Source organism: Centropristis striata, chromosome 23 (assembly GCF_030273125.1).
Source record: "Centropristis striata isolate RG_2023a ecotype Rhode Island chromosome 23, C.striata_1.0, whole genome shotgun sequence".
Lineage (NCBI taxonomy): Eukaryota > Metazoa > Chordata > Actinopteri > Perciformes > Serranidae > Centropristis > Centropristis striata.
In genome coordinates, this window is record NC_081539.1 from 13,387,574 (window position 1) to 13,452,390 (window position 64,817).

Here is a 64,817-nt window from a genome sequence, read left to right on the forward strand (position 1 = left end):
TGAGTGTCAGAGGTTAGACCCAATGGTGCTAAAATGCTAACTTCCTTCTGGGTTTAAGAACTCACAACCTATTGTAAGATTTACAATTACTCATCATCTGGTGCTTCCAGGGAAGTTTGAGAAACTAGAGCTGGTGAAGGTTAAATGACACCATTGACCGGCGATCTTAACCCTCCTGTTATGTTGCAGGTCAAATTGACCCATTTCAAAGTTTTAAAATCTAAAGTATTTTTCTAATTAGAAAAAATAATAATACATTTAAAATCTATATTTTTTAAAATCAATGTAATGTAAAACCATTGTATTTTATATGTAGGTTTTTCCAATGTACATTAAAAAAGTTTTAACATGCATTTTTTTGTGTGAAAAACGAGTGAATTATCCTCATTGAACCATGATCTGTGAGAGGTAAAGAACACCATTGCACTAAATATTGATTGAAATGGTTAGTTGTGGAGTTAATAATGAAATATAATGTTTATTGGGATTTTTTAGTTTCCAACACTTTTTGGCTAACTAAACATGCCCCAGGTCAAATTGACCCACAAACATTATTGCTGTTCCTGAGAACCAAACATAACAGTTATTTGTTGGAAATATTTGGCACACAACTCAATAAAAAATACAAGATGCACTTAGTCATTTTCGCCATTCTAATGCGTAAATGTTACAAATGATACCTTTATTAAGGTCCCAGATTGTTCCCCTGTGTTCCCTGTTGTAACTTCACATCATGTTCCCATGTGCCTACATGTACTGGACTGGTACACAGTCAGTGCAATAAATACACCGTACATTGCCTTTCTTTTGGCTTGAGTTTTTTTGTTTACAATAAACTGTCACATCCTGCCAACAACATTCAGCTATAATCTGCTGGTAACATGTCTAATATAGTTACAGTGACATGATACAAAAAGAGAAGACACTAACATGATTGCTTTCATTTGCCTGAGCACGGAGCAGAACTTGATTAGCTGGTAGTGACAAAACACGACAGTTAAAATATGCAGGATTGACAGTTTCGCTGCAGGCTGCGTGACATGCTGGGCGGGTGACACATTAAGGGCTTGAGAGCAGGGTAAACACATGTAAATGCCATTTAGCTGCCTTTTCAGAAATCTGAAATTGAGTTAACACAAATACCCCCGGGGCTTTGATATATATGTTTTGCACAGGTTACTGTACAATTTATATTCAGGGGTCAGTTGTTTTGTCCTCCACTGGATTACAGCATTATTTCTGAGTACAGAGCCGCCATAAAAACACCACTTACAGTCAAGGGCCGGGGCGGAGATAAAAAGCAAACAAATCCTCCTCTGCACTGAAGGCAGACACCAGTAAAACCTCCAATAACAGGCAGAATGGAAATTCAGTAAAACATCAAACACGTGGCAGACCAGAGTCTCTATTAAAAGTAAATAATAATAACTTTTAGTGTTTTTCTTTCTGTTTCATGCCTCAGTTGTATTCACAGCACTTTGTATATTATATAACACATTTTTAGTTTGATTCTCCATTTCATTTGTGCACTTTTGTTTGCAGCAGTGCCTTCTATCTAATGTCCAGCAGGGGCAGACTCCACTGGCTGCACAAATAACCGTCAGATTGTATAGAAGTCTATGAGAAAATGACCCTACGTCTCTCTTGATTTATTACCTCAGTAAACATTTTCCTGATGAGTTTATGGACTCAATCGCTAGTTTCAAGTCTTCTTCAATACAATATGATGGGTTTCTTTTGTAAATTATGGCTTCATTTAGAGTAAAATAGATGATATGACATCTTGTTCATGTCGGTCACCTCCTGGCATCTTTGCATTGACTTGTATGTAATCACGGCACGTGAAATATTGCTTCGCGTCTGGTGTGAATATACTGTAAAGGAGTCAGCTGCTGAATTATGGATGAACTTTGCTAACCAAAATCACTAGTGCTGACGTTTACTGATAACTTTTGAAGCAAAATTTTGAAATGGCGCATTAAAGAAAATGCAAATTAGGGACGTTTCCATCTGTTTAGAGCAAATAAACAAAGCTGCAGTAATGATTGATGAGAAGATGGCAGTGTAATGTTGCTGTAGGCTAATCCGTCAGTAAACAGTAGAAGGAGTAGAGATTATGCCTCCCACAAGAGAAAATGGAGAGAAGTCTTCAGGAATTGGATTCAATAGGGAAACTTATAATAGTTCTTTCATGTCAGAGGAAACAGCTGATCAGTCATGTGAGTTAAATGGTCGCTACGTCAGAACGTTTTTGGAGAAAGCATTTCCATCTTCCCTTTAGTGCATTAAATTATTTCTCAAAAAAGACAAAAACCTCATCAAATGAGCATAAAATCTTTTTGAAAGTTTATCGAATTGCAAACCTTCAAAATATGTATGATATATAACGGCGTGTTGCCACTAATGGGATATGTATTATAAGTAAATACATATCATACATATACTCTATGATTTAACCTTAAAACTAGATCTTTAAAAGTTTTGAACCTCTCCAAGACACGTTTTATTACTCGAGCTGATCCAGGAGGTTCATAAAGATCATGTTTATGGCTCTTCAATCATCTGTATCTGTCTTCCTCTGACCTCTTAGAATCTCCTCAGCGCCTGGAAACATATAATTTTCCCTGAGAACTGACGCAGCTCTCTGAGACACAATAAAGTTCATAAGATAAATGATGTTGCTGTCCTTTTCCCTTCTGACTTGTGCTGATCTAAACCCATACGGGACTATAATGTGTGCTCCTGGAGTGCTGACATGTATAAATGTTTCCCAGATACTTTGGATGAAACGATAACAGTGCTATAATTGCCTCAGGCGCGTCGCTCTGAGCATGTAAGGTCAGTCAGGTACCTGCAGAGAGATACAGCGCCCATTAGCAGGCTGCCTGTCAGACCACTGACCATTAGTGTGCTGGTACTTGCTGGTTGTCACCTCGATTAGCCTAAAGAGCAGTCTGGGGAGCCTCTGGACCCAAAAGGTCTTCAGCAATATGACGGGAGTTGATGGTGAATAATAGCTCTAATACTCATAAATTATTCATGTCTGGAGCTGCTGCATTGTGTATAAGAATCTCCATGTGTTCGACCCTGAGAATGAAAATTAGCGAAATAATCAAATAAATAAACATGGATGCAGAGGTCAGCAGATTGCATTTTTTGGTTTGAATACAGATGAATGCATTTATAGATCCAATCGCTGCAGCATGCATGAGAAAGAAGCATATTTGCATCATTATTGATGTTTCTTTTCACTGACATACACAACTCAATATCTTTCACGATGTCAGGCGTGCACATCACGGCCGCAGCAGGCGTTTGTTGATGCTCAATATATAAACATGAGTCAGATCATATTCATCACATAGAATGATTTTCTGTTAAAGTCTTGAGGGGCACAGAAAAGTCACCATGATGATAAAGTTCCTAAAACAAAAACAAACATAAAAATAATAAGAAATATTAAACACGCTGCCACAGTTTCTTCATTTTATTTTGATCACGTAAATGTAAATTTAATGCTGAATGGTTATCGAAAGGGAGGTTAGATGATGTCTTTATAATATATTTGAAGGTTTCATTTGCAATAAATCATCCCACTTTTTATCCATTTTACCAAATCATGTTTCTGCGCAGCCAGTGGAATATCAATCAGAAACTGCTGCTGGGTTGTTTTGATAAAATATCCGTTTTTATTTTCATAAATCATATATTTTTTACTATGCACTCAAAGGGATATCAATAACAATGGTGTCTGTTTATGCTTTAACTTATATTTGATTTGTGCATTATACATATAAAGAATTTATTATCATAATGTGCAAATCCTCTATGGCCAAAGTATTAAGTAAACTACTAATTAAGTAATTACTAATTAAATTACTAATTACTAATTAAGTCTTTTATTTTCTTATTTTGGTTTATCAATCTGTAGAGTAACAAGACAAAAGCTTGTGCCTTATCGCCAACACTTATATTATTATTTAGCACATTTAAACAGCATATAATCATTAATAAATGCGTTATAACAGACTGTAATGTGCAGCTGTAAGCACATATTTTTAATCATATATGATGTCTTAATACGTTCTTAAACGTTTAAACCAAAGTTTACTTTGTAAACTTTGTTTGTATTTTAAAGGTCTTCGTCACTGTATTCTTCCCTGGAGAACAGAGAAATAATCTAAAAGTTTTAGGTTTAATAGAAACTCTTCATGATGTCGTTTTCACTGCAGGTATTGGATCATATTTTTTAGAATATTCACTTTGTCTAAATAATAAAATATGAGTCAGCTTTGAGTATTTTTAATGGAATCATGTAGAGACGAACCAGCTCAATGTTCCTGAACTCACCATTAAAGAACTTAAAGTGGACCTAGGCCACAGTTTTAGATAATGTACTAAAGGTATTTAAAAGTGGGCAATTTGAGGGCCGATGCCATCTTTGTTAGAATAATGACACCCTTATTCAGCTGCCATCCTCCCCACTGACAGAGTGAAGGACAGAGGGCTTCTTTAGTTGAATATGTGAGTCTTTTCCGCCTGACTCATTGATGCTTCATCAATATTTCTGATTTATGTGTGAGCAAGTTTCAATCTGTCCGAATCTTCAGACTGTCAGAATCTGTGCTGTATATTGATAATTCTCAGTCTACTGATCTCACTTCAGTCTTTTGTTTTCTCCACAATGAGAGTCAAACCCACAGACTGACCAACAAAGTATTCAGTCAAACTGAACTTAACTGATATCAAACATGTATGGATGACAACAACTGCAGCATTTTATCAAACTTTCCTCAACTTTAAGCTTCAAGGCTCTGAATTTTTTGTCACTGAGAAAATCTCTTTAAAGAAGTATAAAATGTAAACATTAAGTTTACATTTTTCCTTTAACAACCTGATAGAGTAGGCTGAATCATTAATACATCAGCACCTGTATAGATGAATATGAAATCCTTTCCTCTGTTTGTCACCAGTGTAGAAAACACACATAACTCAAGGACATTGATTAAATATGTCTGAAAAATATCATTAAACTCAACATTAAACTCAACATAAGCATAAGTTGTAGCTCCCTACAGTCAGTAGGTGATTTGAGATTGGATGCCAACCTTCTTTGTGAGAAAAATGATGCAAACCTGCTCTCTCCCCTACGAGATACCTCATCAATACAACTGAATCTATCTATCTGAATCTATTTATCTGGCCTCAACCGTGGCTTCAGACTATCAGTAGCTGTGCTCTGTATTGATAAATCCATGCTGCTGTCCTTGGTGCTGAAATGGCTGATAGATTTTATTTGTTTTCTTTCTCAGAGTCTCGCCCTTGTGTCAGTTTTGTCTTCTATAATATTGTCCAGACTATATAGCTTTGGGTCATTTGGAGTTAATAACAAGAGTGTCAATGGGGTGGTTAATAAAAAACTAATAAATCACCTACTAGCTACAGTCATTCCACTGCTAGATGCCAATCTTGGATGCCGATTTTGTTAATTTCTCCCCAATTTCAGACCACATTCCTGCTGGAAGATATTGAATTGGGTCGTTTTTGGTTTTGAAGCCTTTATTGGTGTTTTTTCACGCTCCAAGGTGTTGTTAAACTCTGTTACAGTCATTTCTCTGGCTGCAGTGACAGACTTTACAGAGACACCGAGAGCACAGACACAGACAAACTGGAAACACTCAGTGTTTCCAGTTTGTCTGTATCTGTGCTCTCAATTCTTGAAGGGACCGTTCACTCTAAAATCAAAAATACATAATTTGTCTTTTACCTATAGTGCTTTAAATCAATCAAGACTGTTTTGGTGTGGGTTGCAGAAATGCCACAACATCTAGAATCATAAATGGCACTACAGGTAAGAGGAAAAATATGTCCTTTTGGTTTCACATTGATTTTTATGGTGTACTGTCCCTTTAAAGACACAGGCACTACAGGACAGTCTCAGACAGAAGAACCATAGGCTCCTATGAGGAAAAAATAACATTGTTTTTTTTACATCAACCTTGTAAACATGTTCCAGGACAAGGGTCGGCAACCTTTTCTAGCAAAAGAGCCATTGTTGGCCAAAAAATTAAGAAAAAATGTCGGGATGGAGCCTCAAAAGTTATTTGAGCCTTAAACTGAAAATAAAACAGCCTCAATTGAAGTCTACATTAACCTACCAACATTACTAACAGGTCATAATGAGCAGTTATTAATATGACTTTGTCAGAATGCAGCGAGGACCCAAGGCTGGACACCGAAGAAATATCTTGGGAAGTTTGGAATCGAAAGCTAGCCTAGCTAAGGAAACTCAAAACTAAACTTGAATTTGGCAGAATTTAGAGTTTTAGGTGCTGGTAAAATGTTTTTATTTTTTTTAAATAATAATAATAATGCCATTTATAAGCTACACAGTTCTACAATTGAAGAATACAAATTGATATGGGCCTACACCAATGATACATTTAAATTAAAATGTAGATAAATAACCATTTTGTATTTTGTGCAATTTTTTGGTCACAGCCACAGGGAGCCACTGCAGACGGCCTGAAGAGCCACATGTGGTTCCGAAGCCACAGGTTGCCTACCCCTGTTCTAGTAGAACCCCAATGCTTGAATGAACCTGAAATGATCTTAGTATGTCCCCTTTAAATGGAAAACCTGTGAAACAGAAGCTCTCAGGTGGACCTTTCAACCAGCAGCAAACTAGAGAAACTTTGTGCCTTGAGAGACCATTTATTTCTCCTTTGTGTGGTGATTAACAGGCATCGCCCCACATGGTTTAGACATTCAAGGTAGACAGTTTTGTTATTGGCTGATGGATGTGTGGTGTGTTCCACTTTGACAGGGCTTATTAGTAAGAGTAATGCCTGCTGTCTCGAGGCCACCTCTGGCCCCAGACTAATTGCATGTGTTGCTGTGTGGGATGTGCTGTTTTGGTTTGTTCGTCATAGTTAAGAATAGGTGTGAGCTTGTCACGCCTGCTGGTAGACGTGCGAACATCTCGTGACAAATCACAGGAACGTGTGTTGCCACGATTCAGCTGTTCAATTATGAAGGAAAAAAAGCATCAATTAACAACACATAAAAGAAGAGGCAACATTTTAATTGGAGTAAAAAAAGAAATATTTGGTATTTAAAAAAAAAAAAAAAAAAAAATCAGTTTTTACTTCTTGGCAAACAGTCATTATCAGACCACATACAGCCATCAAAGATCTTTATATAATCCAACCCATCTGGCGTCCCTCTCGTTAATGGAAATCCAAGTGATTTACATTTGATCCTTCCCTACATGATGCATGAATTCAACCTTGAAACAGAAATTAGAAGTCAGAAGTCTGGATGCAGACAAAATGACTTGACTTAATGCAAATAAATCCCAAATATTTGTGAAAGAAAGCTTTTATAATGTCACAGACTTGCTTGTATGATGTTTTCAGGTGTGTGATTATATGTCTTCCTGCCATCAGGCTCTTCCACCAACAAATACACAAAGAGCTTAATTGGCTCGGTGTCCTCGCGGGCTGCACCTGGCACTCTGCTCCGTCTCCGCCCCGCTCGACTGAAGAGCCTGCAGAAATGTGTCCTGAATATGCTATGAAACATGCAACCAGTGAATAATGTGGCTCATCTTGGACTGTCATCCCTATACATCGCTGTTATTCTCTTATTTTTGCACATCCTCTCATAAATATTAATATTCTTACAACAAAACTCTACAGTTCTCTTGTTCTAAAACAGTTATATTGTATATATTTGTTTTATTTTTCCCTTATAAGATATTCATCATAGTTTCTATTGCAATTTTTCTGGGGGGGGGGGGGGGGGGGTTCCAATTAATTCTAAATATTATTATTTATTTATTATTATTTTCCTATAATATTATTATTTTTGTTTTAATCATTAATAATAATAATGATGATAATAATAAGGATAAGAATAAGAATAATTATGGGTGCCTTTCACATCCCTCAAGGTCACCTTACAAACACAGCAAAAAATATTACATAAAAACAAGAACAAAATCAGCAACATTAAAACAAACAACTACATAAAAACAGAGCAGAAATTAAATTAAAATGCTATATAATTGAAATGAGTAAACTTTAATTTGCTTGGTCATGTAGATATAAACAGAATGCATTAACAGTAATTACATTTATTACATCAACGTTTTTATTGTAAACTATAAACTATAATCATAATAATAATCTGACTGTGTCTTCCTGCAGTTCTGGCCCTCCTTCTCTGTATTCCCTCACTGCCTCAGACGGCTGTAGATCATTTTCCAGTGCTTTAATCAGATTATTGTAGGTTTATTTTGAGCAGGAAACTATAAAAATCAGAGAAGAGCTTATACGGCAGAACTAAAGAGGGTCTTGTTATGGCTGTTAGCAGGTCGGCTCTTTTGAAAATCTTAATAAAACCGTTCTAATGCAGCCTTGCAAAATGGGATTTGTAGCTTGTTGACAATGATGGATTAACCACAACAAGTAACTGGAAGTCTCCACTTAGTTTGCTGTTTAGAACCACAGGGGAAATTTAAATATACCACATGGGACAACTGGAAAACCAATTTTCAAATGTCTCTTTTTCACAGAGATTTAAAACTCTTCTCATAGAGAATCAACTGTATTTAAATGCAAGAGTTGCAATGTTCTTCACTGGACTCTGCAACACCTCGAGGACTATAGAGGTGTTTCATCAGCGCAATCAGTCTCCCCTCGGGTCGATCGGGCCGCTCCTTGATCATGATTTCAAGCGGAGCCTTAATGAAAGGTGACCAGCTGAGGAGCATGTGGGGTTTAAAGCGAGACCTTGTCCTTATCTGCCCCAGCACATGAAGAAATCAAGCCATCTGTGGAGAGCAACGACCGGCCAGGATCCTGATTAGCCCAGGTTTCTCATTATTGAAAATGTCTTCACGGAAGTCGATTCTGTGACAGGTTCAATGACTCTGACATGCTTGTTACTACAACTTTTGTCTACATATGTTATTGTTTAAACTGCTTAAATGCTTGGTTTCACACATGCACATACAATACTTGTGATTTATGGCTTCACATGCGGAAACGTGACTTGAAATGATTTTAAGTAGGATGGCAAAATCCACAGAAAGACTCAGAATACATTGAAGTGTTTATGTCTTACAGTGTGTGACCAGCATGTGTTTTGCAGGATTTAATAAACTGACCTGAAAGAGGAGGTATAAATGTGACCTCAGCAGGTGGACTCTTTAGCCCTGGTACAATTTATTTTTTTGTAGGCAGTGTTGGGCAAGTTACTTTTAAAACAAGATTTATTGCATATGACTAGTTATATTCTTTTGAAATTAATAAAGAGTCTGTGTAGAGTAGTGTGGTGTGCTACTTTTGTCAGCAAAATAAGGGCTATAATAACCAAAATCATTATCAAGAAAACCATGTTAAATGTCTAGATATCAGCTCTTAAATTAAACCCTTATGAGCTATTTTTGTTGTTATCATTATATTTGTCCAAACAAATGTACCTTTAGTTGTACCAGGCATTAAAATGAACAAAAAATGTAAGAAAACAAGGGTGGTCTAATATTTTTTCCATGACTGTACGACTAGGCATCATAAAATAGAAGACAGTAATGTTGCTTCATGGTGGGTGATAAAGCACAGAAGCTCAATTTTGTTGCAGTTCACTACGAATCCAGAGTGTTTGTCCATATAGTGTTTTTTCTGACTGAGGAGCCCTTCATCCTTTGGGTTTAGTTTGACAACTAACCATATCACCACTCTAACCGGTGTTGTATAATAGACAAGCATCACTCCTCTGTGATTATCTGTTTGGACAACTATTGATTTGTTTGTTTTCTCACTGTGAGCAACAACTCGATGATATTTGTGCTCGTACTGTGTGTGGACAGCCATAGAGTGAAAAGGATGTGGGAGCATGATACGTGCATTTTTTATGTTTGCATTACACTATAAAAACAAAGAACATCACAGCCAAACACCAAGCAAATGCAGCAACACAAGATATAGTAAGACAGCTAATATCACTCACTGGTCCTACATAGGGATGGGTACCGAATTCGGTACTTTTATAGGTACCGACCGAATTCCGTCAGTACTACCGAGTACCGATTCATGTAAAATCAAACGGTACCATGTTTCGGTACCTAAACGGCGTTAACTTTAAACTGATCATTGATTTCAACCCGTTTTCATTTGATGTCTTTGATTAACAAGCGTGCTGACGATTGCACTATTTTTTAAAATGTATTTACCTCCTCATCTGGTCCTGTCTGCTCACCGCGGCCGCTAACTGCTGCCCTCTTCCACCGCGGAACAGAGACCAACAGCCGGCTCTAGGTCTTCTAGCCGCCAGCTACTATCTCTCCAATGTCTCTACCCGGGCTTGGCCTTCGTCTGCCTCCAGATTAGACCTTCCTTACTCCGTTTGCTCTCTCCATTCATCCATAGACTTTTCATTAGCAGCTAGAAGCTAGCTGCTGCATCTCTGGTCCTCCGCTAATACTCCGCTCTTCAATTCAGGAATATTACATGCCACTTAACTCCAAACTGCCTCGCTGAAATTAAATCCCTCGGACTCCTGCGTCATCCTCGATATGTGCACAGAGCAGCCCGACTCAACTTTGTTTATTCCATCATGCTATGCCCACAATACTGTCTAACCGGTGCTGCGCCGCACAGCTACGACGTCATCACAACAAATCACACGTGCACTTGCAACTTTTTTTTTTTCTCCTCCGTGCTTTGCCACCTGAGAGCGCTCCTCTGCATTCTTTGATAACACTGCAACCTTCATGTTACAAAATGTACGTTCACTCAACAATAAAGCACTGCTCATCCTGGATTTTATATTGTTTTGATATATTTTTTAAAGTTTATATTTTGAGAAATAAATATGTTACGCAAAAGTACCGAAAATTGGTACCGTTGAGTACCGGTACCGATTCCCAGGTACCGGGTATCGGTACCGTATCGATTCAAATGTGAAAGGTACCCATCCCTAGTCCTACAGCAAGTTCAGCTCGGCATCTGTCCACAAAAGCCAGTTCAATATTTACTCTTGTCTGACGGCCTCTTACTCGGTCACTCTCGACTTTTCTCTTGTTTTCCTCCGTCAACCTCTTCTGTCTTTCGCTTCTTTCATAATGTGCATAGAGGCTGCTGAACCTGATTCTGTTACCTACTCCACTGGCTGTTCTGGCACGATATTGACAATGGTCCTAGCGCATCCACCCTCATTAAGCTAAAATGTAGCGGCTACATTTACCAGCAGTTAGTTAATTCAGCAACAAGTAAAGCTCTCTGTCCATCAGGAAACTCCATTAAATGTGACCCAGTTTCATAAATTTTGGTATAAAAGTAACTTAAAATATTACCAAAATTCTATTTGTGATGCATTATATACTTTGTTTCTGCTAAACGTGATATATTTGTTTATACTTTTAGTCAATTAGTGGACTAATCAGTCATTTTGGTCTTTGTCTACCGAGATTTATAGTTTTTTGTATGCTTTTCCCTTTTAAACTCAAGAGTTTAACTGCTTTTTCATTTATTCTTTCTGCCATTCTTTGTGGAGAAACTGTTTTACAGATCGACGATTAAATCAACTATTTAATTAGTCAACTTAGAAATTCTTTAGTCGAGGACAACACATTTATTTTAAACTATTTTCTGAATATCCTGCTCCTGCTCCATTGTGTTCAGATTCTTACATGCATTCAGTCCCTCTGCTGGCACATCATACTATCATTATCCTCCCAGATGCACTCTCTGCTCATTTAAAGCTCCTGTACACAATTGCAGATGAGAGCCAAGACCACTGGAGCCAAACTCCTCACTGCTCAGCAGCAGATGCAGCTGATGTGTCGAATCCATGTTTAGATCTAATTGTCGGAGCAGCTGGGCTTTTAGAGAGGAACATTGTGCAGAAAATGAACACTTAAGCCTCCAAACAAGCCGCCATGCCTGGAAGTTTCTCTGTGGCACAGGGAGAAATGACCGTCCCTCTGCTGGCTTCCAGTGTCTGACTTATCTCATTGTGGCAGAGCATGATGACTCAATTTAAGATTTCCTGTCAGCAGCAAAAATAAAAATCTCACTTGGAAAGCCAGAGGGAACAGGAAGTAAGTGGGGTATCATTGGGTGAAAAAAGGCCAGGTCTCACCCTCTTTGTATTCTCAGATGAGCGGTGAAATAAATGAATGTGTAGGACAGTTTGGCAGAGATTCCCAGGAGACCTCCGCTTCATCCTTTTGTTGTTACTTCAAAGAATATTTCACAGAGGAAGGATCTTTTCTCTCTCTCTCTCCCCCTGAGATTAGTTGCTTGTGAGGCTGCCGTGTGCTGCTTTTTTGCTCTCGAGCAGTCACATTGTTCCGCTGCTGCTTTCTTAATCCACCTGATAAATTGGTGGGCTGCTGATGGAAAAAAGGATTGTAGATAATGAGATAGTGGGATTAGTTATAGTTCACTGTTAGATTACTCAGGAACTCATTTTACTGGCAAAAATACATCATGAACATGAGATTAATACTCCAAATAACCACTGTGTCGTTTAACATGCCCGATGGTCAATCCAGAGGTGCAGATCACCCACAATGCACTTCAGTTATGCAGTTAGTGCAAGAAAATACATCCATGTTTAGGTGGCAGTAATGTCTGTAAAACTATTTTTAATCAATACCTATTGGGGCATTTTACTGGAAAATGTCAGAACAGTTGCAGCTATGATTTACTTATTGTTGTTCTGCTCAGCTGGTTTTATATCTTTAATTCAATTCTATTCCCAACTTTTTCCAAGATATCATAAACCACTCGAATCACTGTTGTATAATAGACAAGCACAACTCCTTTGTGATTATCTATTTGAACATTTTTCACTGTGAGCAACAACTGGAGTTTGTGCTCATAGCTCCTCAGTGCTCGACCTGACAGCTGTAGAGTGAGGAGGAACTGGGAGCATGACACATGCCTCTGTTATGATTGCATTATGAACAAAAACATAACAGCCAAACATCAAGCAAGTGCAGCAAAACAAGACATATTAAACCAGATGATATCACTCACTAGTTCAACAGCAAAAAGTCCAGCTTGTCGTATGTCTGCAGCCTTTAATTTCACAAAGCTCCACAAAAGCCAAAATCAAGATTTACTCTTATCTGGCAGCCTCTTGATCGGTCACTCTCTACTTTTCTCTTATTTTCTTCTATCAATGTCCTTCCGTCACAGAATCAACAACGCTACTGTTAATCTGTTGTTATATCTTTATCCCAAACAATTTATTCCCAACTTTTTGCGAGATGTCATAAACCTGTAGCAATATGCTCACAAACCAAAATGTCTAAATACAGCTAATTATCATTTGTCAGTGCATTGCAACTTTGTGCAAAAGATCTTTGCCCTGTTGAAACAAGTCTGTAGATATTTCTGATCATTTGTAAAGGTATGCATAGTACCAAGTCTGCAGCTGGGGGTGCATTGATGATGGTTAAAGATGAAAGTGTACATGGTCAGGTGCATTACATTTAAATCCTCCTCAGCCTACTCCTCTTTGCTCTCCAATTAGTCTCCATGTGCTATATGCTGTTACATAACACCAGGAGCTGAGGGTAACTGACTCTACTATTGAAACCAAGCCTTAGTTTGAGCCGAGAACAGTGAGAGCATGTGGCAACTTTCGGCATATTGACCACCCTTGATATTGCATGGTGTCAAGAAAGGACTTTTTTTAACCAGAAATGATCCAATTAACAGCAGTCTCAACAAAGTTTAGCTGTGATGTGTGTGACTAACTTGGATCATGATATTCAGTTAGCTTTTTTGTTTGTTGTTTTTTTAAATTTTTTATCCAGCCATGATTTGGGCACCGAGCTGCCAAGGTTTTGCCTCTTTTGAAGCTGAAAAAGCTACAGAGAGCAAAGGAACAAATACAACTCCCATTTTGGGTTTGACAGTGTGAGATAATTGTAACACTTTCATATGTAAACTCAACTTTTTCAAGTACTATAAAGTGTTGATTATGTTTTGCACTTTATTTAGTGAGCACTGCCGCACTCAGGCTGTCTGAAAGGGCAAAGAATAGAAATGGCACCAGCTGGACAATCAGCATACATACAGCTTTCTAGTATGGATCATATGGACCTGCATTGCATCGACAGCACTTCATTACAGTTTTTGTTTTTAACATAGGGGCACCAAAGGGGGTCGGTTGATCCTTCTGCCCCTCCCCTGAATCCACCAGTGAAAGCGAGTAAGGGTCTGTTAGGATTTAAACCTGGTTGAATATACTGCATTGCCACCCAAACTAACTAACACTTACAACCCTGATTCAAAAGTTAGACGCACATTTTACAAAAGAGTTTATATTTACATTAACCTCTTTAAATCCACCTGGTTTATGGGTAGGGGAAGTGTTAGGATTAGAGCAAAAAGAAGCATGTATGAGCATGTACATAAAAGGAAAAAAGAAGGGTAATAGTAGAAAGAATAATAGTAAGGTAGGACATATACTAGTGTGAAGGAAAAACAAACTGAACACACCAAAAAGAAACAACAAAAAGGTTACATTCCACACCCTATATAGTCCATTCCCTCCAGACTTTCATATATTGATCAGGTTTTAACCTTAAGGAAAAGGTCAGTCTCTCCATGCAGTTTATTTTCGTTAACTTTTGCAATCCAGTCGTCCTTCGAAGGCGTGTTTACCTGCAGCCACTTCCATGTGATGGATCTCTTACCTGCAGCCAGAAGAACTTTATCTAGTTAGTTATCTTGGGCCATGAGATTGTCCATAAACTTGCCCAGGTATAATAAGGCAAAAATGCGATCAACTTTTATCCCAAAAATAGCACTTATGAGGCTTAATTTTAAAGGGAAAATCTTCTTGTTTCTGCAGTTGTGCCATTTACTCAAGTATTTTATATAAGTACAATATTTGCCTCAAAAAATTGTGAAGTATAAGAATAAAGTTATATAAAATGAAAATACTCAAGTAAAGCAAGTACCTTAAAATTTTACTTTTTACTCCACTACATTTAGCTGGTAGCTTTAGTTACTTTTCAGGTCAAAATTTGAGACCTGAAGGTTACATTGTAGCTATGGTTCTCTGAGTGAAGGGACTAATGGGGAAATGTCCCCATACATATGGAATACGATAGAGAAATAGCTTTACAAATTTATGACACTGTTTACATAAATGCATCAATACAAATAATCTAAAAATACAGTCATGGAAAAAAAAATATTAGACCTTTTTTTCCCTTCAATTTCTTGTTCATTTTAATACCTTGTACAACAAGTACCAATAATAACCAAAATCATTATCAAGAAAACCATGGAAAATAGCGAGATATCAGCTCTTAAATTAAAATCTTATGAGCTATTTTTGTTGTTGATACTTTAAGTACATTTTGATGCTGATACTTTTGTACTTCAGTAAGGTTTGAATGCAGGACATTTATTTGTAGTGGAGTAATTTCACAGAGTGGTATTAGTACTTTTACTTAAGTAAGCGATCTGAATACTTTTTCCATCACTGAATATATATATATGTCAAAAAACATATAAACATATAGAAAATAGCCATTTTAAATCCAGCTTGTTATGTCATGCATGAACTGAATACTCATGGCAGGAATATTAGATCTCTATTCAGACCATTCTTTTATTTTTCCTTCTGTATGTCTTGTCAGATAAGGCATGCATGCAATAGTATGCAGCACATGGCATAAATAATTTAACAGGGAGAAAATTCTGTTATTCTTCTGGCTGCTGAACATGATTACCTGAAAACCTCCACCAGCCCTGAAATCCATCTCAGACGCAGTATGTCTATTCTCTGTCCAGCGTGTAATCTCCTGCTAATTCAAATACATCCATCATCCACCAGTCACACCATAGATATTAACCAGATATCGCCAAGCAGAACAGAGCGCAACAATAGAAATATTGGTAACGCTTTATAATAAGGTCCTTAATAACCATTAATTAACAAGTAATAAGGCATTGTTCTCGCTTTAGATCCGGTAGTTGCAAAAAGCATAGTTAACTTATAGTTAACTTATAATAGATGAGCAATAAAGTATATTTTAATATCAATAAGCAAACAAAATAAGATTAATAAAGGCATGACAAAGACATAATGGGTGGGTCATGGGTGTTTGTAATGCTATTATTAACACTTATATAAGCTTATAAACACACAATAATGTTAATAAGCATCTTGTAAGGACTTACAAGATGCTTATTACTTGTTAATTAATGCTTATTACAAGGACCTTAATATAAAGCATTACCGAAATATTCAGCTGTTAATCGTCAATTAATTTCATCACTGCTCAAACACGATGCATGTGACCTTTAAGTGTGTTATTCCTGACTTTGGGTTAAATGGCTAATCTGGCTCAGCTGGACAGACGATCCATGAGGTCGGGAGAAAGTCACATGTACAATATCTTCGCCTTTAATTTGTCTCCATGCAGCTGAAGCGGTTCAGTCTGATTTATCAGTGTCATAGAGAGCTCAGTTGGAGGATTATGAGGATGTAGGAGGGTTACATATGACAGCAATGGGGCTAAAATTGGGTTGTGATGTGACATCCCTGTGGGGAGAGTTTCAAAAGCAGCAGGTTGATCAGCTCTGGTTCAAACCTGCTGAGGTGTCACGGAGCAAACTTCACACTACGCTGAAGCTAATGAGGAGGGATTTCCTGCTGGGATCATTGAGAGAAACACGGAGAAACATTGATACAGAACAACAAGTATCAGGCTTCTCTAAAGAGGCACACTGGAGATAAATGATTGTGATGAGTGATGAGCAAAAAAAACATGTAAAAAATACCTTCTACATAAAAATACTAAAAATACACATTGCTGAATGTTTTTTTAAAGTAAAATGTAAATGTATTAAAAAACATGAAAAAATGGTAAAAAGTATGGCATGTAAGTTATTTTTCAAATAATAATAATTTAGAAAATATGGATAACAGGATAAATATCTGTATTTTACAAAATATATAAAGAGAATAACTAAATATATTTATTATTTTTATACTCTAATATGTAAGTATCTTTTTTTATGATTTTTTTACATTTAATTGAAAGTTTTACTGTAAAAAAATCCATTCATAATATTTTTTATATAGAATGTACTGTAATCTAACACTCATGACCATTAAGCAATTGAATAATACTGTAAAAAAAACATTTATTATTAGTACAATTATTTTACAAATAATTTCTTTAAATACATGGATAATACACAGTAAATATATATTTTTATATATATATATATATATATATATATGCTTATATCATCAAGGTTTGTTTGTTTGTTTGTTTTTTTACCCTTTTTAAAAAAAAAAAATCTTAAATAAATTTAAAGTTTTATTCAGCAATAGGATGTGTGTTTTTTATATTTTTACATAGAATTAAAAAAATACACTGTCATTATATTATATATATTATATAATTAAAAAAATGTTCTTAAATTAAATTTAAAGTTTTATTCAGCAATAGGATGTGTGTTTTTTATATTTTTACATAGAATTAAAAAAAAATACACTGTCATTATATAATTTACTTGTAATAAAAGTAGTTCATATTTGTAATAAAAGTAATTAATTTTTATGGCCTTTGCTTTTAATGTAGAAAAACCCTGTAAAATAATACAGTAAATATTTTATTTTAATTTTATTTTTTTCACACTGCAACCTTTAGCTCTTTTTTTTTTTTGTATGTATTATTCCTGCAGTGTATTTAATGAACCTACAATTTAGGATCAAAGGATTTGGGCGTTCAGGGTCAAACATACGACGTCTCCACACCGTGCTGCACCAGAACTTCATTAAGTTGTTGCTGGAGGTACATTTTAATTGGTGCGAGTCGTCTCTGACTTACACATCTCTGTGTGCCATTAACCGTTCAGTTTTTCATTCGCTATGCACCATTTAAACTAAATACAGTGCAGCCCTGTCTTTCCATAAGGCAATCAAAGCCCCTATATCACTCTGCTGTGATTGTAGTGGCTGTAAAGCTCAGTATGAATCTATAGCTACATGCCAATCCACGGCTGCCCGTCTTTATGTTCTGATAATTTAATTGCTGCCAGCAGGACTTAATAGAAATGCACTTTCCTCGCCTCCCAGTCTGATAGATGTATTAATATTTGCCTGTCCAGTTTCCCAGAAGCAGCTATCTGATGAATGAATGAAGTCACACATTGTTCTCAGCGATGCATGCTTCTGGATTTAAACTTTAATGATCCATATGTGGAAAAGGATCATTAGGTTTGCTTCATTATGTATGTTTTTAACTTGCAGTATTGATGGTATAGCACACCCACAGAACATTAACATCAGTTTATGTCTGAAAAACCGCTTCACAGTGCAGACTCTGGTAGAAGATGTGTCTTCAACTAGAAATTATGTGTCAAATTTTTGTCATTAGCATAAAAAGATAATACAATTAAAAGCACTCAGTATGAAGAATGGCTTCTTTCAGAATAATATACATTAAATTATTCAATCATCATTCATCATCATGAATCATCAGATGAATTCATATGTTCATCACTTTAAAATTGCAGCTGGTGAATGAAGGTGGCCATTTAAAAAATAAATAAATAAATAAATAAATATATATATATATATATAGTTACATGGTTACTTTACATATTGTAGTTTGTGATTTTTTTCATTATTATTATTATTATTTTTTTTCTTAACCTATGTTATATTATTATTTAATTGTGGATTTATATTATTATTCTCATTATTGTTGTTTTTAATTTTTATTGATATATTTCATTTATTTATTTTAAATTTTTAAAATGATTTAAAAAATATTATCTATGTGAATTTGAAAGGGTAACTAGTAATTAAAATCTACAATATTTGCAAAGTAGAATTATAAGACAGCAGACATTGTCTTTACTTAACATATAAAGGTGAAACTTTCTCCAATAGAGTACCAATTTTAAAGATTTCACTCCTAACCAGCAGTTTCAGACCATGTTTAGGGTGTAGTTGGACGGTATGACAGTACTGCAATTCCCATTAGCCACTGCTATGGATAAAATACAGTCGGAGGCAGAAAATAAATGAATACAATCTGAAATATCAAGTTCAAAATGCTTCGCCTTTACAGTTGGGAACAAAACACAGAGCTGCGGTTGCTGACCCAGAATCCAAAACTTGAATCTTGAGCGCACGAAGAGAAAGGTCATGAAATGGGTACGAAAAATTTCCAACTTAAGGGAGTTTTTCATTTTAATTTCCCCAGTTGGGAACTAGAAGAGCTCCAACTGTGAGCCTCGTAACATTTTCTATGAAAAAATAAATAAATGCAACTTTTATCTCCAAGGACAGGAGCGCTCAGAATAACACTCACCACCATGCAGATCTATGGCAAAACTAGGAGAAATCTCACTTGATCTCCAAACTCATTAGAAGTTTTCCTTTGGGCAACAGAGATATCTTTACAAAAATGGCCTTGTAATCCAACCAGCAGCTGTATGATGGGGCCACAGCAGGAGGACGTCCTAATAAGGGAATATTCTGTTGTTGGCGGTGCTGCCCTGGTGACTTTTAAAAAAAGTATTTCTAATTAAATAACTGTTTCCTTCGGTTTCTTACCATTATTTCTCCCAGGTTACTGATCTAATGAAATGAGGCCATTAACAACATCAGCAGCACAATGTGACAGACTCTTATTAATATATTTCCTTCATAATGCGCCCAAAGCTTCAGAGCATTAGCAGGAGACACTACAGGTGATTTTTCTTTTAGCTTTTTGATATCACCATCTGAACCTTGAATAAAGCTAATTTGTATTATTTTATTGTGTTGATATATTATATTCAAACTTTTAAACAGAAGGAAATTGGGATATCATTTCATAAACCAGAAAATAATGTCAATAGCCATAAAAAGTTGATTTTCAGTCAATTAAAGATGTGCTATCGTTTCCCTTTATTAACTTTTGGAGAATAAATGTTGTTTCATTGTGATTATTTCATTTTCTCTAAGAGCTAATACAATTGTGCACCGCTTTATTTTTAGATACGCTTCATTTATCCCAATATTTGAGGATGGAAGTGTTCAAATATTCAAAATAAACAAATTAACTACACATGCAAGAACCAAACTAAATCATCCACTTCAATGAAAATAAATACCAAACACATTTTGAAAGCAAGATTTAATAAGTGAGTCTTTGATTTGCATACATATGTGCTGGCCATTCCTCAGGATTAGTCCATAAAAACGACTCCCACTCGTGCTCCTTTTTCTGAACTGTACATTTAATAACTAATAACAACTTTAATTGATGTATAAAAGGAGAAGCAGCCAGCTGAGGATTCATGCCGAAGCATAAAAAGTCTAATAAACCAATAATAAACATAATCTACAGGTCGCAGAGAGCCTGTTATAATTAGCTCTTCAAAACAATATTTATGTTTTTAGATCCAAAAATACTGTCAATAGCCATAAAAAGTAAATTATCGTCATGTTTTCAGAAACAAAATGTTGTATAAATCAGCGTATGAATGGTATATAGACAAGCCATTCTATAAAAACCTTCACAATACAGTTAGGAATAAAATTTGGTAAGTATGGTGAATGTGAGTGGAGGCAAACAGCATTCCTATTAGAAATTACTATTTGAAGACAAAATATTTAATATAATTCATAACAACAACAATATACAGTAGAACATCTCAAACACATAATGTTGCAAACGATCGCTAACTTTTAGTAAATGTAGGAGAAATCTACAGGCACAAATGAATCAATAATATTATTTTATGGGAGACAAAATGGCCCAAAACCTCAAAATTGACCAGTGCATGTTTTTGCCTGTAGTGTCTCGCCTTATAATTACAGGTGCACCTTAATAAATTAGAATATCATGGAAAAGTCCATTTCCAGTAGTTCAAGTCAAATAGCCCCAACCAAGTATTGAGTCATATAGATGGACATACTATTCAGAGGCCATCATTTAGATATTTAACATACTTTTTAAAATTGGTCTTTTATTTTTTTTGAGACACTGAATTTTAGGTCTTCATCAAATGTAAGCCATAATCATTATAATTAGAAGAAATGAAATAAATTAAGATATGAAATGTTTCATTCTGTGTGTAATGGATCTATATAATATGTTATTTCCACTTTTTAAATTTGATTACTGACATAAATAAACTTTTCTATGATATCTACCTAATTTATTGAGATGCACCTGTATATGGCAACACAAAAGCTGTTCAGGCTGGTCTCTTATTCTCTTGGTCTAATGCAAAGCAGCAATAGCCTGAGTGCCTCTATTATAAAATGTAAAGTCAAATGAGTGCCACTCTCGCCGCATGTTATTAAGTGCAGATTGGAAACGCAGCCTGCAGCCTCTCAGCTCCGCATCACGTCGATTCATCACGTTAATTCATCTGACGGGGGCGATTCATTTTGTGATGAACCACGAATCGCCGCCAACAAACACACATTTACTCTTACAGCATGTGTAATAGAGCATCCATTATTAAGCAGCCACATTATAAAGCAATAATTATGCCTTAACCATAATAAACCGTGCTAATCTCTTTCATATTTATTTATTATTTATGAGGCTTGTTTAGCTTAGAGACACCACAGCTGCTTGATTATCACTTTATTTACTTCTTTTCAATTCATACTTTCCTCATGAGCTCCACAGAAAGTATTTAAATTAAGACGTGTGTGTTTATATAAACCCTTTCTAAAGGTCAGCACTCACTCTGCTGCTGCCGGTGGATGTCATAGAAACAGAGACGCCACTGTGCAGTGATGAGCGATTCACGACACACCCAACAGATTACAACACCACCTCCATCTGTCTGTGTGTCAGAGTCTGTGTGCAGACGAGGGCGGGAGCTGCTGCCATGCAAACATGCATCCTGAAAAATATCAAATGTAGAGCACGCTGAGCTCACTGCATGATGCCTGACCTATAAATTACAGCAGGCTGGAGTATGGCAATTATTAAAAAAAAAAACTGTTAAATACCTGGAATGGTCTGGTTTTGCTTCTCTATGAAGTTATTAAAGTCCAAGGAAATGTAAGATATAGCTTCTTATACCTATCTATCTATCTATCCATCCATCCATCCATCCATCCATCCATCCATCCATCGGTTCTGTACTGTGACGTATTTCCCAGTGAAACTGAATATTTGAGCGGTATGCAAACATGCATCCTCAAAAATATAAAATGTAGAGCACGCTGAGCTCACTGCATGATGTCTGACCTATAAATTACAGCAGGCTGAAGTATGGCAATTATATAAAATCTATCTATCCATCCATCCATCTATCCATCTATCCATCTATCCATCTATCTATCTATCTATCTATCCATCTATCCATCTATCCATCTATCCATCTATCCATCTATCCATCTATCCATCTATCCATCTATCCATCTATCCATCTATCTATCTATCTATCTATCTATCTATCCATCTATCCATCTATCCATCTATCCATCTATCCATCTATCCATCTATCCATCTATCCATCTATCCATCTATCCATCTATCCATCTATCCATCTATCCATCTATCCATCTATCCATCTATCCATCTATCCATCTATCCATCTATCCATCTAGCCATCTAGCCATCTAGCCATCTAGCCATCTAGCCATCTAGCCATCTAGCCATCTAGCCATCCATCCATTCATCCATTCATCCATCCATCCATCCATCCATCCATCGGTTCTGTACTGTGACGTATTTCCCAGTGAAACTGAATATTTGAGCAGTAAGCTCTGGTCCCCCTCCCTTTTTAACTAGTTTGTGAATCTCACTTTTTCTTGTCAAGACCCTTCCTGAGTAGCATCCAATGCCAGGATCGGCCATGTATCAAAGCTTTTTTTATATTTTAGTTCTAATTTGTAGGCCCAAAGCAATTTGTCTTCTTCAATTGAAAAAATATGATATACGATATATTTCTTCTTTGGTGTCTAGCCTGTCATTTACACTCCTCGCCGCATTCTGACAAAATCCTTTTAATAAATGCTCATTATGACCTATTAGTAATGCTGGGAGGCTAATGTATACTTAGCAGGCTGTTTTATGAATGAATGAATGAATGAATGAATGAATGAAGGAAACCTTTGCCCACAGACAAATTTGTCTTGCACCACAAGCATAAAAACATGAAAGGACAATACATCATCCACCATACTACACAAAAACAAAGCTTCATTGAAAACACTGCATGATTGTATTTATGAGTAAGTGACGAGTTCATTTATCAGAGCTTGTTGAGGAGCTGAATGCTGATGTGATGCCTCTTTAAGTTCTATCTTCATTCAAAATAAGCATCATTCTGACATTTTTTCACCTGGCACAAGTGTAATTTACCCACTAGCCCCACTGGTTGTCAAAAAGATGGAGCGCAGTGAAAACCCAGCAACTATTGCATCTCTGTTGGTTGCTCTCACTGAAACAATGACAATGCCATGCAAATATTTTAGTTACTTGTTGTCAATATTGCTTGTTTTCCGCTGCCTTTACACACAACCTAAACTGGCGTTTTTGACGGGAGAACAGGCTGCAATAGACACGTCTTTCTCTTGTCATTATCTAAGTCATATCATCAGAAAACTTAGAGGACAGACATAATTATTTTGTGCAGTCATCTGAGCATAATTTCTATAACGCAACATGTGGAACAAGTTTAATACAGAAAATTATTATGGTGTCATTTGGCTGCAGAGTAATGAAACCCATTTTATTAAAAAGATCTGTTTACACACAGAAATAAAGTCGCTTCTGATAAGACTTGTTTTGCTCATAAATTACAGATGTGGTATCGTTTCCCTTTATTAACTTTTGGAGAAGAAAAGTTGTTTCATTGTGATTATTTCATTTTCTCTAAGAGCTAATACAATTGTGCACAGCTTTCTTTTTAGATACGCTTCATTTATCCCAATATTTTAGGATGGAAGTGTTCAAATATTCAAAATTAGCAAATCAACTACACATGCAAGAACCAAACTAAATCATCCACTTCAATAAAAATAAATACCAAACACATTTAAAAGCAAGATTTAATAAGTGAGTCTTTGATTTGCATACATATGTGCTGGCCATTCCTCAGGATTAGTCCAATAAAAAACGACTCCCACTCGTGCTCCTTTTTCTGAACTGTACATTTAATAACTAATAACTTTAATTGATGTATAAAAGGAGAAGCAGCCAGCTGAGGATTCATGTGGAAGCATAAAGTCTCATAAACTGATAATAAACATAATCTACAGGTCGCAGAGAGCCTGTTATAATTAGCTCTTCACAACAATATTTCTGTTTTCTTCTTCTGTGTCTGGGAATTGATAACCACTGTTATGTTTCCACAATCAGCTGAATACTGAATTAGTTATATTTCTCTGTTGTGTTGAGGGAGCGTCTGTATATATAACAGTGAGTGATGTTTTCCCAAGTTTAACCATCCGTTCCATCAGAGCAGATGCACACCTGATGCCAGAATGACCCCATGTGTTACAGTATGTCACGTTACTGCATTTATATTAACAGCCAGTCTGGATTATAACTGATCTATTTATTTCTGTATGTGAAAACTGTCATTGATAGAAAGAGGAAGTATTGTTGGCAGGCATAGGAAACTATTAAATAAATATTTTTATTTTTAGAAGTAAGTGATATTTTATGCTTTCCAATATGTGCAAAACTGTTTTTTACCAGAAATGCACTGTATTATTTTACAGATAAATTACTTTCTGTTTTCTTTCTGTAACATTTTAGAGTTCAGATAAGAGATTAAGGAGAATGAATGAAAGAATTAATGTATACTGACATAATATAAGATACGACTTTATTTATCCCGCAGCGGGAAAATTGAGTTGTCACAGCAGCTCAAGACACAGACACATCGATATAAAAGACAGAATAAAGTATATAAACAATAAGACATATACATACATTCTATACAGATTATATACATACATTTCTACTATTTTACATTTATTATTAATATATATTTTTTTGCGTTTGTTTCCTGAGAGTACTTTGCATTTTTCAGATATTACACATAGGAGAAAATGTATTTTAGCATTTTAAATAGGTTAAATATTGTTGGCAGGCATAGGAAACTATTAAATAAATAATTTTATTTTTAGAAGTAAGTGATATGTTATGCTTCCGAATATTTGCAAAAACATTATTTTTCCAGAAATTTCCTGTATTATTTTACAGGTAAATGACTTTGTTTTCTTTCTGTAAAAATGTATGTATTTAATGTAATATAAAAAGTTGTTTTTAAATCATAGAAATGTTGTTTTTTTAAAAACCTACTATAATACTACAGATATATATTTTTAAATATGGATATTTACTGTTTATTATCTATTTTAAAAGATGATGCTACCGATTTTTAAGATTTTTTTATTTTTTTATTTTTTTACAGTGCACTTTTGTGTCAAAATCTCTATAAAAATCACAGGGAGGAAAATGTTTCCGGATGTTTGATCCAACCGTGTTGGCAGGCATAGGAAACTATCAAATAAATCTTTTTATTTTTAGAGGTACGTGATATTTTATGCTTCCCAATATTTGCTGCGAGTTTTGACACTCTGGATATTTGCCATTGCCACATCTGGAGCCATGAAAGAGACATAACCAGGGAGATTTCTTTATTGCCAAAATATTCCCAACGGAGAATGATGCTGCAGCCTGCCAGTATCACTCATCAGCTGTTGGAATAACGTCATAAAAGAGGAGCATCTCCTGGGAACATTAGTCAACAAGGTCAGCTAGATTCTGCTTTCTTGCATAACATTTAATGTTTAGAATCCATAGATCATAGAAATGGAATAAGAGTAGAGCAGACATTTCATGGTTTGCTGTGTTTTTTTTTTTCTTTAAACAATTACCTAAAATACACCCTTTATCGTAGAAAGAAACTGTAAAAACAGGCATTATTGTCGGAATTTGGACTTTCCAACAGTCCTTGAATGGGTCATAGCTTATAAAAGTTTAAAAAAATTAACCACAACGAAGCTTAAAACTGTGATATTTCTGTCAAGATCACTTTATTATGTCTCATTTAATATGTCACCAAAAATAAACTGTTTGGATTAAAAAGATCTTTTTAAAAACATTAAATTCTGCACTCTGGAGTGACACTTTGAAACCATAATTGATTCTGCTGAGACGAACGGTCACGTGACAAATATTCATTGAAAATCATACAAAACAGCATGCTGTTTACACAGAGCAGAGAGGAGAGGACAGGAGAGGTTGTAAAAATGCAAATAATTCAACATATATTGCATTTGTTTTTTTCCAGTATTCATGACACTTGAACGCGTGTTTTATGTTTAAATTCCATTTTATTAAATTAAATATAGTATTAATTTCTCAGAAATTCCACTTATGTTTTTTCTTTTATATGATTTATGTCAAAACTGTGTTATTCTGCACAAAATATATTTTCGAGTTGTTCCCACTTGTAGCCATGATTGTGCTGATTCCATAGAGGACTTTATATATTTTATATGCTATATATTTTATATATTGCAGTGAATACAAGGCCACAGAGGTCACAGCGCTGCAACTTAAGAAAACACATGTAAATACATAAAACACAAGCATACTGAGAAAACATCTTCATCAATTTCACATCACAAGCGCAGCATTTAGAAAACGTGCTGCAAAGACCACAACACAACGGAAGTATTTCCAGAGGACACTTAAAAGGGATGCACATGTGTGGTAGCGCTAGTGTGCTATAGCTATATATCACATTATAACATGAAATTATCATCATTTTGAAATAACGTGATAATATCACAACCATGTCCAGCGATTGCATCACTTTTAGGTGTCCTCTGGAAACACTTCTATTGTGTTGTGGTCTTTTTTTCTAGTGCAGTGCCCGTAGGAAGTATCTATTCATCTGCAACTCCATAAAACACTTACTTTTCATAAGGTATGCACACCATCCAGCACATACACATTGAACATTGATATTCGCTGGAAACTATTCAAATATTATTCGAAAATCGAACCTTGTAGCGCACTTTAAAACTCAGAAAGATAGCTGGGCTAAATAGACTTACAGATGAGATGAGTCAGGCGTGGAAATCCAGAGCGAATATGTGTTACTGACCAGGTGTAGGCCTGTCACACAATGGGGCGGAGCTCCCCTAAGAGGCGTCTGATTGGAAACAGTGCAATGCTGCAACACGTCCTACGAAAATAATGATTTTGAAAAATGAATTAAAAAATCTTCAAAATCGAGGATGCACACCTTCGTGCCATGCGCAAGCCACATACAAAATCTTAGGTCAGTCTGACTAACGGTCAGCAAGATATGCCCTAGACACACACACACACACGCACACACACACACACACACATACACACACAGACGCTGCTTTTATAGATAGATTGCATGTGTTTTCTTAAGTTGCAGCGCTGTGAGCTCTCAGGGCCACCGTACCCACAGTGAATAAAATGTAAAAAGACCAAAAAACACCCTGAAACAGCTTGTTAGGGTTCAGGGGTTAATCTATTCCTTACACACTTGTATATTACTCATATGTTTTTTATGGCTTTGAGGAGACTAAAATAAGATTTTAAAAAAGTCCTTAAATTTAAGTATCCAGCCTAGTTATGGAAGAAAGTTATATATATATAGCATATACAGACAGGTTTTTCTTAATGCAAGTCTATGGAAAAAGGTCCCATGACTGACCTGGAAATTGTAATTTCACCGCTTGTCCACATTTTCAAATTGGCTTTAAATCCCGGCGGTCTTGCTGGGGGTTAACTGCAGCCAAAATCTCAGGAAACTGCTGCTTAAACATTGACCTCATTATCTACATGTGCTGCCTGCTGTAAAATCCAGGCACACTCTCTGGGGGATGTTGAACATCCCTGTGAGAAATATAGGGCGCCACTAAAGAAAAAGCAGGTTGAAGCGCTGCAACAATCAATAGCTCACATCCTTGTACAATACAGTAACCTGTGATCTGCACTGAAGTAACAGTGAAGATGAGCTCTGGCTGTTTTATGAATCGCATACTTCCCGCTGATGAATTCAGTTTCACAGCAATCAAGGCCAGACCTGCTGCTGTGTGTGTTTAATGCATGTGTGTGCAGCGCTGCATGTGCAGAGCTCTGCATCAAATGTGTGAAGTGAAGCTGCTGAGCTACGCATCAACATGCTTATTGATCCCATCCATTGGCAGCTCTCACTTCTCATTAAGCAGCAGGCATCCATCAAAAAGTCCCGTTGTTCCCCTACTGAGGAGCTTCAGTGTACCGTGGACGACTTGCAGAGGGGGCCCGGGATTGATGCGGATTAAATCAGAGAGAATGCATAAAGGTTTTGTGATTGTGCGTGTTTGTTATTTATGAAATACATTTTAAAACTACGTAGCTGTGTCTGCAGGGAGCTTCCACACCGGATCGTTTGTTTCCCTGTGTAATATCAGGCTCCAGTGGATTTGTGATCCGTTTCTTGATTTGATTTCTTTTTGTATAGGGTTGTGGATTGACAGGAGCTACATGGTGGTGTAGTGGTTAGCAGTGGTGGTTCTACACAGGGGCCTACAGGGGCCACTGCCCCTGTGAAGAAGCCTTTGGCCCCTGCTGTGGCCCCTGTGTCAAATCAGTAATAAAATGATCAATTTATAACGATGAGCTATGGAACAATTCAAACCTTTTTTTTGTTCAAACAATATCTCATTGTGCACAAAAGGAACCCAGAATTTGTACATTGTATAATAGTTTAATTGTGCAATAAATTATTGTATATGTGTGCGTGTGTGTGTGTGTGCGTGTGTGTGTGTGTGTGTGTGTGTGTGTGTATATATATATATATATATATATATATATATATATATATATATATATATACTGCAGACATGCAGACAGTGCAATTGGACATGCAGACAGTGCAATTGGTTTACCTCATCCAAAAAGAAACCGCCCAGTTTTCTTCTAAACACTTCTAAAGAGCTTATAATAAAACTGAATTCCTCTTTAAGAAAAAGAAAAAAAGGTAAGCGTAGTATAAGGTCTTGGTAATTGTAAAGTATAATGCTACAATATAACTTAAGTGGCAATATACAGAAATATACATTTCACATACAGTGGTTTCAAAAATGTTTGAAGAAATATAAACAAATAGATTCTCATGGATAAAGGGCAGAAGTTTAGCATAAGCTCTACATGAGCATCATAGACAACTTCTTCTATAGGAACTCTACAAAAAAGTTTTTCGTATGTGTAATGTAATTGTTTTTTTTCTACATTAAGTGAAAATGCCATAAATAAAAAAGGTAAATCACTTTTATTACAGATGTTAACCATAAAATGGAGGTTGAAATCTGTAAATTAATCTAATGGGACATAATAGATTTTTTTACAGTATTATTCAATTGCTTAATAGTCTTAAAGGTAAATTTCAATGAATTCTATGTGAAAACTACAACTAAAAAAATACAAAAAGCAATATGTTGCTGAATATAAAATTAAAGCAACTTTCTGTTTTCTTTCAGTAAAAAAAATAAAAACGGCAGAAAAGTCTGGCAGCAAAAGTTGCTTAACACTTACTGTCATATTAAAGTAAAAGAACAAACAACTATTCCGCACATGTATTTTAAAATACAGCTATTTGCTGTATATTTCCACATTTTTGTTATTATCTGATGTTGATATTGTCTGTTAAATAACTTTTGTTTGTTTGCTGTTATTTGGCAGTGTTTGCTAACTTTTGCTGGCAGATTTGTTTTTTACCATGAACATTAAGTCGATAAAAATGTTTCCGGACCTTGAATCCAACTGTGTTCTCTCCTGGAGAAGAAAGTATCGTTGCATCAGCATTCTGTGTCATAAGTGTCCAGTTATACACTGAAATAGTGATATTTTTCAGAATATTAAATACAAATTTCCCATGAGAACAGGCTCATTCATCACAGTACGTGATTAATAAATAAATAAAAAATAAGATCCACTAACATCCTGATTATGAATAATGATTTTTTTCTGTCTATAGAAGCCTCTTCTCTTGTCCTCACTTGCCTCGTCATTTCTGGCCTCTCGCCACACATCCCACCGCTCCTGCCTCCTACTCCTACTCCAACTTTTTCACCAAATCAACCCCTAAATTCTCCAACTTCCCCCTCACTCTCTCTCCCTGTCTTTGATGTAGGAGCGTCTGTGTGCAGTCCAATCCCTCGGCCATTGATTGTAAACGTCCCGCTCGCTCACAGAGCACAGTCAGCATTTTTGGAGATGATCGGCTGCTCCTCTGGGCCGTAGATCAAACACAGTGTGCTCCGCTGGCTCCGCACGTCACGCTGCAGCTCATAAACATCTACAGTATAAATGTGCTTTAGGGAGACTTTTGTTGCATTCACATATTTGTATCTGTTTGAGTAGAAAATATGATAAATCTGTTATGTTATAATGCTTTTTCACACCACTGATGTCTTGACAGTACAACTCTATCTTCTGTTTTCTGTTTTTATGCTAAAGTTGGATATATTTTCTTGATAAGTTTCCTTCTTTGGTTGAAGCCACATTGATCGTGTCTTTCTCACTTCAAACAGGAATGTCTATTAAGGGTTCTGGGCTTTAGCTTCCACTAGGGACACCAAGGTCACGACCACATGATTGTTTCTGAGAATTTGGGGCTGCAACTAACAATTATTTCCATTATTGATTGTTCTGCTGAGACTCTAAGAAGATTGACCTCACTTTATAAAATTTACCTGCTGTGACCTCTAGGAGGTCTCTAGGAGATAATGACTGCCTCATGCAACACACAACCATAAATTAGAGACCTGGAGCATTCAGAGGATGTGATGCAAAATGCAAAAAAAGAAATGCAATCCATGCAGAAATCACCAAAGACGTAGCAAGTGGTCTCAAGTGGTTATAATGGTTATTATTATGAGACTTAATTAAGCATTAAAATGGTAATCAAACACTCACTGGCTACTTCATTAGGTGCACCTGTTCAACTGCTTGTTAAAGCAGAAATCTAATTTTGCATCTATTTTTGGTCTCTTTACATCTTTTTATGGTGGTTTTGCAACTATTTTAGTTGCTTTGCATCTATTAATGGTGGTTCTGCATCTATTTTTAGTCGCTTTTATCTTTTTAAGGTGGTTTCGCAACTATTTTAGTTGCTTTGCATCTATTTATGGTGGTTTTGCAACTATTTTTAATTGTTGAAATTGAAATTATGTTTATAGAGCTTACTACTAAATATAATATGAAGAAACGGAATGCTGGTGAACAGTGCCAGGTTTTTGTGGCCATTTTGCCCAAAAAATATAAGATTCGACTCGCTGTGTTTGGAAATGGCAAAACAATTTGAAACAATTTGTATATGAATATCAAAACAAAACAAGGTAGGCAGCAGCACATTTACTTTTCAGTCCGCTCACTAACAGATCAGTGTGGTCGAACAGCTCCGTTTAAAGAACACAGCATGCAAGATACAATTTATAACACATCAAGGTTTTCCTCGGGGTGTTTACTTCGGGGATGGTAGAGTATTTTCCAATAACAAAAATGCATTACTACTCCATGTTGGGAGGAACTACACAACAGCAGTACAACACGCTCAATTTCCCACATATACTGTGTGAATCCTGCAGGGAAAACCTGCAGCTTGAAATAGCTGCTCTCTCCTCTGAACCTACACATTTTCCATCTCTGCCTCTCTGAGTGAAACTCTGTAGGAGTAGATGCTTACTCATACACACAAAACTGTTTTACAAGGCATCAAACACTGATTTCTTTTTCTACGTTGTAAATCACTTCAGCAGTAAGAAATTGTAAAAGACAAAACCCAGTGAGCAGCTATACAAAATATCAATTTCTCATTATTTTTTCAGTTTTTAATTATGAGTAAAATGTAGATTGTTTGAGAAAAAAAGGTGTCAGGAGCTTCTGATTAAACCAAAATGCAGAATTTTGTGGGCGTGGATGCACAGTAATGGCTCAAGCAGATCAGAGCAATAAATGTTTGACAGACATTGATTTTTTTACACATAACAGTAATTGCATATTTTGTGCATTTTTCCATTTCATCCCTTTTTGGAAAGGGCTTCCGGACTTTAATTGGTCTGTCTAAGCTTTTAGAGTGAATATCAAGGCCATCGGTGTTAAAATGCATCACTCTGCTTGCATAATTTCAAGGTCTGAACTTAAATTAGATCCCAGATTCCTCTTTGACCCTCTCACATCTTTCCGCGGGTGAACAAAACACAAACATGTTATGGCATCCATCTGTCCTTTCATGCCTCTGAGTTCACACAAAGCTGTGAGAGACACTCCAGCAGCCTCCCACACGTCTTCACAGAACCTGCGTATGATGAGTGGACTGTAAATGTCATCATCACTGTTGCACAAAAGTAAACATCTTCATCAATCATCCCTCCTGTCAGAACTAGAGTAATGCGTTTTCACACAGTAAATATCAATAAGTTGGAGCTGAGATAGTCAATCATTATCTTTACTTGTTGTGCGACAAAGGGCCACTGGGCACAGACATGTAGAGACTCCCACCCTGCCTGCATAGAAACAAGACACCCAAACTCTATTTTTAGACATTTTGCACCCTTTGTAGCCGTTTTATGTAATTTTGGGTGTCTTTGTGGTAATTTTGCATTTTTTTTCTCCAACTATTTTTAATTGTTTTGCATCGATTCATGGTATTTTAGTCACTTTGCATCTTTCTGGTGGTTTTGCAACTATATTTACTCTCTTACATATTTTTATGGTGGTTTTGCATCTATTTTAATCTCTGCATTTTTTTATGATGGTTTTGCATATGTTTAGTCTCTTTGCCTCTTCTTATGGTGGTTTTGCAACTATTTTTAGTTGCTATGCATCTTTTTATTGTGGTTTTACAATTATTTCTAGTCTCTTACATATTTTTTTAGTCTCTTTATATTTTTTTTATCTTAATGTTGTGATTTTGCATCTATTTTTAGTCTTTTTAGGTTTCTATGTAGCTGTTCTTTGTCTCTTTGTAGTAATTTGTGTCGCTTTGTATCTATTTGTCATTTAGCATCACTTTGTGTTTGTTTTGCCCCTCAGGCCCTTGGCTCTCTGCCCAGTGGACCCATTCAGTTTATTTCATGTGGTGTAGTATGCTGAAAGTTTTTTTTTTTTCTTTTGAGTTGCTGCCGACCAAAGCACCAAAACATTTGCAAAACAAGGAGCTACAAATCACAGGTTTTTGTTTCTCTCTCTGAAAATAGCACAAAGCATGAGTCACATCCCATGCTGTTTGTTGCTGAGCACAGACAGACTTTCTGTGTAATCTTCTTCTAAATCTATTTAATCCCTCACTGTGGATATACACTTGAAATACTTACACTGACAGAATTGTGTCTGCTCCTATAGACAAGACTATTCCTGAAGCTCAGCAGAGTATTAGTGCGTGTGGAGGACAGGATGGGATTTATTCAGAATATTAATGTGATGCCGTATTGATTCCTGACTCAGGTGAAGCTCTCTTGAGCTCGCTATTCGGCAGCATGGGTCAGAGGTCAGATCGGGCTGTAGAGCCAAGGTCCTGGTGGTGGATGTTTAGCCAACACACAGCTGGAGACAGATTTGTTTGGATGATTACAACTGAAGCAGATTAAAGCATCTACTTCTACAGCAACAACATTTAACAATGAAATTCATGTTGATCTGCTATATATGCTATTTGTAACTAAGCAGGGTTTACACTAGACGTGGGTTGGGGGAAATCGATACAGCAATATTTTGAGTGGCAATATTATATCGTTTCATGGCCGCCGAGTATCGATATTTATTGTTCCAGCTGCCATCAGTGTTTTTGCCATCTTTGTTTCTATAGCGGGCTAACTTTTAGGAATATACTGGAGATATACCAGAATCATATGAAACTAGAAGATCTAAGGAATCTATAGGCACCATGTGCGTTAGGATATTGTGTCGTGAAGTTGTTAAAATAACGCTGTAAAGTGAGGCTTTTTTATGTTTTATTAAAAAAAAAATCAGAGTGAAGCTTAGAATTGAGAAAAGTTTGATAAAATGCTGCAGTTTTTGTCGTCCACACATGTTTGATATAAGTTAAGTTCAGTTTGACTGAATACTTTGTTGGACAGTCTGGGTTTGACTCTCATTGTGGAGGTAAAAAGACTGAAGTGAGATGAATGGACTGAAAATTGTCTCTTATTTGACAAAACAGTTCTTGATTGAATTTAATTTGTGGACACAAAATGCAGTTCAACAGTTAAATCTGAATATATTAAAATCATATCGTGGGGCCTCAGGTGATTCACACCTCTAGTTTCAGCTATATTAGTCCAGCCCCCCGCTACTAAATGACAACCGTAACAGCATGAGCACTCTGTTACTGGAGTTTCTGAGCCTGTTAGAACGAATGACTGCTAACGTTACTGGAAGAGAACAAAGCATGCTGCAAACAGTTAGCCTCCACTTGTTTTCCCGGTGCATGTATTTACTAAGCATTTTCAAAATAAAGCAAACACATGTAGTATTCAAAATAAGAGCACATGGATGTGTTAACCGTGTCCACCACATAATTTACAAGATGACTGTTAAAATAAGATGCCCTAAATAAAACATAGAATAAAGTGTATTCTCTTTCACAATAATTCATTAAAATATGCAATGATTAAGATGGAATAGTGGCATTAGAATGTGTGAGAGGCACCAAATTTAGGCTTTTAGGGCAAAAACCTTCTCTAGGGGAGCATGCACCCGGACCCCACTTCTTTGTTCAGGTCCTGCCATCATAGTCTCAGAAAATCCTGTGGGAAACACAGGTTCTAGTGGTTGTTTTGCATTTGAGTGTATTTTTTTTATACTTTTAAAATTGCTTTAAAGATTAATATTTATATGCACACACCATCCGGGGGACAAATAACCCTTTACCCCAGCTTTACCACAGGAAACACTGCTAAGGCAAGCAAATGCCAAAGTAATATATATCTTGTGGTGTGGTAGCGAAACTCTAAGGACATCAATGACATCAATTGAATTCAGATGAGACAGATTAGAGAGCTATATTGATTTAATATATTGGTCAAGAAACACGTCAATAACAATAAATGGATTGCTGTGACAATCATTTTCTCCTTAAGGTGAACTTTACCCCTCTTGACCCCGAAAACACACCAAGCAGCGGTGAGAGGAGAGCTGCCATACAATGTTTATGAAAAATTGTTTAATTATCAGGCAAAGTGCGGCCAAAATCAAAGTTGAGGACAGTTTTGGTGCTGAATGGTGGACAGATACCTGCAGCCAATCAGTAAAGTCAAGGACACTTCCTTGTTCGGAGAGGTCCTTGTGAGTCGGGTCCTACAGAGGCAAGGCAAGACTCCTTAAAATCATTGGTGAACACACAAATGGAGTGGGCTTGAGAGTGTGAGTCACTGGGTAATTGGACAGGTCATTTTCAGCACTACAATTATAAAAACCAGCTGAGGACATGGATATGTTTTTGGCATCAGTGCTTTTCAACATTTTTGTTGAGAAATACAAAAAAATATATAGTTTTTGGTAAAAAAAAATTGCGTACTGCGCCTAGGGTTAGAAAATTTCAAATTTCAAAGTTGAATTTATGGGAATAAACGTAAATAAACAGGGAATTTACCAAATTGAAGTTTGGCCCTTCACAGGGAACTTAAATATAGTTGGAGAAAATATATTTTAGCATAATAATAATCTTGATTAGGGATGGGCATTTGGAAGTAAACTTCCAACTCGATTATCTATAATGTTAACGATCAATTAATCACTGCATGCATACATGGGCAAAATATAATATATTGTAATATACAGTGCTAGCCTGTTGTGATAATGGATGCTTTTTTGAAAGGACGAAAAGAGACTTGATCCTGTCAATCGTAAAACTAAACCAACTGAGGTTAAACTGTAAAGATAACGTCAAGGAGTTCAATATTTTATGCTTTAGCCCCAAAGAGGCATGAGGTTAGTTTTTTACAGTAATCTTGCATATTTTAGTGTGTTTTGTGTTTAAATAAGTTTTGGATCAGATTAAACCTAGTTATTCATGCTAGCAAGGTTTGATACAGTAAGCTAGTTTTGCTCAAATTAATACTCTTGTATTTCTGTGTGTTTTATAATTGTTCTTGCAACTTTCGTTTTGAAAACTGTAGCTTTATGCAACTTAATTCTCAGCTCATTGACTTATTGATTATTTTCGAATATTTCCAAAATTACCCAGCTTAACTGCCCATGGAAGGTTTCTGGAAATTTACCGGAAATGTTCCACCCCTTTGCAGCCCTAACTGCACCGCCAGAGTAGCCACTTCATCTGTCGCCATTTTCAAAGCTCCCGGCAGAGCATTGTGCACAAAGGCTAAGGCTTGGGGTTGTTTATAGTTCAGTTTTCTTATTTTCCCCCCAGATTGAATTGTAATAACAATCTCTTTCCACTTGTCAGAAGTGGAAAGAAGTGTCTGAAGTTTTCATCTGTTGTCTCTTCTTAAATTCCTTACATTATTTTATAGGCTTATTTCTATTCAGGGCTGCAGCCTCTCCCAGCATGCACTGGGTGAGAAGCAGACTTCCCTGATTCACTTTCCTCTCCTCCCAGGGACATTGTACCTTGACCAGGTGGCAGGAAGCTTTTTCTCCAGAGCTCCAGAACAGTTCAGTCAGTGCTTGTAAACTTTCAAGGATTTTTAAATCAGCGAGGATTGAAAAAACAAACAAAAAAACTCAGCCAGTTAGTGAAAAACAAATGAAGTAATGACTCTGTGGAGCCAGAAGAAGCTAATTCTGAGCTGTCGCACCAAAATAAAGTTGTCTAATTAACATTTAGCACCTTCAGCACATTGGTTCTCCAGTATTTGAGGAGAAAAAACTGCATGTTTGAAGTGGCTGAAAAACTAGATCTATAAACTAGATCTAAAAGATCTATTAATTCATAACAGTTTGTTAACGCTTACTGGTGATAAAATAAAAAGCAGACATTTCACAAAATGAACTATTAGTGTGTCTAGATTAGAAAAATATACATCCCCTGATACTTTTCCATTTCCTTAATTTAAATAACTCCAGCTAATTGACCTCAGAGAAATGTCTGACTATAAAGAAATGTAATGGAAGCAGGAACCCAGAGCCGAAATTATCTCATTCATTGCTTAGTTTGAGTCAGCAGAGAAACTGTTTTCTTTCTGCAATAATGACTTTTGACTTGTCATTGGTTTTTCTCCCTATATGTCCCCCATAATTACTTTAGGAAGATTACACAGATCCATTTCTTTTCCAGAGGGCCTTGAGGAATCAGCGTGTAAGACCTTTTCACATCGTCAGACATCAGCTTCTTTGTGGTTACTTCGCCTCATGATGATGTGCTGAGGATGATTCACATTATGATCCACTGGAAGTCACTCTTGCATAATAATAACACAAATCATTACTCGAGTTCATCTAATGTAAAGATTTGCCTGATTCTTATTTTTACTCTGATTGTTTCATGAAAGGCCTGCAGCTATCTATGACCTAATGTAATGAAATATGATATAAAGGCTTATAATCAGAGGAAGATGGAAGTGGTAGAAATGATGAACAAGACAGAGAAGTTATAAAAATAACCGTTATAAAATCAGTTCTACAGAGAAAAAAACAAGAAAGACCTCCACCAAGGACAAATGCCCCTCGTGATGTAAACAAAAGTGGAAAATAATTTGTGTATCAGCCCTGTGACTCGGTTTTTCCTTGGCTCGTGCTTCACCCTTCCACCTAATTATGTGAAAATCTAGCCAGTACTTTTCCCATAATCCTGCTGAGAAACAAACATTTATAATACTTTCTAATTCTCACAGACCCACTACTGTATGTCTAATAATAATCATATTAGTAATCATCATGATTATTATTATTTTGCATTAGTTTGTCTTTTACTGTATCAATTTAATTGTGTTGTATCTTATTTATTTTTCTTAATTTATTTATTTTGTATTTTTTTTGCAATTGGCAATATTTCAATAAAATGTATCAGCAATACATATTTAATTACTTTTGAGTGTTTTGTCAATTTACTTTGCTGAACAGAAAAATAAATAAATATTTGCGCATTTTATAATATTTATATGCCATACCAGCATTTTATATTTTATTTTGTTACATTTCTTTTTATATCTGCAATTCATTTGTTACAAGATAGTTTTGATTTCCCATCTCTGTTTCTTATTTTATGGCTTGTCAGTCACCATTAAAGCACTTTGAACTGCACTAACCTCTATGTAAAATGCTTAAGTTTGATCAGTTGATGATGGGATGTGAACAAACTGTTATAAATCCACAAAAACGGAAATCTAAATAGACCTTTTAGGAGATTAAACAGTGGTAGAGCTGTGGAAAAATAATCGTCAACACTATTTAAAGCCAACAAAGATGCATTTTGTTAAATAAATATATATTAATAGCTGCAGAGAATAAACAGATGCATGTTTTATTTTCTGCACCTCAAGAAGATAAAGCCACGTTTGTTGAACTCTTATAGACAGACTCCAAACACAACATTACAGTAGCTGGAGATAGATGCACCTCACACATTTGTGCAATCCACCATCTAGCACACTTCACTGGCTATCGTAATGCTACGTTCACTAACTGCCTGCGGTGCCAGGATTGCAGGATAAAGAAGAGAGTTTTTGTTGGCACCGACAATCCTTTTGAAAAGAGCCCACTACATCAGGCTGGGAGTCTGAAACACAGTCGGTATATGAAGGTATTTTTGGTAAAGCTTTATAATAAGGTCCTTAATAACCATTAATTAACAAGTAATAAGGCATTGTTCTCGCTTTAGATCCGGTAGTTGCAAAAAGCATAGTTAACTTATAGTTAACTTATAATAGATGAGCAATAAAGTATATTTTAATATCAATAAGCACACAAAATAAGATTAATAAAGACATGGCAAAGACATAATGGGCGGGTCATGGGTGTTTGTAATGCCATTATTAACACTTATATCAGCTTATAAACACACAATAATGTTAATAAGCATCTTGTAAGGACTTACAAGGGCCTTATTACTTGTTAATTAATGGTTATTACAAGGACCTTAATATAAAGCGTTACCGTATTTTTCTATGCAGCCTTGAACAAATTGTGTATTTTGCTCTTTTGATCTTGTTCAATCAGCACAAAACCAACATCTGTTTGCATTCTGAAGTGTATCTACTCATGACGTGAAAAGGTGAAACGACGGGTCATCCTGCTTGCTGGTTGGCTGGTTTGAATCCTGCCTGCTCTGGACCTCACTGGTTATATATCATCTCCCTCTGCTGTCCCTCTGGACTCTGTCCACTGAAGCAGAAGCGTCTGGAAATGTATAGTGCAGGGCCCAGTGAAAGTGGTTATGACCCCTGAGCTGAATACCACCAGATTAATCTCTGAAGCATTTCCCCCCCATCTGTCTCACCCTCAGTCTGTGGCTTTACACTGAAAGAAATGTCCTCAAATTGGCCAAATTCTTTTATAATCTGTAGCAGAAAAACATCTTTTTGCTTCCAGAGAACTGAATGAATCTGACTTTATTTTTATGACAAACCTTACATTTTTTTAAAATTCACCCTAGAATCTAAAATACATATTTTTCCTCTTACCTGCAGTGCCCTTTGTCAATCTAGATTGATTTGGTGTGAGCTGCAGACAGTTGGAGATATCACCCATAGAGATGTCTGCCTTCTCTCATATGAAATGGGACTAAATGTAACTTGATTTGTGGTGCTTAAGGCGCCAAAAAATGTCTTTTTCCTGAAGTCATGACCCGGTTACTGAAAATAATCAACTGACCTTGTTGTGAGCAGCAAACATGGATGTTTGGCACATTCACACTTGAACACAAGAACTAGTTCACTTTCATCGTTCATAGTCCCAAAATAAAAAAAAAAGCTCAAGTTAATTTCTTTAGTCGTTTTCCTGCTTCAACTTGATGTGTCAGTTCACTCAGACCTGGCAGGTAAAATTTGCAGGAAAATGTAAGATTGAGTGACTGTGTTATAGTGTTTTCAACAGCTGCTGTCACTACGAGCAGCCACGACATCACCCACACACACTTGTTGAACCGTAACACCTGTCATCATTTCAACGGGCGGAAACAATGGGAGGGAAACAGTATAGGCAGCGGAACAAACTCTGATGTTGTTGTGCTATCTTTTGGTGCGCACAACAATGCATGGATGTGTTCTAAGAACTAGGTATCGGATCTCACCCAAAGATGGCATCTATTTAGTCCAATGACAATAGCTCTCCTAGCGCATACGGCAAAAAGGTTTTCTGTCCTCCGGGAATATTTCTGCGCTAGCAAGAGGGTTGCAGGTTTGAACCTGGTGAAGCAGCAGATTGAGGGGATGAAGGATGGGAATAATTAATCGATGATCTATTAATGGTCATTAAGAATTTTGTCAATCATGTACAATTTTTAATCGATCCGTGTATTTTTTTATTTTATTTGATCTATGACTGTGTATCAGTACTCACTGAACTGAAACACAAGCGTTCAGTTCTGCGGCAGTACGTGAATAAGCCAATGAGCTGAGAATTAAGTTGGATAAAGCAACAGTTTGCAAACTGAAAATTGCAATAACAATTATAAAACGCAGAAATACAATAGTATTATATGAGCAAACCTTGCTAGCATGAATTACTAGGTTTAATTTTATCCAAAACTTATTTAAACACAAAACACATTCAAATATGCAAGATTACTGTGAAAACTAACCTCAAAACATAAAACATTGAACTCCTTGACCTCAAGTGAGTTAGTTTTACAATCGTCAGGAAGTCTCTTTTCGTCCTTTCAAAATAATATTGTCCGTTGATCGTTAATGGTACAGGTGCTTGAGTTGGCAGGTTTCTTCCAAACGCCCATCCCTAGATTATACCCTGGACTGGACTCTGACAAGAACTCAGGTACTGATGAATCAACTCAGACTCTTTTTGAGGACTTAGATTCAAACTGGAACTCAGGTGTTGATGACTCGACTTTGACTCTTCTTTTGTGACTTAGACTTGGAGTCAAACACTGGGGACTCAATTTTGGACTAGCCCACTTGAACCCTGGGTATACACTGTGTTCCAAATTATTATGCAACTGAGTTTTTTCTCAGATTTTCCTAAATAGTCGATGCAAATGACAGTCAGCATAATTTAAGTCATCAACCGTTAGTTTAATTAATTATAATGTGATTGGACAAACCTCCCAATGATAACAGTATATTTTCAAAAATAAAAAACTTAAAATGCACTGTTCCACATTATTACGCACGGCAGAGTTTTATAACATTTTATAGGTTTTTAAGAACTGAAACTGCTCATTTTTGGATTTTCCAGCATTCGGAGGTCATATTTACTGAAATCAAAAGCTATTTCAATCAAAATCATCTTAACAGGTCAAGTTACATTTAAACATAGGAGCCCTTATTTGATAGCAGCTTCACAATTCTTGCATCCATTGACCTTGTGAGTGTTTGGAGAGTTTCTGCTTGAATTTCTTTGCAGGATGTCAGAATAGCCTCCCAGAGCTGCTGTTTGGATGTGAAATGCCTCCCACCCTCATAGATCTTTTGCTTGAGGATGCTCCAAAGGTTCTCAATAGGGTTGAGGTCAGGGAAGGATGGGGGCCACACCATGAGTTTCTCTCTTTTTATGCCCATAGCAGCCAATGATGCAGAGGTATTCCTTGCAGCATGAGATGGTGCATTGTCATGCATGAAGATGATTTTGTTACGGAAAGCATGGTTCTTCTTTTTGTACCATGGGAGAAAGTGGTCAGTCAGAAACTCCACATACTTTACAGAGGTCATTTTCACACCTTCAGGGACCCTAAAGGGGCCGACCAGCTCTCTCCCCATAATTCGGCCCAAAACATGCCTCGCCACCTCCTTGCTGATGTCGCAGCCTTGTTGGGACATGGTGGCCGTCCACCAACCATCCACTACTCCATCCATCTGGACCATCCAGGGTTGCACGGCACTCATCAGTGAACAAGACTGTTTGACAATTCGTTTTCATGTATTTCTGGGCCCACTGCAGCAATGCTGTGAGCATTGGTTAGGGGTGGCTGAATAGAATAACTGATAGAATAACGCATAACTGCAAGCCTCTGGAGGATGCTACACCTTGATGTTCGTGGGACTCCAGTGGCACCAGCAGCTTCAAATATCTTTTTGCTACTTTGTAATGGCATTTTAGCAGCTGTTCTCTTAATCCAATGTTTTTGTCTGGCAGAAACCTTCCTCATTGTGCCTTTATCTGCACGAACCCGTGTGTGCTCTGAATCAGCCACAAATCTCTTAACAGTAGGATGATCACGATTAAGTTTTCGTGAAATATCTAAGGTTTTCATACCTTGTCCAAGGCATTGAACTATTTCACGCTTTTCGGCAGCAGAGAGATCCTTTTTCTTTCCCATATTGCTTGGAAATGGTCATCTGCTTAATAATGTGGAACGCCCTTCTTAAGTAGTTTTTCCTTAATTGGGCTTACCTGGCAAACTAATTATCACAGGTGTCTGAGATTGATTTCAGTGATCCAAAGAGCCCTGAGACACAATACCATCCATGAGTTTAATTGAAAAACAAAACATGTAATCTTTATGACACTTAAATACAATTTGCGTAATAATTTGGAACGCGGTGTAGTACACTGGCTCATCTGTATCATCTTGAGATCTGTCCAGGATTAACCCCGCCTCTTGCCTCCTTCTGGCTCTGCAAGCAAGTTCCAGCTCGGCTCATAGACTTTACATTGTGATGGCGTCACCGCTTTTAAAATTGCTTTACAAATATAAAACCTCCATGGATCAAAAGTGAAAAATACATTTTACAGATGCCTCTTTTATAACGGTGATCTATAGGGAAAGTGCTTTTTGAGGGCTGCAGAGGTTGTTTTTTTGCTGCAATACTGCGAGTGGCCACTGGGGAAAATTGGCTGCAAGGCGATTTATCCAGTTCATGACTGTAGGTAGCAAAAAAGAACTGTTCCTTATGACACATTGGCACATGTGGTTCAGCAGAAATAAAAAAAATCCTATATGAAACTGCTCACAACAAGGTCTGGTGTATCTTCACTAACAGGGCCATCATTTCTTCAAGGAAAAATTGATGTTGAGTTTTGTAAATGTATTTTTGAACAACACAAGTGAAGTGCCATCTAGTTTCAACACTGTGCACCTCACAGCAAAACAATCTGATTGATAGATAGCTCTACAGTTAAGAGGACAACAATCTATTTTAGATTTTTGGGTCAAACTGTCCCTTTAACCATTTAAAAAAAAGTCCTTATAAGCAATGAGGGGTGTCTTGGTTAATAAAACAGTTTTCACTCCACTGTGACATAAGACTGTAAGAAGCCTGCAGGTTATTGTCATCGCTCTGTCATCTCATATATTGTGAGAAGGTTGGCTGTGTGTGTGTGTGTGTGTGTGTGTTTTTGTGTGTGTGTGTGTGTGTGTGTGATTTGTCTAGCCTGCACTGCGCGCGCCGCCTCTCCATCAGTGCGTGTGCACGAGTGTCCGCAAAGCCGCTGCTGCTGCTCTCCAGGCGCGCAGTGCCATCACCAAACTTTGATGCGCTGTAACCTTCATAAAGGAAACAAAACAACCCAGACTGAATACATTTTTTTTCATTCAATTCATTTTTTATAGGGTGTAAAATTCGCTATATCCGGGTGGATCAAGGTGAGTAACCTAACAGCTTCAAATTACACTGTGTTGACGTTTTCTCCAGAAACGCTGCAGCTCCTGTTTATTTCCGACTATGTTTGCATGATCTACAAGTGTCTCTACAGCCGAAGTGAAGTTTATAAGGCTGTCTTGTTTTTGCAGTAACGTGATGATGTTTTTCTTTATTTTTTATTTTATTTCGTGGTCATTATGTGCTTTTTTCTGGCTCAATCCAACTGTTGTCACCTTCTTTAGCCACAATATTCTTTTTAAACACCTCATCACTGATCGCAATGTAAGAATATTTTAATTTATCCACTTTAAAGTCTCATTTTGAAGCTTTTTTTAACAAACAGGTGTCAAAAATGGAAATAACTCCGGTTGAGATATTCAAAGAAGACAACAATAAGTGCCTCTCCGCGCTGTTGGAGGACTGTCCGGTGAATTCTTCAGCCTGGGTGTCCGGATACTTGGAGAGTCGTAATGTGACCCACGATGATAGCTGGGAGGCGGAGGGCATGTCTCCCATCATCCCCATCATCACTGCAGTCTACTCCGTGGTGTTTGTGGTCGGCTTGTTGGGCAACTGCCTCGTCATGTATGTCATCATCAGGTGAGGTATTTTTTTCTCTCAATAAAACAGCCTAAAAATGATTTTAAACAGTCATAGCCTATATTACAAATCGTGGTGCTCATGATGCCAGTTACGCACTGATGTGCTGATATGAATATAATAGAATGTCATGGGGGGTTAAAGTTGCAGTGTGTACTTAAATGATCATTATTTAATAGGAACATTTACAGAATTTAGAGCAACATGCTTCCTATTGAATCCAAATGAGCTGTTTCTGGAAATTAAGAAGCGATGAGATGGAGTAATCTCTTTTGGCTCATGCATGGTAGCCTAATTATTATGACATTTGTTTTTAGAAGTAGAGGAAACACCAGAGGTACCTGCAGAAGAATGTGCTCCTGCACAGTCATTGTAAATGTTATTACTTGTGGAGAAGGCACTGGCACCAACCCTTGGGCTTTCATGGTGACCTCAAGGCCATCTGGTTTATGTCATGTCATAGTTCTTCTTAGTGTCTGGATGTTTTGTAGAGACAGGTCCTCCGCTCTGAAACCCACTTAAGCAGCTCAGGCAAACAGCTAGCATGTAATGTGCATGTTAAGTGGCAGGGAAAACCTGGAAATATATGCATTTTGCAGTCTGAGATAAAACTGGAGTTGCATTTTGAGGGTTAAGATTAATGCTGTCATTTCTAATTTAACTTTAAGTGTGTAGCATGGCAATATCGATTCTGCTTCCTTCAAAGTGGCCTGTTTTATGAATCTAATAACCCAGAGGCCCCAAAATATAATAACAATATTCTGGGAATTTTTCTGGTGGACATGATATTAATCATAGTTGAAAGCAGCAGTGCTTTATCAAGCTGATAGCCTGCTTGCACCTCATTGGCCGTTATTTATGGTGTGTGAAAGGCAACAAATCTCCTTTGATGTAATGTGAAACGCAGCAGTGGCATCCAGAATGCTTTGGTCTATAGACAACAATTACCTCCAATCAGATTGATTGCAACGCCTGTCTGTTGAAGCCAATTTTATCACTTCGGTTACAGAAAAAGACTGTATGTTTTGCTGTTTAGTAGCTCCTTGGAGGGCAGTTCAACCGCAATAAAAAGGTGTTTTATATTGATTTATTGTAAACGAATTTCTGAAATGACACTCATCCACACACTAACAAGGTCACCACATGGCAGAGGTTGAACTATAAGCCATTACAGGAGTGCCATCTTTACATTTTTAAACGGGTTCTACTGTTAAAGCCGCTCTAATCAATATATTTACAATTACAATGGATCAAATTATGTGAAAGGTAAAATGAACCCATGTGTAATTATCATCTGACTCTGCAGTTCCCCTCACTCTATGGAGCATTAATCCAAGTGGCAACCTCTCGGTCTGAAGATAATGTTTAAGTGCCTTAAACCTACATTCTTTATAATGACCAGCAGGGGGCGACTCAGCTGGCTGCAAAAAGAAGTCCCACTGTTTAATAATGGATTAGAAAGTGACCCTACTTCTGATTTAATTTATTACCCTATTAAACATTTTCCTCATGACTTTCTGGTCTCAATCTCTAGTTCAAAGTTTTATTCAATACAGCGTAATGTTTCTTTTGTAAATGATGGTCCCATTTAGAGTAAAAAAGATGATTAAACAGGGTATGCTTTAGGGTGTGATTGACAGGTAGTTGCCACAGTGTTGTTTTTTGTTCTTGTTTTCTTCTCCATAGTGTGTTTTCAGTTCATGAGAGTTAATCGTAACATTTGGCCCTTTTTAAAGGCCGTTCCCACCACCAGTTCAGATTGTGCAGAGTAAAATATGTGCACTGTCACATTGATGGCATCCACTTCATACTCCTTCTGCCGTTTATCAAAACCAATTCCACTCTGCTGTCTCCCATACGTTGAAAAGCTACTTAAGGAGTCGGCTTTTCATTTTTGTACCTTGCTAAGCTAACTTACCTCTACCCACAAATGTGGTCACTCATGCCTCCAAAAAACCAAGATGATGACGGTCAAAATGCCAGATGAGAGGCTTTGAAATTGTAGTCCACAAACCAATAGTTGCATCTACTTCTTATATATAAAGTCTGTGGTTTTAGTTTATAATTTGCATATTAATTTAAGCAAAAAATGCATGACTTCCTCTGAGCCACGATGATGTTGACCCGTCACTGTGAATCAGATTATACAACTCCGAAGGATTTTATTTTAATCTCACTGCTTCATTACATCCTGTAGGCACCACCAGTGGTCAACATTAAAACTTTAAATGAAATCTCAAAATTAAACTTTTCTAAGCTGATTTAATGCTATTATAATTTAATGAAGGAAAAGTACATTGCCTGCAGTCTGCAGCGTACTATACATAACAATGCAGTGTGAGTCAGAAAAATTACATTACAGATTCAAGGAAGCAGGGTGGACTAATGGACGATGTTTAATTCATAATGAGTCAAGAAGGAAGGTCTTTTAAAGAGTCAGCGTGGTAAATATATGGCTGCCATGTCAGTCAGAGTGGAGGTTAGCTCTGGACATGACTGGATAACTTTATATTCAACAGGTACACAAAGATGAAGACAGCCACCAACATTTACATTTTCAACTTGGCCCTCGCCGACGCCCTCGTCACCACCACGATGCCCTTCCAGAGCACGGACTACCTGCTGAATACTTGGCCTTTTGGCGAGGTAGTCTGCAAGGTCTTTATCTCCATCGACTACTACAACATGTTCACCAGTATCTTCACCCTCACCATGATGAGCGTGGACCGCTACGTGGCCGTGTGCCACCCAGTGAAAGCCCTGGACTTCCGCACTCCGATCAAAGCCAAGATGATCAACGTGTGCATTTGGATCCTGTCTTCGGCCGCGGGAATACCTGCTTTCATCCTCGGCGGCACGCAGACGAAGAGCGGTGAGGAAGTGCTTTTACCATTCCTGAATAAAAGTCTGTGAGCAAAGCGTGTGCTGCTAATATTTTAAGAGCAGAAATATATTCTATCATCTGTCAGTGCAGAGTTTTCCATTAGCAACAAATCTTCCTTCCTGAATATAGATGATGCCAGGAAAAAAAAGACAGTTTAGAGCAAAATGTTCCCTTTTGAGTGCAGATTAGTTGTTCCGTAACAGCTTTCTAAATTGATAGCAGAAAGGCACAGAGTGGAATTTTATTTATGATAGAGCACAAGTGCACTTCATCACTTAATTCACGTGCCTGTTTTCTTTGCTCCTGCAGACATCACTGAGTGTGCCTTACAGTTCCCGGAGCCTTACGTGTACTGGGACACACTGATGAAGATTTGCGTGTTTGTGTTCGCCTTCGTCGTGCCTGTGCTCATCATCACCGTGTGCTACTCCCTCATGGTCCTGAGGCTGAAGAGCGTCCGGATGTTGTCCGGCTCGCGGGAAAAGGACCGCAACCTGCGGCGGATCACGCGGCTGGTGGTGGTCGTGGTGGCTGTGTTCGTGGTCTGCTGGACGCCCATTCACATTTTCATCCTGGTCAAGGCTCTCGTGAGCATACCGGAAACAACCGCCATCATGGCCGCCTACTTCTTCTGCGTGGCTCTGGGCTACACAAACAGCAGCCTGAACCCTGTCCTGTATGCCTTTCTGGATGAGAACTTCAAACGCTGCTTCAAAGACTTCTGCCTCTCGGCCAAACTGAAGGGGGACAAGGTGTCTGGGAGCAAGAAGAACCCCAGCAGCGTGCGGGGGGCCGCCATTCCCCTGGAGAACCCCGACGGGACTAGAAAGCCGACATGACTAGCGGTGGAACTGTCTTCGATTTCCCACATTGGAAAAGAAGACTCACATGACTTGGGCCTAACCCATGTCACATCCACAATGTAGTTTTGACTCTATTAGATTATTTTCATTATCACTTGGGGTTTAATATTTACAAGATTTATTTTCAGAGATCAAATGAAAATCTCACCTTATGAGTGTGTTCCATGTTGACTCATTTTTCCCTCATGGCAGTCGTCATAAAGATTGTGTATTTAGGTGGAAGAGAATTTGGTTTAAAAGCACAATATGTCATTTTCTGCCGCTGGAGGTCTTTCAATCAAAACAATAGACAGAGTGTCAGTATGGTCGAGCTGCGGCCTGTAGCAGTCAGCTTCTCCCGGTTGGGATTCCTTAACTGTTCGTTGTTCAGGAGGTTTTTACCAAGAGCCAAATTATCTGCAGAGGTCTCCTCCTCACCAAAACAAATGGACCTGTGGATTAAGACAGGTAAAAACACTGAATAAAGCAGATTTACTTTAAAAAACATTGTTTTTCTGATGATGTTTGGCAGACGGCTATTAATGGTTTCTAAGATCTAGACGTTCAATGACTAAAATCTCATCATCCGGCTAAAATATATAGTTAAAAATGACCAAGATCTAAAAATGCATCATAAAAATGTGTCTCAAAATGGGATCAAAAGTAATTTTATGACAGCAGCTGGCAGACAACACTGATGCATATGCAAAGGGGATATGAGGTCACTGAGAGGCAACCTAATGAAACAGACTGTTACCTTTCTTAAAATGACAAATTATTCTTGGTTTTGGAAATTGTTTGGAACATTTGGCATAATAATAAGAACACAACTTATTACAAAACAAGTCTTGTACATACTTTGATGTTGAAAAGTTATATATTTTACCTTTAAGCAGGAAATAAGGCCAAATTGAATTCAAGTTTGTCTTTAAAAAGACAAAAACTGAACTTTATTAATAATAAAAAGTATTTACATGAGTGGGACATCCCGAGACCATTTGGCACATATAAAACAATACAAACAATATTCAATAATGCCAAAATTCTCAGGAAAATTGTTGATTATTTCAGCGAAAGAATTTTAAAGGGATGGATTAAAATTGTGACATGATTCTCTCCTTCGCAGTTTACTTGTTACATCAGTGTTTATGTATATCAATTTAATTGTATTTTGTTTATTTTTTCATGTCATTTCCTCCTATAATGTTAAAATTTCTATTGCCAAATGTGCCTTTAACAGTCCAGGATACAAACGTTTGTTGCCGCAGAAAATGATTTCAGACGTGAATACTAAATGGGGTCAAACAGCACTTCATGTATAAAGTGCTTTTATACATAAACATGTCGGTGATGGCTGCATGAATCACTGACAGCAGATATGTGCCAAAAACCTTTTCACCTCAGTGAAGAGTATAGATTGTGCTGATTGACCGCAGTATGAGAGAACTGACTCATGTTGGACTTTGAAGTGTTTACTGGGAGGTAAACAACAACAACAACAAACAACTCGGCTGCATTGAAGCAAGTTAATCGATGAGAAAAGTTATAAAATCCTGGACTTGAATGTGCTTTTAAAATTTGACAGAGGGCTCTCTATCAGCTTTGACTCTGGAGTTGTTTCCAGTTTGATAAGTTGTTTAATTTATGGTAAATAATTGAATCACATGTGCTTTGTGTGGCTCTTACAATGCACACATTACTGAAACTCTCATTGTAATGTTCTCATCAGTCCAATCTGAAAACATGAATCGCTGCTTAAACCATTAAACGGTTTATTATGTCAGCTGTACAGTATTATAGTATGTAGACATTATTTTATATAGATGAGAAGAAAAAGTTTGCACAGACATCATTAAAATATACTGTATTTGTAGCATGTGAATTATCATTGCTATAATATTAAAGCAGCATCGGCAGCCTGTATGCTTGATGGACTGTGCTGTTATTTTGAATGTACTGAAAATAAACTTTGTATTATACAAACATTCATACTCATCGTAAAAACTCATCTATTTCATTAGAACTAATATTTATGAAACACATTTTATATAATAAGCATTCTGTTTGGTCTCTAAACCAGAGCTTTGTGGGTTTAAAGAAACTTTTTAAAGTCAAGTAATCTCTATGTGTACTGGCATAAAACAGATAAAGCGACTTGACAACAAAAATAAGAGACATTATTCGAAGAAAATACACTGTGACCAAGACATCTTTTTCTTTCCAGTCTTTGTGCGTACTGTCAAAACCTGCTGCTGTATATTGGCTTTGTCTGCTGTCAGCTGACACGCAGACACATTGATCAGAACATCCTGTGTGTGAAGTGGTTGATATTAAAGCAAGTTTAACAAATCCACATTGATTCTCTTCTCTTGTTGTTGTCAGTTTTTATTTGTGAACTCTCTGCAGTGCGTACTGCCAGAAACGTCTTTCTGTCATTGCACTGCAGGATTACTTTTCAATATTTTACTTTAAAGGAAAGCACTCTCACTCACAGTTTGAGAGATGAAAAGTGGTTTTAGCTTTTAGAAATTAGTTTTAGTTGGGAGTCCTCTGCAGGTGAAGCTTTTGTGTTGTGCAGTGTGCCAGGAGCTCCCTCCAGAGGACAGAAGACGCATTTACCGAGTGGTCGAGTAAGAACAATAAATCCTACAATGATTGATAGTTCCATGCACATAACTTGGCATTAGCAGCAGGTTCACGACAGGCATCTCCATAAGTGCTTATATTTGATTGTAGCAGGTGGTCAGATTGAGGAAAACATAGCCGGATTAACCTGCTTGTACCTGCTATTGACAAACCATTCATTATCCCAAATGAAGCCCTTATCATGTCAGTGTTTTAATCCAATACTACCAAACAAAATGAAAAACCAGGGCCTTCGATGTCTGTTGGTCCAGGACTCTGGGGCGTTTGCATGATTCGAGTCCAGCCTTAAATGAGTGTATTAATGCTTTTTAATACATATAGAATAACTTAATATTAAATAACAGTTAAAATGTGTTAAAATATTAAAACTTTGAGATCGGTTTATCCCTGATGGGCATTTATTAGCATTTGCAACATTTAAGGATATAAATTATTTAACTGTAAATAGAAAAAAATAATCTGAACATTAATCTATATAATAAATAAGATAGTTTACCATCATATTATTATTATTATTATTATTATTATTATTATTATTATTATTATTGCTATTAAAACACACTTTAATGTGAGAGTTTGAGCTTTGCTTTACTTAACTTCCCTTGAGTTTCATGTCATTTACTGGAAATTGTTGTGCATATTTCATTCTGCTGAAGTTGTGGTTTCCTGTTTCCTGCTGTAATGGACATAAATAAAACATATCAATTGATTAAGGTACAAGGATATGGACTTTAAAATCCCACCCCTATTAGTGTGTTATTCTATATTTACTCCCTGAGTTCTGTTAGAGTTATAGATAGATAGATAGATAGATAGATAGATAGATAGACTTTATTTTACTTTATACTTTATTTTAAGGCAAGGGACAAAAATACAGTTACAAAAACAGGTAAATAAAGGAATTAAGATACAAAGCAAGCAAATAGACAAGCAAATAATCTAGACATCTAAACAAAAAAACAAAAATGTAAAAGCTGATTGGAAGGCATGGCTATAATCTAGATATGGGAAAAAATGAACAAAATTACACATAAATAAATAAATACAATTTAAAAAGCTGTTTGTTAGGCGCAGCTTTTATCTAGACATGGAAAAAATTAAACAAAATTATAAATAAATAAATGAATAAAAATGTAAAAGCTGTTTGGAAGGCGTGGCTTTTATCTAGACATGGAAAAAAAAGTAAACAAAAAGAAAACAAATGAAGAAAATAAATAAATAAATAAAACAGCTGTTCGGAAGGCGCGGCTGGGTGAGCCCTGATCACGTGGCTACTTTGACGTCACCTCAGAGTCTCTTCCGGGTGTTTCCGTCAGCTGCTGTTGAGAGCGAGCTAACGCTTTTCCTGAAGTTTTTAAGCCTTAATTTTTGTTTGTTTTTTTGCCAAAATGAACCGAATATTTGGCAGGGGAAAACCCAAAGGTCCCCCGCCGAACCTATCGGACTGCATAGGAAGCGTAAGTATGATCCAGAATTAACTTTTTAAACGCTGTCTCGAACAAAGTAAACAACGGCGGACCCTTCCAGCTAACTGTTAGCTAACTGTTAGCTGACTTTTTATGACCAGAAAACCAGCCAACTGTTGCCATATTTAATGGCCATACTGTCATTTGACACAACCTTAATATTTGGTAGTTGTTGCACGATTGATAGCAGCCTGGAGTAACCCATCGAGCGTTTTTATCTAACAATGTATTGACAGTTTCGATCGATAAATATGGTGCCTGAACAAGACAAACGGCTCTTGTGTTCAGGTAATGAATCAGCATTATGCCATTCTGAGTATGATGTCAACGTCTCGTTGTTGAATAATTTCCTATAACAAACATGATTTAATATTGTAATGAAAGCTATGGTCAGAGGTGGAATCTAACTCACTCAAGTACTGCACTTAACTACATCTTTGAGGTACTTTACTTATGTAACGTTATACTCGGGAGAGTTTTAACTTTATTTTTTGACTTAACTTTCATTGAGTTTTCACACCATTTACTTTTGTACTTGACTGATTGTGTGTATTTCATTCTGCTGAAGTTGTGGTTTCCTGTTTCCTGCTGTTATGGACAGAAATAAAACATTAATTGATTAAGGTAATAGGATATGGACTTTGAAATCCCACCCCTATTAGTGTTTACTCTATATTTACTCCCTGTGTTCTGTTAGATATAGTAGATATATAATTTAAATGTTATGTACATGCATGTTTTGTGTAACTTTATACTTCTACTCCACTACATTTTAGAAGCAGATATTGTGCTAAACTACATTTAGCTGACAGCTTTAGTTACTTTTTAGGTCAAGATATTAGTATTATGCTTTTATTTAAGTAAAACATCTGAATAATTCTTGTGGTCTGTCCCATTTAATGAAAAGTCACCTGCAAGTTGAAGAAGCAGTGATGATAAAACCACTTTTTTTTTTATTACCATGTAGATTCTTTATTACCAGTGAGATTAAATAAATAATATCAATCTACTCCGCTACTTATTGGATGAGAATTTAAATACATATTCTGTAGACCTACTCAAATCAGCAAATAAAAATGTTTTTGTCTAGGTGTCATAATCAATTTATTGATTTTATATGTCAAACTTTACTTGCATAAATGCAAAAAAATAGGAAAAACATTCATATAAAATTACTTAAAAATCTGGATTCAGACATTATAATAACACTCTCAAACTTATACAACATAGTAAAACTTGAAGCTTTACCATGAACTCCTTCAAGAAGAGTAATGTTTGTTTGGATTCTCTCGTAATTTTACATTATTGAGGTTTTATTTATCCCAGTTTTTATAATAATTATCATTATTACTTTTATTTATTTAAAGTCATATTTGTGTTTTTTTCTGTACCATTATGTTGAACATGGGGGGGGGTACAACAGAAACCAAGATGCTCTCTCAGTGAAATGCCTGACATCAACCAGTTATACAGGTTTTTTGTTAGGACTGAGCTATTGTTAGCTAACTGGGGTGGAGGAAGAAGAGAGGATGTGTTTTGTAATGGTACTCATTAGCCTCAACTGAGCTACTGTGGATCTATGTACATAAAGAGAAAGCCTTCTATGCAATTGATCAGTTATGCATATTCTGAAAGTTATTGATCAGAAGTTGATGTCCTTATCTGTGTTTTTTTTACTTGAAGGTTGATTCTCGTGCAGAGTCAGTTGACAAGAAGATTGCCAGACTAGATGTTGAACTTGCGAAATACAAGGACCAGATGAAAAAGATGAGAGATGGGCCCTCAAAGGTGAGATTTATTGTCCAGTGCTGCTTTAAAACAAAGAACAAAAATGGGATCTCGTTTTCTTCTTCTGAAATGCTAAATGTGGCTGCACCAACAGATAGTTCCTGATATAACAAGAACGATCTCAATATTCAATATGTATATTTTGAAAATGTTTTGCATTGATCATCAGTTGGTATATTTTTTAAAGTATTTTCAAACTTTTTTACATTTACCAGAACATGGTCAAGCAAAAGGCTATGAGAGTTCTGAAGCAGAAGCGAATGTAAGTACTTTTATTTCCCCCCAAAAGTAACCTTAAAGGCTTGAAATGTTTTACTTATCACCCACAGTTATTCTCTACGTCAAATGCTGTGAAAGTCTAACTTCATAAAATATTTATATCTTCCAGGTATGAGGGCCAGAGAGACAACCTCATGCAGCAGTCGTTCAACATGGAACAAGCAAACTACACAATCCAGACCCTTAAAGACACTAAAACCACGGTAAGAGAGTAAATTATCTGCCAGAAAGACATTCACCAAAGTAACTGTGGCTTTCTGCTAATATTTGCTTTTTCCTTTTTAGGTTGATGCCATGAAGACCGGTCTCAAAGACATGAAGAAAGCCTACAAGCATGTGAAAATTGATCAGATTGAGGTATTTGTTTTTTGACTACATATTTACTCTGATAGGAGGGCCATAATAGCTTTCTGATGTTGGTTATATCCAAGATAAATGATATCAGCAGATAAGATGGTGTCACAATAAATAATTATGGATATATTAAAGGACAACACAAGGTCACAACCAAAACATTTTGTTGTTAGTTAAGTTGTGAAGTTGGGACAGTGTGTGGGACCTTTATTAAGCTTTCTACGGCCTCCAGCACTACATGGAAGTCTTTCTAACATAGCAGATAGATTAAATGCAGACGCCTGAACAGTTTTTGTTTTTTTTTACTATTCAGGATCTTCAAGATGATCTCTCCGACATGATGGAGGATGCCAATGACATTCAGGAGGCTCTGGGAAGAAGCTATGGCACACCTGACATCGATGAAGCTGACTTGGAAGCAGGTCAGTAAAAATACTTTCAGGATGCCAGGATTTTTTTTTTCAATATCATATTTAGTATAACTCTAACTTGCATAATTTTCCAATGATGATTAATTGCTTGTTACCCATAAAACAAATATAGCCATATATGAAATATGACCTGGATGTTTTGTAATGATTGGACAAGCAGTTTCTGCTCTATAGTGCAATTTGCATAATGCCAAGTCCTTGTTTTTGCATTTGTAGCACCTCCTAGTGGTCTTTTTGAATGCTTTAAGGGTACATTTCAGGGACAACCTCGATTTCATAAAAATTAGGAACTTGTGAAAAAATAAATTAAAAAAGAATGCACCAAATTGAGAATTTAGTCTATATTTTAAAATAACAAAACAATCAGTTTGACCATAATATACTTTTTTAAAAAGTTTTTTTAATTGAATACGTCAAAACTGTTAAGCTGTTTTATTTTGTTATAAGATTCACAATTCACTTTTGTCATTTTCACACACAAAAGAAACAAAATACTGTTTTTCCCCAGCTCCAATCAGTCCATTAAAAAGACAGTAATACATATTTTAAATAGTCCATCCCTAAAATTTAAATAAAAACATTCCAGACACAGTTAAGTAGCAGAGCAGACACATTAAAAACGATAGTCGGCAGCAGAAGAAAAGCGCCCAAACTTTTTTTGAATTAGAGATGCACTCATGTAGCAATATCCTGTACGTTTCAAGATGATTGAGCCAATGGTTGTGGAATTATGTCTATTAATGTGCTGAGCCACACCCTTCTAAAAGGTATAATGATCAATAGCTTCATGCTTGAACCCCTGAATGTGTTGTTGCTAATGAATGCCATTTGCTGATACCTTGAACTGTTTTTTTTGTCCACAGAGCTGGATGCTTTGGGAGACGAGTTCCTTATGGATGACGACAGCTCCTACCTGGATGAGGCTTCAGCTCCTTCCATCCCAGAGGGCGTGCCCGGCGAAAAGTCCATTAACAGGGTACCTCAGTTTTAGGATTTTCCATTTTTTGTGTGTTTTCTTATTAGTTTAAAGAGCTTTTTCAAAAATGAAATTTTTTGTGTTTCAGGATGGAGTCCTGGTGGACGAGTTTGGCCTTCCTCAGATTCCTGCTACATAAAGGAAGCATCAGACTGCTTGTGCTAGTTTTACATGTATCATAGCCTTTTTGTATTTATCCAACTGACACTCCAGGCCAAAGCATCTTCTCTCCAATGAATGACAACTTAAAATCAGGTATATCTTTAATTAGAAGTTGGGATTATTATTCAGAGTGAGCTCATATCATATGTATCTGAGGTGATTGTTTGAATTGGGATTCTCTTAACTTTGTACAGTTTCTGCCAAGAACAAAATAAATTATATTTTTCAAACAATACACTGAAGTCAATCAAAAGTAATTTGTAAAAAAAAGTCACTTTGTCAAATAAAACATTTTGAAATGCATTATCAATAACTTAAACATGATTTTTTTTCCACATTTATTTGAAAAAATAAATATAGATTTCTTTAAGCAAAGCTCATCAAAAGTAAAGACGCATGATGTCACAGAATAGTCAATCATCACCAGCTCAGCCTGAAAGTGTGAGGGAAGATTTTTTGATGCAGATACTGCACAACACTGGCTTTGGTTTTCAGTTCTTCAAGTTCATAGTAAGGAATCTAGAAAAAAAACAAAAGAAATTGCATCAGTCATTTTATAAAAACAAAAGCTTGATGAGTAAAACATTCAGAAAGTCCTGTGATTATTATATTTTATGCAACATTTTGCAATAAACAATGTGAGTAGATCAAAGTCTGGAAGAAAAAAAACATTTACCGGTAATTTAAAAAAAAGTATCATTTAGACTATAAATCTTCCTTCTTGGGGAAAAATCTTTGGCACACAATTTTTAAATGCAGGGTCAATAAACTTTTACATGTGATAGAACAATAGTAATACTGCACAAAAATCTAAATCTGGCTGCAATAAAGATAATATTTTATCTTAAAATTTATCAATATTTAAGATAATATTGAAAACTGAAGATCATTTCGATGAATGTGGTTTCTTTTTACATGAACACATGATAAAAGTTATCCTGAGGATATCCTGGATATTCACTACAAATTTCCACACACTCCAGGGAAGAATAAACAATTGGTGAAGCCCAGAATACACAATCATGATTTAAAAACTAATATTTTACTCAGTGGGCCAAACTTTAAAAACAGTCATATTTTAAAATAAGTATCTGGAGAAGAGCTATGATTTTGCAAGGTCTTATACTTTAATATAAGTTTTCACTTTTTTCTTCTGAGAAATCCATGACACAAACAGGAGGTCTGGTGAGTTTTGTTATGGAATGGCGTCTTACCTGAACAACTTCATATCCCAGAAGCCTCAGGTGTCGCTGCTTGATGGCCTCTTTTCCAAGTAGCTGCCTGGTGTTTGAAGTGAACCTATTTTGTCCGTCAATACAAAGGGCTATCCTGCAACACATTGAACGACCCAGTACACTGTGTTTAAACACAAAATTTACTTTTGCACATCTAAATGTAGAAACCTTGTATAGGACATAAAAATACCTTTTGGATACATCATTACTGGTGGCAGGCACTACATAACCCTCTTCATCCAGTTTTATCTCCACTTCTACAAGAACATAAACATGTTAGGCCTTTGTAGGCAGAATACAGGAAACATTAAGGAGATAAGCAGCTGTTATGTTACCGAGTGTGTAGCAGTATGGCGTCAGAACTTTTTCTTCAAAGTATGAATGATCCCCGAACAAATCCCCCAGTCCATGTTTCACACAGTTGTACAGATGTATGTCCACCGGCGTCTCCAGAGAGCGTCCAGGCATTAAGAAAGAGCTGATGCGGTACTTGGGATCGAGCCTGGGACCCTGAAGGTGTGAAAAAAACACAAATACATTCACACTGCATCAAAACGTAATACGACTGTAAATGCTACTACTATATCCACCCTACAACCTAATTTTTAATTGGAAGTACATTTTACCAAAACGACAACGTATTTCAAAGAAGTGGAGTCCGATGTTAAAGATCTGTTTAGTAGTTTTTGTGCAGTTTCTTTCATTTATTTTTATAATATTTTTTTTTATTTCAGTAAAATTATATTTTAAGTTCAAGAAATGTTAAAATGTTTAGTAAGATGGTATGTATTCAAGTTTGTGCCTGTACATTAGTGGGTTTGGTTCATGTTTTACCTCATAAGAAGGACACTCCAATTTCAAGGTCATGTAGAGCTGGACCAGCTGGGCCATGATGAACGAGTCTATTCCTGTGCCCTGCGCTGAAACAGTCAAAATACATTTTTGTATTAGTCAATCGTATAGCCCAACTCCACAAATGTGTTTTGAGGGGGAAAAAATCCCCAAATAGTAGAGAATAGCCCAGCATTATAAATATACAGTGTGGACAATCAGGATGACAAACTTATGCAGGATAAACACCTACAACAATGTCAACAGACAGTTATTCTTGTCAACAATGCATTCATGGAAAGGTCGTACACATTGCAGGTGTTTTAAGTTTTACCTTGCAGTTGCTGTAGGAAGTAACTGCTGAAAACTTTGGGGGCAAAGTTAACAGGGAAACTCTCCACCAGGGTGCAGGAGTGGAGCAGGTTGAGCAGTGCCCTGGGCTGGAATTCTGAAAAGCGTGTGTGCAAGATAGTTTCAACCTTCTCGAACAGCTCCCCAGCGTTGGGAGGACGGTAGCCAAGCTTTCCAAAGGCCATGATCTGCCTGGCCACCTGGCTGGTGTGGTAGTCGTCCGCTCTGTACACAAAGCTCTCTGCAACAGCATCCATCACAGTCGGAGACAGAATATTCCTCCGGCCAAAGAACTGCATCACCCTTGTAAGTGTCTCTGGGTGGGAAGTGAAGGCCATTGTGGGCACATGCTTCTCCATCGCCTCCACAAAGTTGTGATTACTGTGACCAAAGTGTATTAGGGCCCCAAGCACAATAGTGAGTTGATGATCAGCGAAGTGAGGTACATGTCTTGCAGCCTGCTTACACAGATTGATCACAAGAGGCTTGGCCTGCTTCTGGTTCAAGCCCACAAGAGGCTTGGCCTGCTTCTGGTTCAAGCTCGCAAGAGCACCAAGCACACAGCTGACAGCAGGGGCATCCATGTGGGAGGTGACTGTCACAGCGTGGGTGTGCATGGCATTCAGCAGGTCCCTGTATTTTCCATCTTCCAGCATGGCCTCTTGCAGAAATCTATATGCAGCACTGAGTTCTGCAAGGCGCCACTGGTCTGGCTTCTGCTTCTGCATTTGCTCCATCACCTGCTTTATCATCAAACTGCCAGGACCCTCCATAGCCAGCATCGCCAGGCCCAGGGTACACAGCTGCCCTACACTCATCTGGCCTTTGGCCAACCTCTCCTTGCTCTCAGACACCAGTCGCACCATCAGTGTGCTCGAAGGATCCAAGAAGAGGCGAGTGCAAGCCAGGAGAGCTGACACCAGCCCACCATCTGTCAGCCACCCAGAGTCCTGCTGCAGCTGGAAGCACAGAGCTCTGAGCTCTGCCGACTCCAGCACTGTTGGGTCCTTCAGACCGTTCTCCTTCTGCTCCAGGTCGGCCACACGGTGAAGTACTGCAGCAGCCATGGTGTCAGACATCATCTCCACTGTGCGCAGCAGTGGGAAGACCTGCAGGGATGAGGAACATCTCTCTAGATGCTGTTGGAAAGCCTGCTCCTCTTCAGCTGTGGGTCGGCGCAGCTGGCTCAAACGGAACCGAGGCCCCGAGTCTCTGTGGAGTCCAACAGAGCTGCTGGCGACGAAGGACGGCTCCCTAACGATGGTGACCAGGCTCCTTACCTCGAAGCCCGAATGGAGCTTTTTGCAGCCCTTTCTCTGAATGCAGCCACCGACAGAGCCACGCGGGCAGGCTACACATGAGGGCTGACCTTCGCTGCTTGTAGTCAGAGCTCTGGTGGTTCGGACGAGTCCAACACGGGGGTAACGTTGAATCCGAAACTGCTCGAGCAGCGGAAATCTCTGGATCAGCCTCAGAGCCATGACCCTGCATCAGGACACCTCAGACCCAGCTGAAACCAAGTATAAAACAAAAACTTAAAAAACAAGGTACGTTTTAAGTAATTAAATGAGGACAACACATAATTTTCAACTACACCGGAGAACAGACTGCTAGCAATGAGAGTACTCAGCTCCCTTTTATGTTACTCTTCTGTTAACTAACCAACCTTGAGGTTGCTGTTAGCTAACGTTAGCCACTTAGCCGCTAGCTTCCTGGCTAGTCTAGAGTCGCAGTACTTTCATTGACGTTTGAACACTGGCACTTTGGCTAAAAGTGAGGAGTTATCAACAAACGATACGAGGAAACCGGTGAAATTAATACCTGGAAATTTCGAAGACGACACAGGGTCTCAGGATCCAGTGACAGCTAAGATGTTTATCCAGCGTGTCTCTGTAAGGACGGTGAGGCGTTCAAGGCCCCTAGTTATTCGAATAATTAAGTATCATGATGAAAATGCAAATTTTCAGCTGCTGTCTTGGAATTTGTTTTAGTGAGAATATAATCTCACAACGCTACAGAAATATTGCTTACAAAAAAGCAACGCAATTCTTCCACGGACGGGTACGGAGGAAAAGCTTTAGAGGCGTTTTCTTCTCAATAACTTGGCTGTACCATACTAACCGTTAACATAAAATAAACCACATCCATGATCTTCCCATCTCAAATGTTATGTAACAATGACCTGGCATATCACAGGTTAATTTAATACGAACACCACATTCTTAATCTCTTAACCTTGGATTGAATTTATTCGCCTCTGTGTATTCCCTACATTTATAAACAGCATTTGAAAGCAGCACCGCTTGAAACTTTCATTCAGACGTCAGAGGGCGTAACCCCAGACCTAACCCATTTTATAACCCTAATGCAATACACCGTATACAGTCATGGAAAAAAATATTGGACCATCCTTGTTTTCTCCTTTCTTTCTTGATCATTTAATGCATGGTACAACTAACAACAACAAAAATAGCTGATAAGAGCTGATCTAGCCATTTTCCATGGTTTTCTTGATAATGATTTTGGTTATTAATAAGTAATCCATGGAAAATGGCTAGATATCGACTCGTAAATTAAACTCTCATGAGCGATTTTGTTGTTATCATTATATTTGTCAAAACAAATGTACCTTAATTTGCACCCGGCATTAAAATGAACAAGAAATTGAAGAAAACAATTGTCTAATATTTTTTTCCATGAGATATATTGTATATTCTATCATAAAAAGACAGTGTAATACAACATATAAATGTATGCTGAAAACGTCATAGTAAAATTTGACTTTTTTATGCTGCTATTTTAAAAGTTATAGCCTACTACTATTTCTTTTTAATAAATTTGGTATGGCATGTTAGTTACATTGGCTGCTTTAGGCCTATTAATATTTTACATTGAAAGCTTTATGACCCAATCAGTGGTGGAATTCAGATCCCTTGAATACACAAGCATTACTCAAATACAAATTAAATTCCTGTATTCAAAACTTACTTCAATAAAAGTACAAAAATATAAGCATCAAAATTGTACTTGAAATATCAAAAGTAAAAGTACTCATTATGCAGAATGGTCCCACTCAGATTGTTATTCTAAATATATTATTGTATTGTAATTTTTTGATGCATTTATATAAGCAGCATTTTACTGTTGTCCAGGTGGAGTGGAAGTATAAGTAGTGGAAATCCCCCATTGGGGTTGCATTGTGAAATAAAGGTTATATTAAAAAAAAAAAAAAAAAAAAAAAAAATTGGGGTTGCTAGGATACCGCTATCGCCGTTCGGGGGCGGGGCTCAGCAAATAGTGCTTTGATCGGGTTTTCACAACGTCACATTCCAGTTTGCGTCATTTTGCCAGCCTCTATGGCTTTGATCTTCAAAACGTGACGTTCCAGATTGCGTCATTTTGCTAGCCTCTACAAGTCTGGTATAGTGATTCAACAACATTTTAACAATATTTCCAGACATTTCTGCAAGACCCAAACTCTTTCAGAGCTGTGAAAACTGTTAAAAATTGCAATTTGCCTTTTCAAAATGGATGCTACAGGACAATTGAGGACCCAGCAGATGCCTAAAATTGAAGTCAATGACATTTGTCCCCTGGTTGAATCCTATTTCGATAGGATTACAGGGGAACAGTGGGAATTGCTCAAAATAGGTGAGACAAATAATGCCACAAATATCATGCTGACAGAGCTGTTGTTAGATCTAATAGCTCAAGTGTCTAAGTCCCTTCGGGCATCTCTGAAAGGTAACCTAGCCGACATCGTTACAGACACGCGTGTTCTGTCCTGTCTCGGCGATTCCGTCCCTCAGACATTTGCTAAGGTTTTGGGTGTAACTGATGTCCACTATTCGAGGATAAACATCCTAAATGAATACATTTCTCAAGAGATTGCACACAACTTAAACAGTACAATGGAATATCTGGGAATGTATGACACAGTGGCTCCTGACCACATAGCTTTCCCAGCTAGACTAGATGCTATTGTCATTCATGTCTGCTGCATGATACAAGAATTTATGGAGAAGGGCAATGCTTTATGCAAAACCAGACCATGGAAGCTTATATCAAGAAAGGGCACTGTTGAGAAACTCTCAGTGAAAGATGAAATGTCACACAGTGGAGATCGCTGCCAGCCAGCATCAGGGTCTGAAACCCCTGAGCAGGTCTCAAGAGCATCAGTGGACAGTGTTGTGAGTGAAACAACTAAAGCTATCCAAGAAATAATTAGCAAAGAGATGAGTGACATCACTGAACCTCTTCTGGATAATTTGACAGACGCTGCATATGCCCTGCTGGAATGTGACACCTCTTTTAAGATTGAAAATGTGTCAGGGGGCATTGCTGAAATGATTGTTGAAGGGGTTAAGATTCAGGCAAGCATGGATGCAGAAATGAGGCCATCCAGCCAAGAATCCCAAAGGCTCTGTCAAAGCCCTTTGTCAGTACAGCTTAGTACCACTCCTGATATCAACAGGACAAGTGCCAGCCCCAATCCCAGAGAGAAACGGTACAGCAAAGAAGTGGGCAACAAGGTTAAGGCCTTTTTCGCCACACATTTGACAAAACTCTTTATACATCGCATCAGGACACAACTGATGACCAAATTCTGCAAAGTTGAAAGCAGGGAGTCAGTGCAGTCTTTCATTGACTGTATTGACACCCTGTTTCAAACAGAAGATGGTCTAAGTGGAAATGTTGTGTGTGAGAAATTACAGAGAATTTCAGAGGGTCAGGACTCAAGATTCACAAAAGAACTTGGTGATCTCATTTACAATCACATTACAGAGGAGGTGAGTTCTGAGAATGACCCAAAACCACACGCACTCTCACGTGACACCCTGTATGAAGCCATAACCACCAAAGTGTGGCGCTTGCTGGGAATGATGCGCTGGTGGATTAAGTTTAAGGCTGGCACCCACAGTAAGAGAGTAACATTGGCTCTGATGGACACTGAACCACTGTCCCCATCACCGATAGTGACAATAACACCCTCAGTGACACAAAACGTGGAAACCTCACCAACACCATCAGTGTCACAGTCAGAGATCACATCAGTGACTCTGCCAGAGAAGTCGTCACCAGCACCTACAGTGACACAGTCAGTGTCACAAAAACCTGCAGTCACAGTTATTGAGGAGACTGTATCAACCTCACCTGCAGTCAGTGACTCCAAGGACAGTGTTTTGCCAGAACCCACTGTGTCTGAGGGGACAGATGCTGGACCTGTGCAAAATGCAGCAGCAGAGACGGATAAAAAGAAAATTTCTGTTGCTATGCTTGTTCACAAGCTGGTCACGCGTATCTACAGAAAAGCCAAGATCGACTTCTCAGTTGGAAAGCCAGAGCCCATTATTCTGAGCCTGATTGAGAAAACATGGGCTGAAGTTGAGGGAGACAATTTTGAGGTCACCGAAGATGTATTCGAAAGGCTTGACAAGATCATCTTCAAAGACTTGTGCAAGAAGTGGGGCTCTGCAAAGAACGTTATATTGGTAATGGCATTAGAAAGAGAAGTATTTGAGAGCTTCATTGCCTGCTCTTTCAAAGACCTCCTTTTGACACCGCCACCACAGACCAAGATCCGCAAGTTCTTTATTTCTCTCATCAACGGCTTCAACGACATCGCTGACGGCCTAGTTAGGTCCCACCCTGGGGCTGGGGTCACTGTAGCAATTTTTTAACTAGGATACAGACTAGTTAATGTCCTCTTTAGGGTTTACTCCGGGTGCTCCGGTTTCCTCCCGCTTTACATCGACGAAAAACTTTTTACATAGGCCTCTTTAGGGTTTACTCCAGGTTCTCTGGTTTCCTCCCGTTTTACATCAACAAAAAAACTTTGTAGGCCTCTTTAGGGTTTACTCCAGGTGCTCTGGTTTCCTCCCGTTTTACATCAACAAAAAAACTTTGTAGGCCTCTTTAGGGTTTACTCCAGGTGCTCTGGTTTCCTCCCGTTTTACATCAACAAAAAAACTTTGTAGGCCTCTTTAGGGTTTACTCCAGGTGCTCTGGTTTCCTCCCGTATTACATCAGCAAAAAAACTTTGTAGGCCTCTTTAGGGTTTATTCCAAGTGCTCTGGTTACTTCCCGCTTTCAAAAAAAAAAATTGCCGTCTGCTGCTCTCCCTCTATGATTCTAGGTGTGATGGGTTGTTTCTTAACCACCATACCCTGGCCCCTCATCATAGTGGCAAGCTGCGCTATGTGCCAAGCCTTTCTGAAGAGCGTTGCACAATAGTCAGACAGGAGAGACACTGGCT

At 37.3% G+C, this 64,817-nt stretch overlaps 3 protein-coding genes across 4 annotated transcripts; 2 read left to right on the forward strand and 1 right to left on the reverse strand.

The window, feature by feature from the left end:
- The first annotated feature begins 43,564 nt into the window (after nt 1-43,564).
- LOC131962336 (delta-type opioid receptor-like) lies at nt 43,565-50,480 on the forward strand. The gene is made up of 4 exons (XM_059327325.1): nt 43,565-43,718; nt 44,060-44,316; nt 46,836-47,188; nt 47,510-50,480. Exons 2-4 carry the CDS (start codon nt 44,069-44,071, stop codon nt 48,037-48,039), a joined length of 1,131 nt encoding a protein of 376 aa, XP_059183308.1. The 5' UTR covers nt 43,565-43,718; nt 44,060-44,068; the 3' UTR covers nt 48,040-50,480.
- Nucleotides 50,481-51,986: 1,506 nt separating this feature from the next.
- On the forward strand, nt 51,987-56,379 carry chmp5b (charged multivesicular body protein 5b). Its single transcript, XM_059327192.1, has 8 exons — nt 51,987-52,145; nt 53,838-53,942; nt 54,158-54,204; nt 54,331-54,424; nt 54,507-54,578; nt 54,889-54,997; nt 55,870-55,982; nt 56,071-56,379. The coding sequence occupies exons 1-8, from the start codon at nt 52,077-52,079 to the stop codon at nt 56,119-56,121; spliced, it is 660 nt and encodes a 219-aa protein (XP_059183175.1). The 5' UTR covers nt 51,987-52,076; the 3' UTR covers nt 56,122-56,379.
- Nucleotides 56,380-56,493: 114 nt separating this feature from the next.
- Nucleotides 56,494-60,714, reverse strand: fastkd3 (FAST kinase domains 3). 2 transcript variants are annotated; one of them, XM_059327190.1, is made up of 7 exons: nt 60,383-60,714; nt 58,545-60,071; nt 58,214-58,299; nt 57,715-57,889; nt 57,570-57,636; nt 57,359-57,473; nt 56,494-56,663 (listed from the first exon to the last, which is right to left on the reverse strand). In XM_059327190.1, exons 2-7 carry the CDS (start codon nt 60,040-60,042, stop codon nt 56,565-56,567), a joined length of 2,040 nt encoding a protein of 679 aa, XP_059183173.1. In that variant the 5' UTR covers nt 60,043-60,071; nt 60,383-60,714; the 3' UTR covers nt 56,494-56,564. The 2 variants fall into 2 exon arrangements, with proteins under 2 accessions (XP_059183173.1, XP_059183174.1); XM_059327191.1 differs by lacking the exon at nt 60,383-60,714 and adding an exon at nt 60,228-60,362.
- Between the last annotated feature and the right edge of the window lie 4,103 nt (nt 60,715-64,817).

What these genes read in the sequence shown, in the direction of transcription:
- LOC131962336 (XM_059327325.1), top strand. Translation starts at nt 44,069, where the DNA reads ATGGAAATAACTCCGGTTGAGATATTCAAAGAAGACAACAATAAGTGC. An exon ending in GTCATGTATGTCATCATCAG is followed by an intron (nt 44,317 to 46,835) that starts GTGAGGTATTTT and finishes TATATTCAACAG; the next exon opens with GTACACAAAGATGAAGACAG. An exon ending in CGGCACGCAGACGAAGAGCG is followed by an intron (nt 47,189 to 47,509) that starts GTGAGGAAGTGC and finishes TTGCTCCTGCAG; the next exon opens with ACATCACTGAGTGTGCCTTA.
- chmp5b (XM_059327192.1), top strand. Translation starts at nt 52,077, where the DNA reads ATGAACCGAATATTTGGCAGGGGAAAACCCAAAGGTCCCCCGCCGAAC. An exon ending in TGAAAATTGATCAGATTGAG is followed by an intron (nt 54,579 to 54,888) that starts GTATTTGTTTTT and finishes TTTACTATTCAG; the next exon opens with GATCTTCAAGATGATCTCTC. An exon ending in GCGAAAAGTCCATTAACAGG is followed by an intron (nt 55,983 to 56,070) that starts GTACCTCAGTTT and finishes TTTGTGTTTCAG; the next exon opens with GATGGAGTCCTGGTGGACGA.
- fastkd3 (XM_059327190.1), bottom strand. Translation starts at nt 60,042, where the DNA reads ATGGCTCTGAGGCTGATCCAGAGATTTCCGCTGCTCGAGCAGTTTCGG. An exon ending in CTTCCTACAGCAACTGCAAG is followed by an intron (nt 58,300 to 58,544) that starts GTAAAACTTAAA and finishes TGACTGTTTCAG; the next exon opens with CGCAGGGCACAGGAATAGAC. An exon ending in TGGAGTGTCCTTCTTATGAG is followed by an intron (nt 57,890 to 58,213) that starts GTAAAACATGAA and finishes TCACACCTTCAG; the next exon opens with GGTCCCAGGCTCGATCCCAA.